The sequence below is a fragment of the Loxodonta africana genome, chromosome 4 (assembly GCF_030014295.1).
Source record: "Loxodonta africana isolate mLoxAfr1 chromosome 4, mLoxAfr1.hap2, whole genome shotgun sequence".
In the NCBI taxonomy this organism is placed as follows: domain Eukaryota; kingdom Metazoa; phylum Chordata; class Mammalia; order Proboscidea; family Elephantidae; genus Loxodonta; species Loxodonta africana.
This window is the reverse complement of record NC_087345.1, coordinates 93,118,344-93,188,074: the sequence shown is the minus strand read 5'-3', so window position 1 is coordinate 93,188,074 and position 69,731 is coordinate 93,118,344. Positions and strand designations below refer to the sequence as shown.

The window sequence follows — 69,731 nt, the reverse complement described above, 5'->3', positions numbered from 1 at the left end:
CACTATGAGTCGGAATCGACTGGATGGCAACAGGTTACTATATGCCAGGCACTGTGCTAGGCACTGTAAGTTACAGTCTAGAGAAGACACACCCACCTCTTCCTGTCCCACTGCCATAGGAAGCTCTAGGCTGGGAAAGCTACTACCTATCCCAACCCTGCCCCATTTTCTGGGCCAGAGACACACCCCTCACCCGTCCACTCCCACTCCTGCACTCTACTCCAACTCTGAACAGGTATAGATGGGATGGGGGGAGTGTTTACAGTTGGAGAATTGAGGCCATAAAAAGGAGTCCAAAGTCCTCCCAAGATCTCAGAACAAAGACCAGGAGAGCCCAAAGCTTCAAGAGCAGGGAGAGGGTGCAGCCAGGGCCAGGAGAACGATCCCCACACCTCTGCTGGTCCTTCTCTGGGTCCCCAGAGCCCAGCCTGTCCGAAGAGTTCCTTGCCAACCAAACTTTCTCAGCTTATTCAACCACTCCATGCAGCTGCACCCATTCCTCCATGTCCCTTTAGCAAATTTCTGAGTCTCGTGTGCCCTCTGGTGGCACATTCTACTACTATAGCCCATATTTCATCTCCCCAGCGCCTCACTACTTAATCTATGTACAGTCTTCTCTGTCCCACATGCTGCCAGGGCCGGTATGGAAAATTCCAGAAATCCTGGGAACAGCTGGGAATGTCATTGTAGAAAGGCAAAGCGCCTCATTGGCTCTGAGCCTTCGAGGCACAAGCTAGCCCTCCATCTATTCCACACACAATGCCAGGTTAGTGTTTCGTTCATGAATTGTGAGTAAGCCACTTCTGAGTGCCTACTGTGAGCTGACCCCAGGCACCAACATGTGCACAGCTGACCCAAGCTCAGATGCTCAGGCACTCCCGCTTGAGTCTGGAGATGGTAATGTGAAGAAGCTAGGGCGATGCGGAATTTTGTCTGCTCCCAGCAGCAGTGCATCCAGTAACAGTGCCAGGAACCCCCACACCAGACTCTTCTGTGGTTCCTGCTGCCTAATTTCCCTTTGTTTCTGCTTATTTTTTAAGCCTGGTACTCTGGACTTCCCATTAAGTCTATGAGAAAGCTATTCACTACCCTTCTAATAGATGTCGTTTCTGTCCACATTAGTCGGAATCTGTTTCTATTTTAGCAACCAAGTAACTGGCACTTTGGACAATTGATCAAGCCTTTCAGAGCCTTAGTTTCCTCCTCAGTAAAAAGGAATGACAACAATGGCTTCTTTATATAGGTTTTTTTTTTTTTTGGTGGTAAATGTACATATAACAAAACATTTTCATTTCAACGTTCTTCACATGTACAGTTCAGGTACATCATTTTGTTCAACTAACACCACCATCCATTTCCAAATTTTTCCCCTCCCTTTAACAGAAAGAAGCTCAGTGCCCCCTAAGCACTGGATCTCTCTTCCCCTCTCCCTCCTACTCTGGTAACTACTAGTAAACTTTGGTCTCTACACATTTGCCTATTCTAGATATTTCCTGTTAGTGGGATCATACTATATTTGTCCTTTGGTGAGTGACTCGTTTCACTCAGCGTAATGTTTTCAAAGTTCACGCATGTAGTAGCAGGTATCAGGACTTCTCTTTGCGGCTGTGTAATTGTATGTACGTACCACGTTGTGTTTATCCATTCACCTGATGATGGAACAAAGTTGTTTCATTAAAAGAGTATATTAGTTATCTATTGCTGCATAAAAAATTACCACAAGCCTAAAACAACAGATTTATTATTTCATAGTTTCTGTGGATTAGGAGTCTAGACATGGTTTAGCTGGGTGCCTTGCTTCTGGGTCTCACAAAGCTGCAATCCAGGTACCAGCTAAAGCTGCAGTCTCATCTGAGGCTCAACAGGGGAAGGATCCTCTTCTAAGCTCACTTGGTTGTTGGCAGGATTCAATTCTCAGGCTGTTGGACCGAGGGCCTTAGTTCCTCAACACGTAGACCTCTCCAACATGGCAGCTTATTTCATCAAAGCCAATAAGGAAGAGAGTCTGCTAGCAAGATGGAAATCACAATTGTCTGTAGCCTAATCATAGAAGTGACAACTCATCACCTCTCCTGTATTCTATTGATTAGAAGCAAGTCACTGTGCTTGATCCCTCTGATCAGGAAGAGAGAGGGGCTTAGGGAAAGCCCAGGATGGAAAGCCAACTCCCTGAAATTGGCTATCTCCCTGTTCACTGCTGGCACCATTACACAGCTTTTTGGGGGTCAGACACTTGGGACAAGGACACTCTTTTAACTTGGTCTTAACTCACGTGACTCTCAGCTTTTATTTCAGGGCTCATAGGAAGGGGAGGTAAAAAAAAGGGGGGAAGGTGAAAACACCTCAATTGTTTCTGCATTTGGCTCAGACTGGATCTGAGCCTCCCTACCTCTGTGGCAGGGAGCAGGAAGCACCTCATCACTTCATGCAGTCTTGACCCCAGGAAAAATTATGAACAACCAGTTTCTCCTTCTGGGCCTTTCCTCTTTGGCATTCTCACTCTTCTTTCCAGATCTCATCATTTCTCTCCTTCTCTCTAAGGTAACATCCTTGCTGATTAAGAAAAATGCCATGGACACCACCTTAACCAAGTGATCAAATTTAACATCACCAAAAACGGGACAAAGTGACATCATAAGCCTCCAGTGTGATGCCCTGAGGACATAATGACACCTACGTGGTATTTGTACCAAAAATGTTTAACCTCAATCTAATCACAAGGGGAAAAAAATTGAAGGGCATTTCTAAAACAACTGTCCTGCATGTTTCAAAAATGACAATGTCATGGAAGAAAAAAAAAAAAAGCTGGGAAACTGTTATACATAAAGGAAACCAGAGAGACATAGCTAAATGTAATGCATGATCCTTGATTTTTTAAAAAAAAGCTATAAAGGACACTATTGGGACAAAAAGGAAATTTTTAAATAGACTGTATATTCGATAATAGGTATCAATGTTCAGTTTCCTCAGTTTGATAACTGTGGTTATGTGGACATGTCTCTGTTCTTGGTAAACATATGATGAAGAATTTAGGAAAGAAGTTGATGTCTGCAACACACTGGAGCCCTGGGGTAAATTTAGCTGTAGTAAGAACAGAACCTTTCTACTTCAGTCTACCCTGGGCTGTTTCAGAGTTCTTGCATTTTCATCATTTGTTTTCCTTTTGTGTCTTTCTTAACATTAGGTAGCATGTCCCTGGGTGGCACAAACTCAGCAACTAACTGAAAGGTTGGCAGTTCAAATTCAACCCAAAGGCACCTTGGAAGAAAGGTCTGGTGATCCACATCCAAAAGGTCACAGCCATTGAAAATGCTATGGAGCATGTTCTACTCTGAGATACATGGAGTCATCATGAATCAGAATTGATTTGATGGCTACTGGTTTGGTTTTTTAATACAAAGATTTTTCTTTGCTTGTTTGACATAAGCCTCTCTTAGGCAGGTTAAGGAGAGCCAAAGAAAGGGGTTATGCCCACTACTGGGTGCAGCCCCAAGGGGAAAGGAGCTTCTGGAGCCAGCCTTCAGAGTTGCTCTCTTGGTCAAGTGGGTTTTGTAGAAAAGCCATTTGTTCCCTGCCCTCCTTCCTTCCCTTCCCTTCTGCTTTTTCCCCTCCCAGTGTGGTATCATGAACAGATCTGTCTAGCTGTGAAGTCAAGGAGACCCGAATTCCAATCAATTAGAATGTGACACGGCAAATGTCAAAACTTATTCTTCCTTTCCACAAATATTCATTAGTGCCTACTAGGTGGCAGCCACAATTCTAGGCACTGGGGATACAGCGGTAAATATAGAAGGCAGACAAGCTACCCACCCTTCTGCAACTTGCATTCTAATCCAGGAAGGCAGATAATAAACAAACAGCCAGATAAATAAATCCTAACCTCTATATAAAACCTCATGAAAAATGTTGCAGGAAATTAACATGTAATAAAGGGTAACCAGAGGGCTCTACTTTAGATAGGATGAAAAAGGAAGATCTCTCCAAGACTCAGTTTTCTCATCTATAAAATGGAGGTGGGGTATTCACCTTCACAGAGTTGTTTTAAAGTTTGAATAATATGTATAGAAAAAAAAATGTATAGAAGCACTCTTTAAATTGCTATATAGCTTCTTATGTGATAACATATACAATATTACCTATAACAGTGTATGTGGTAGGCAGCTTCTGACAGGGCTCCCAGTGATCTGCCTCCTGGTTCAAGTCCTTGTGAAATATCCTCCCTTTGGGTGTGACTTCTCTCTCTGTCTTCCTCCCTCCCTCCCTCTTACTGCTGATAAATGCAAGAAGGATGAATCTAAAAAATATAGTGCCTTTGGAAAGAAGCCAGATACTAAAGAGTACAAAATGATCCTGTTTATACGAAGTTCAAGAACAGGCAAATCTCAACTATGGTGATGAGAGTAAATGGTTGTTACTCATGAAAAGCTGGGCATTGGGAAGGGGCATGAGGAAAACATCTGGGGTGAGGATGTCCTAGACCTTGATTTTGATGTGGTCACACAGGTATATACATGTGCAAAAATTCATCAAGTTGTACATTTAAGATTTGTGCACTTTACACAATTGAGTTATATCTCAAAAATATTTTTCAAGAATAAAAATCCAGAAGGACATTCAAGAAAAGTCTTAATAATGGTAATTTCTAGGTGGTGAGAATATGATGTTCTGATTGTTTCTGCTTGTTGGTATTTTCTAACTTTCTACAACACGTATGTATTTCTTCTGCAATAATAAAAGGTTCTTTTTAAAGCTGCGTTCCAAATACTCCCTAATATTATTCATGCTGCCTCAGGGGAAAGTCAAGAAATGTACTTAACCGCATTACCCTTGAAGGATCCTCCAGGTGTGGGGGGGCTTGTCTGGTGCAGCCCCGAGCTCTAAGCCTGTGGAAGGTCGGAATGGACCCAGACTGTGATGGAAAGAACCCAGGAGGGTAGAATCTGAAGATCTGGGTTCACAGCCAGATCCAACCATTGACTAATGTGGCCTTTGGGAAGTCATTTAACCTCAAAGCGGAAGGAAGCTTAAAGGTCTTTCAATGCGTTAGTCACAGAGTAGGGGTAAACTCAGGTCACTGACTCTGTACAGGCTCTTTCCACTGCATGCTACTTCCCTGTTTATGATATTCTTCCCCCCAACAATAACAAGTCACTTTTATACAGTGATTTACATGTTATGAAACACAAATGTGCCTGTTAAATTCTCACAGAACAGCTTGTAAAGCAAGCATTGTTCTTTCTCCTTTTTTAAAGGTAAGAAGACTGAGATATTGAGTGGCTTGATTACAACTAGGAAGTGGAAGATTTAGGACTTGTGCTTTGGTCTTCAGACTCCAAATCCTTTGTCCTTTGCACTGCCAGACAGCCTGTCCAGGACCCTGACGTGTAACTGCACCCCTCCTCACACTGCACAGGCTTTAGTGCCGCTCGGCAGGCCGCCTCCACGCTCCACAGGGCTTTGTTTTCCGGGAGGGACAGACAGCTCTGCACAGAGCATCCCTGAAGGACCTGAGAGCCCTTATGGTGCCGACTCCAGGCCATTCAAGGAAGAACCCAGACTCCTGCTAGCTCTGTGTTATCCCAGAGGCATATGGAAGTCCAATGCTGAGGAGCCATTCAGGTCAAGGGCCTTCCAGTCCCACCTCCCAACTTGGTTCCAGGATGGCTGCCAGCTCTCTCTGTCCTAAGAGTACCCTACTGATGCATGATGAGAGGCCACAATTCTTCACTAGTTCTCTTCCCTCCTCCCCGAGGCCTCTCCCAAACCGCTGTCTGGTTCTGGCCTCTTCCTAACACCCCCTTCCCAGGACCTCAGGCCCCATCCCCCTCGGGTGGTAGAGCAGCGAGAAGCAGAGCAAGAGGCAGTGGTAGGCCCAAGAGGCAGCAGCTGTGAGCAACTAGCGCCATGCCCTCTTCAATAATTCATTTCCAGGGAGGCTGCAGGCACCATGGGCTCACTCGGAGCTGGAGATGCCTGCCTACTGCAGCTAAAATCCTTAAATCAAGAGGGGGAGGAGCTGGAGAGGGGGCAAAGAGCAGGAAGAAGCAAGTGGAAGAGTACCAAGCCTTCAGCCCCACCACTGGCCCCTCTCCCCCTACTCTTGGTTGCCAAGGGGCTCTGGTCTAGGCTGATGTTACCCGATGAGGGTCCCTGCCCTGGAGCAGTTGAGCCAATGAAACATACTCCAAGTCAGAAACAGTGAGAAAGTTTATTAAGGAGATGTATATATCACTGGGGACCCAGCCGCAATACAGGCTTTCTCTATGGAGTCCCAAAGAGCAGTTTTACATTAGAGCTTATACAGAATCTTACAAGGGCTACTTGTGTCTTTGTAGTCCCCTGCCAGACATTTCTTTATTAGGCTAAAGACATGCATGTCTGATACCTGGGGCTCCAACTTTCCTGTGGGGGTTGTATGCCACAGGTGGTCCCTCCAGAACAAAAGATTATTTGCATCAGTTTAAAGCAAAGAACAAAGTCATTAACATTTGGTCAAAACAAAGTCATTAACAGAGGTATGTGAGGAGGCAGGCAGAGGAAGAACAACTTACAGGTTTATCATGGCCTTAGTTATTTATGTTAAGCTCTCAGTTGCCCGTTTTGAAAAAGAAGAAAACATGCTGGGGGGTATTGGGGGTCACACTGAGATCAAGGATCTGATGAGAAATAAAAGAGCCCAAGAACTGCAGTGAGCCAGAGGGACAAAGAGGAGAGAGCCAAACACAGTGCCTCGTCCCCACTGACTCCAGCTGCATCTACCAGCGCCAACCTCTTTCCCCGCCTCTCTGAGCCTTCTAAGCGCACCTCCCCACCCCCCTTACCCCTGCCAAGGCAGCCTTTTGTTGCAGTCTCACCCTCCTAAAGGATGCCCACCTGCCCTCTGTCCCAGGTTTGCGGAAGCCCTGGGAGGTTTCAGCTGCCCCCACACTGGGGAACTCTTTCTCCAAAGGGCTCCCACCCCTCCAGGGCTGTAATCTGAGTCAAACATCTCAGGACTCCTTCCAGGGACTCCCCCACACCACCACATCCCTTTTCAGGCCTATCTTCCCAGGGTAACCTCTGATGTTTACAAAGCTTGCAAGTATGCGGGAATGGAGGACCCACTTTAATGGACCCCTTGAACAGTGTTGTGATTCAGAGTCCTAAAGTGTTAGGAGTTTGGCAAAACAGGTTCTTTACCTCTATTGTGAGAGAAAGCTGCGAAGTAAGGCCAGCCCCCTTCCCCCAGCTATCCTGCAGATCCTGCCTCTAACACACCTTCCTCTAACCCTAGAGTTCCCCTCATGTTCCAGCCTCATTCCTCACTCCAACCCATTTTATGGAACTGGAATCACTCATCACATGCACTAGACCCAGAGGGGAAGCTCAGCTCTAAGACTAAGAATGAGCATATATCAAACACCTACTGTGCGCCACGCCAAGCCAGACTATGGGCAGCAAGAGAGTGAGAGCCAAGCATCTTGATCCTCTCACCTTCCCAGATACCAGGAAGAACCTCAAAATCCACACAGCGATCACACTACCTGGCCCAGAGTAGACAAGAGTTGAGTCTTGAAGCCATAGCTGACTCCCCAATCCCTCCAAAGAGGCCTGATGTGAGAAGGAGGGTGCAATCTTGCTGGGCAGGTCAGCAAGAAACTCTTCAGATATACTTATAGCAAATGCTGTGTCAGGGGATGGAGCCTGAAAGTGCCTAGAAGCATCGGATAACACCATGAGCTCAGAGGTGGAGCCCAGAAAAAGAAGGCAGAGGTTGCAGCAGGAGAGATTGAGGTTTCATGTCAGAGGAACTTCCTCAGAGTAATATCTGGAGTTGGCAATGGGATTCCCTGTGGAAGCTACTTCAGCAGAGCCTTCTCAGAAGAGAAGGGGTAGGCACCTCCTTTGGTCTGAGTAGAATATAAAGGGATGGGCATCATGAACTTTGCTCTCTGTGCTCATGGTGCACAGATTTTCCAATGTCAGGGCCACCAAGTACAATTGTACAGGCTGAAATCCAACCCTAGATGGGTCAGCCAAATCCCTGGTGCAGATCTGCATTTGCCGGGAGAGGGCCTCTTTTTAAAATGTGCAAAAGGGCTATATTCTGAGGTCTTGATAACCTGGGAGTATGGTAGGTCAGAGGAGAGAGTGAGCTGAGCCCCGGGAGAAGGAATGAAGGGGGCCTACAAAGCCCTGGGGACCTGTATGCTGGAGCCAAGGACCTGAATGGCCCAAGCCAGGGCATGGCTGCGTGGAGTGTATCCATGCCACAGGCTCCTCTTAGCAGGGTGCCTGCCCAGATACTGTGAGATCAGACCAGAAATGGGGGGCCTGAAGGCACTTGAGTGGGAAGAAAGAGGCTGTGGGTCCTGGACAAGGCCCAAAGGGAGAGAATCCTGCCCTGTCACCTCATACAGAGGGCCCGGGAGAATGCAGTTCTGGGGCCTTTGGGGCTGGATTCCCGGCTCTAGCTCTGAGGTTCCTACCTTCTCTCCATTGCAGAAGGGAGCAGCATGTAGTCCAGCAGCTGGGGTGGAAATGAGAAAAAGCGAAGGGTGCAGAACCGCCCCATGCACTTCAGATTCGCTCTGATAGGCTCAGGGAGAAGTAATTGATATTTCTATTTTAAAGTAAGGGGTGTCGAGATGATGTTCTAGGCTGCAAGTTCAGGGAGAGAGAGTAGAAGAAGAGAAGGGGTGAGAAAGGGGGCACCCAGGGACAATTACTTGCCTTGGCCAGCAACCCCCTTCTCCTATGGAAACTTAAGCTGCCCTAAGGCCCAGAGGAGACAGTCCATTAGCTGTGGTCAGCAGGGGTGCGGGAAGGAGCAGCCTCTCTCCCTCCAGCTTATTGCCAAATGAAAGGCAAAGCTTCTGCTCCCTCAGTTAGGGTCAAAAAACAAAAACAAACCGTAAAAACCTCCACACACTTTTAAGGCACACACACAACCTCCTTATCTCCTTTGAATAGCTGAAGGTGAGTAACTTGGGAGGGGGGGGTAGGGCGGTGGTGGGGGATCCATGTAACAATTGGACTGGACCACAGAGGGAGGGGAGCAGGTGGCCTCCCAAAACACCTTCCAGGTTAGATCCAGCCTGAAGAGGAGCTGGAGGTGGAGAGAAAAGAATTGATTCTCCCCCAACTTACCTCCCTCTGGAGTGGTGGCGGGTGGAGGATCAGCCTAGTAGAAAGAAAGGGTCAGTGTGCTGAGATCCCCAGGGGATGGTGGTATTGAGGGAAAGGGTTCCAGAACCCCCAGAGGAAGTGGGTTAAAGGAGGAGTAGGCAACGACAGTGAGGGCTTCCTCGATCTGAAAGGGAAGAGTTCTAGTTGGTGGAAGTTGAGGCCCCGGTCATTCAGTCCCAGGGTGCATCCATCTGTCTCTGAAAGCGGTCTTTGGTATGAAGAAGAGGGGGTCAGCCTAGGGGCGCTGGGGGTGTGTGGAGGGACCAATGAGAGCCAGGTTCGCTCTGAAGGGTGCAGGGAAATAGCCAGCTGGTGCTACACCCTTCCTCCCCCCCTTCCCCCGCCAGAACTTGGGCTTGTCCTGTTTGACGTGCCCGCCTAAGGGGCGGGAGGGGGGTACTGACCCGAGAAGCAGTCCCGAGGCTCTGCACGCCCCGCTGCCCAGTCCTGGCTGGAACACTGCTCAGCTCAGCTGGGGAGGCCCGTGAGACGAGCATGGAGGTAGGAGCGGTCTGGGGGCCTGTGGGGAGTGTGTCTCAAACGAGCCTGCACGGGGGTGGGGATAAAAAGAGTGCCGCCTGGGGTCCCTACCGGGAATTTAGAGGTGGGACCTCAGTTTTTCGAAAAAGAAGAGAATGAAGAGTTCGTCCTAGGCTACGGCGGGGTCTGACTCCGGTCAGCACCCTCTCTGTTCCGGCCAGAAAAACGCCTCCTGCTGGCAGGGCCGAGCCCCTGCCGGGCAAGAGATGGGACCCTGGGCGGCTGCCGCCACCTGGAGGGCGTGTGCTGCCACCGGGCGAGCGAACCCAGGGGGCGCTACAATCGGTCGGAGAGGAGCTGCCTCGTTTCGCCCTTCGAGAGAGAAGGGGGGACAGAAGAGACTCCCCGGAGCAGGCAGGGCACATCCCGTCTGGGCTGTCTCCAGATGGACCCCGCAGAGCCACAGGTCCGGGCCTGACAGGGGTGGATGGACGTGGCTTCCCCGGTACCCGGAGGGGGCACCTTGGCACTTGAGCATTCTTCCTTTCGGTCCCTTCCTCCACTGAGGTCGCAGTCCAAGCCTCGGTGCGTTTCTTCGGGGGACAGAGGATGGGCGCCCGGCGTCTGGAGCGGGGGCAGAGGGAACAGAACCTTCCGCCTTAAGCTCAGGAGTTGGGGCAGCCTTTGAGCCCCTCTGCCTGCTGCGGTGGGCGCTCCGGAGTTCGTACCCTTTCTAGGAAGGGAGTTGAAGAAGTGGAGGGGGAAGGGAAAACGGGGAAGGAGGCAGAGAGAGGGGCTGGAAGGACAGTGGGAGGTGCCGAGATAAACAGCTCAGGGATCGGAGACGGGAGGAAGAAGAGGAGGAGGTGGAGAGAGGCTGGACTGACTGATCCGAAGAGAGAGCGAGAGAAACTGAAAGGAGGAGAGAAAGCAAGGGAGGGAGGAGGGAAGGGGAGGGAACGCAAAGAGAGGGAGGGGAGCGGCGGTGGAGCCCGGCGGGCGCTGGGCGAGGCCAGGCGTGCAGGCGGGAGCGGTTGTGCGGAGCAGCGGCCGGGTCCTGCTCCCGCCTCGGAGCCCCGGGCCCGGGGGAGGGGCAAGGGCCGATAGCCTGGTCTATGTCTTTTTCTGACTCCAGTGCAACCTTCCTGCTGAACGAGGTAACGGGGTAACGGGTGGAGGGGGGCGGTCCCTCCCCAGCTGGTGGGAGAGAAAACCCATTCCAAGCTAGGAAGAGAGCTGGCATTTCAGGGAGATTGCAGCTATAGGGAAGTAGGGAGGAGGCCAGGGTGGAGGAAGCACCTTGTAAGTGAAGAGGGAGCAACAGAATCTGCCAGCTCCTAAACCCTGGAACTGGGATAGGTGGGGAGGACTTACTGGGGAGCTGCAGAAGGGGCTAGATTAGAGGATGGAGAGGGCAGGACAGTGCCAAGCTCTCCTGATGCCTCCCTGAGTTCCCTAGGGACAGCCTAGCAGCCGGAATGCTAGGGGCCTCCACCCAGACCTTGGAGACTTCTGGGAAGCAGTTCTTCCCAGAGGTTCTAGCTCCTGCCTCAGTTTCCCTATTCAATGCTCTGGGACTGGGATCTGCCCAGCTTCCTGATGCATGCGGAGAAAAAGGTAGAATGTATTTTGGAGGCTCTAAGAACTCCAACTCCCAAAACTGATTATTTGGACTTTGTCCCTGCTGTCCTCCAATGGCTGGGTACCCACCTGCTACCAAGCCAACAGCTCTCTTCTAGGCAGAGTCAGGCAGGAGGCATCTTCTCCCCAAGGTAGCTCTGGACCTTGATCTTTCTTGCCCTCAGCTCTCTTTCCTTATGCCCAACCATGGGAAAGAAAAGGGATTTGGAACCACATGGATACTGAAGGCACATGTCCTGCTACAGGACAAGAAGTCACTAGGTTGGCATGAAAACTGGAGCAGGCAGATGTGGATGAGGTGAAAAATGGACGGGAGCATTGGATAGCAACTCAGAAATATGGGAAGGAGGGAGGAAGGCTCTGCAGCTCCTGAAGGACCCAGGGGATAGGCCCAGGTATGAGGAGCTTGAATCCATCTCCTGGGGGTAGCTGGCATGGCAACTCATGCCTCATGAGCAGACTTAGGCACCATAGTCCCAGACAGGGATGAAGACAACAAGGTAGGTGAGGAAGAAGTGCTGCTGATGGCAGAGCCACTGTTACCTAATAGTCCCCAGGACCACCTAGTGGTTGGGAGGTCCCCAAAAGAAGAGGCCAGGGGAGTAGATTCAGGGATGGGAAGAAAAGCAACTGTCTCAGCAGAATCAACTTCCACCTTGCGGGTCTTATTTTTTTCACATCTCATGCCTTCTCTCTGCCCTTCTGGAAGGACAGAAGGAATTAAAGAGGCAGAATGAAAGAGGAGTGTACAAGGAATGATGAGCAACTGGGAAAGGCACAAAAGAAAGAAGGCAGAGTGTCTCTGGATGCCAATCCAGAAGAATCCAGTATAACCAACCCCCAAATGGTGCTGGACTTTGGAGAAGGAATTGTGAAAGCAGAATGCCTCCCCCAATAGTGACTTGTCCCCTCAGCCATAGGGGTTCAGCTGGGCTGGACCATTCACAGGGGTAGACAGACTAAGGGCAGACTAAAGATAATCTTAAAACAAAGCCATTCCTCTCTCCAGTCCTTGTCAAGGGAACGAGAACAAGTGACAGGTGGGAAGGGGGTTGGTTTGAGTGGTCTTTGTCTCTCTCATGCACAGTGCCTTCTACCACAGATCTCATCAAACTGATTCCCCTTTAACCCTCAAGCTAGGACAAAGAGGGACTAGGAATTACTTAATAGCAGGTGCTCCATAAATGTTTGTGGAAGGAATAAATGAGTGAGCAGAGATGGGTCAGGAATATTTGGTGTCTGGTCTCATAGACTCCAAGTTTCAAGGCTAAAAAGGCCCCTAGGAAGTCTAGCCCAACTTCTTTTAAAGACAGGGAAACAGTCTCAGAGATGTTAAATGAGTTGACTGTGATCACACACCTTATTAGTGGCAGAGCCAAAACTAATATTCAGGTGTCTTGACTTTGAAACATGTTTTAGTCACTATGCCACATCCCCCTTCCTGCTAATCTCTCCTCTGTCCTGGACTCTTCATTGCCCTTCAACGCGCCATAAACGGGACAAAGCATCACACAGTGGTTATTGAAGCAATAACCCCCTACAATTGGGCAGGGATTATTTTTTGTTTACTGAAGCTCTCCAACCCATTTTCTTATTCCATCCTCATAACTGGCCTCATGAAGCAGATTCCTGAGTGCACCCTCCTGGGTGTGAGAAACTGTGGGTGGAGAAGGACTGAGCTCAGGAACAAGAGTCCAGGCACTAGGAGGCTGGAGGCCTCTCTCCAAGGGCAACTCCCTGTCTACCTCACATCCCCATGGGAGGGGGAAAGGGAGGAGGCAGGTAAGCAATCAGAATTCAAAAGACTAATTTGCTCAAGAGATTGAAAAAAGGGAGCTCAAATGGGGGATCTTTGGTGAAGTTCCCTTAAGAATTGGGCTGCTGCTCTGCCTTTTATCTCAAATCTCAGCACTTCTTTGAAGGAGACCGGTGTAGAGCAGTACCTGTGGTTCAAACCTAGATACCCACCATCCCCATCCTTTTGCTAAGAAGAGAACCTGGCCTCACACCAGTGACTCGGGAGACTTCTCCTTTCCCCCTCCCAACCCCTGTGTGGCCAGGGTGCCAACTTCTGTCCCACCTACAATGATCCCCCTATCTCCACCCTCTGGTTTCTTTCCTTCTCCCTTTAGGCTCGCCTAAGACGGCCTTCCCTGCCCCAGTTCCCACAGATGCCTTGGCAATGTGTCCTTGGCAGGGAAGTGAGAAAGGGAACCCCTATCCCGGCGACTAGGATGAAATCTGCCTGAGATAGGCGTGGGGGCGGCCTAAGCCAGCTCTTCGAAACCAACCCCGTTCACACCGGTTGGGTAGCAGGGCCCTTTGCTGCTGCGTGTCAGGATTGACAGGGCAGAACACCTGTTGGGGCAGGAGTTATATTAGGCCGGTTTTGCCAAACCCATTTCTTCCCAGCACCGTTGCCGGGTTTGCCGAGCCCAGGCACACCGCCCTCTCACCTGGAGCCCCGCCCCGTCTGCCGCCCCTCCCCCACGCCTTCCTGCCTCCCTCGTGTCGTGGTATCCCCCTTCTTCCCTCTGCCTCTACTCCTTCCTCCCTTCCTGCATCCCCGTAACCTTCGTCCTCTCCTTTCCCGGGTCTGGTCTCGCCTCCCTCGCTGGCTCCACACCCTACTCCCGCGCGCCAGCCCTTTGTTTCCCGGCGGAGTATTTCCTGGGTTGCTGAGCGTCTCTGTCTCCGCATCTCTCCTCGCCCCGCCTCCGCCGAGCCTGGATCCGCCCCGCCCGCAGTCTCTCCTCCCCTTCCTCCCGCCGCCCCTGGGCCCCGTAGGTGCTTGGGGACCCACCTTCTGCCCGGCTCCGGTCTACTCCCCTCTCCCGGCCGCGTCCGGGCTCCCCGGTGGCCGGAGCCCCCCGCCGCCACCCCCTCCTCCTCCCGGGGAGGGGGCAGGTGGGCGGGCACTATTGTTGTAGGATTTCTCAGCCGCTTTCGGGGTGGGACCAGCAGGCTAGGGGCGGTGGGGGGGAGCGGTGATTTGAGCTCGAAGCAGCTGGGCTTCGCGGCTCGCTCCCTCCTTCGCGCTCTCTCGCTCGCCGCCGCCGCCGCTCGCCGGGCTGCGGGGCTCGGTGGCATCTCTCGGGCGCGGCCGCTGCCCTCGCCCCTGCCTCCGGGCCGCTCCCGCCCCCGGCGCCGCTCGCTTACCCCCACCCGGACTCCCCCATGTATGACGACTCCTACGTGCCCGGGTTTGAGGACTCGGAGGCGGTGAGTGCCCACGGTGGGGATGGGGGTGGGTAAGTTGGGATGACACCTCCTCTCCCTTGGACCCTTCCCCCAGTTTGAAAAAACGCCCCTGTGGCAGGGCAGGGTGTGTGCGGGGAGCGCTGTAGGAAAGTGGGGAGGTGGGTTGTCATGCCAAGGGCTCCCCAGTGCCCCAGTTCTAGACCAAGGGGCACTGGGTGTGTGCAAGGAGGAGGGGGCAGTGTAGGGGAAAGGCTCGAGCAGGTGGCTTCAAAGCCCAGGACAGGAGAGGTGGAAGGAAAAAGGGGTGGAGGAATCGAGGTTAAAGGCATAGAGGCTTTAGAGAGGGCAGACAGTGTCTAGAGTTCTGAAGGGAGAATTTATGGGATCTGAACATAACAGCTACTGGAGAAGCTGGGGATCTTGAGGAGGGGGACATTCCAGACCTCCTGTGCCCCAAGTCAACAACAAATGAGGGAATCTGGGAGAACACTGGAGATTTGGTTCTCAACCTCTTCAGAAAGATCATGAACACAATAAAATTAAAAAAAAAAAAAATCATAAAACTTGAGGACCTCTGTTATCCCCTTCCACCCTCCATCTCTTCGCATTGCCTTATCTCCTCACCCTTCCTCTAGCCCAGCAACTGGCCTCGGCTTAAACCTGGGCACCCAGCACATGAGTGGGCCAGCTGACTGAGCCCATCCGTTCCCCAACCTCCTGCTGAGGCTTCCTCAGAGCAGTAGGCACCCTGAGCTCCTTCTCTGCATGGAGGACCTGGAGGTGAGGCCAGAGGAGCTGAAGGCCTGGGAATGGAAAGGAAGCTCTTTGCTCGGAGAACCAGGCAACCGATAAATATTTAATTCTCCTCTTTGCTTTTATCTCCTGACCCACTGAGACAAATCAGCTCATTAGGCAGTGATTCCCGGAGCTCAGAAAGCAGAGAGAGTGCCTGGAAGGATGGGGCAAGGATGGGGAGTAGCTTCTCAGCCCCCTGGAGCTGATAACCTTCCATTGAATCTCCTGAAAGAAGGCCTCCTAGGGAGAGGACCATTAGATGGCTTGGAGGAGGCCCCTGATGGGTGTGCAGACTAGAGCTATACAGTTGCCAGCACCCCTGGGTCTGAAAAGGGAGTATGATCAAACCCCTCACCCATCTCTTGCTGCCAGGCCCAGGATAGATGAGTGCTAGGGCTCAGAATAGGCAGCTACCAGTCCTTTTCTGGAACTGGGTTCCTGCTGGGACCAATTCCCCATCAAGTCTCTGAGGCTAATTACCTTGCAGCTAGAGCAGGTAATTTTCAAGGCTCTGGTGGACACCTCTGATAGTTGAAGGGACAGCTGGCATGGCCCAGGGTGCCAAGATGCCAAGGCGAGCTTGAGAAAGGACTCCCCTGGGGATCTGGAGGGACCTGGGAGGTTCTTCCCATCCCTGGTGAGAAGAAAGGGGCTGTTGCAAGGTAAAGACTGACAAGTGGATGGTGTTTGGGGGCAGCATGCTGTCCCATTGCTCTCTCCCCACCTCTGTCTAGTTCCTGGATTACCCTCCCCCACTTCCTTTCTCTTGCCTGGCTCCTTGCTCTCCCTGAGGCCCCCTCTGAAGCAGTAGGAGGGAGATCAGGCTCTAAATAAATCCACCGGCTCATCTCCCTCCTCTCCTTCCCTGTGCCAGGCAAGAGTGGAACTGCAGCCTGCCCACACACTCACCAGGCAAGGGGGGCACCACCAGGGCACTATGCCAACTCCTGGCAGCTCCAGAGTACTGAGCCTCTGGCTGTTTTGGCATAGCAGGGAGTAGGGGAGACAAGACCCCAGAGTATGCTTGGCAGGGCAGCCCTGGCCTCCCCAAGTGCGGCCAGAGCTTCAGAGATGGGTGAGTCCTGAGGACTTGGGAGTCATGGGAGAGAGCACAACTTATTAAATATTAAGGGAGAGATCCTGTCATTCCCATCCTAGGGTGGGAAGCCAGGTAACCCAGATGCCCCAGGCAGGGACATTAATATTAGGCTGAGAGCCTGGAGGACAAGTAATAAAAGTTAGACTCCTCTCCCAGCACTGTACTGGGCATCTGATGTGTCCTTATCAAAGTGAGTGGTCATCTTGCCTTTCCTCATGCCTCCCACCTTATGGTCTCTATCCACTTCAAACAGCCATGTCTTGTAGGGGGATCTCTTGTATCCTAAGAAACCCTGGGAAAGCTCCTCACCCTACTGACAGTGCAAAGGTCCTTCCTGGAGCTCAGCCTTTCTCCTTCCTGCTGCCACGCCAGTCCTATTTTGCTCTCAGGAGAGATGGGGAAGAGCAGGCAGACACTGTTGTTAGCTGCCATTGAATTGGCCCCCGACTCATGGTGACCCCATGCACAACAGAATGAACCACTACCCAGTCCCGCACCATCTCCGCAATCTGTGGATCAGACCCATGTGATCCATAGGGTTTTCACTTGTCGATTTTTGGAAGTAGATCACCAGGCCATTCCTCCTAATTCATCTTATTCTGGAAGATATAGAGAAAGCTGTTTGTCATAGCAACACACAAGCCTCGACTGACAGATGAGATGCATTGGCTGGGACTGGAACCCTAGTCTCCTACATGGAAGGCAAGAATTCTACCACGATGTCCTTCATTAGGTGCGGTCTGCTCTTCTGAAAAATTAAAAGACTTTTCCCTGTGTTTTCTTCATGCGTCAGGTCTAGCACAGACATTGTCTATAGCTTAGGCTCTACAACCTGGGCAAAGACCAAGCTGACATGTCCTCTTGTCCAAGGCAGGGCTGGGCAGGGGACATGGTACATGGCAGGTGTGTGATTTCATTCCCCAGTGAGTTTGATCTCTGCTGCCTTCTGTGAGGTGGTCATGTACAGTGGGCGAGGGAATGCTCTACAATCTGAGAAGGTGGTCTAAAGCCCCTTCCTCTACACACGCACGCACATACACGTTCCCATGTAAATCCCTTATCTAGGCTCCTACCTTCTCTTTGCCACCTGTACCTCAGAATTGAGGGACACATTATTTCATTTTTCTGCCCATAAAGAGGGGAAACTATGGCAAAAAAATAAGATTCTCTTCTCCCTAGACTGAGGGGAGAACCCAGACATCCTGACTTCTGGCTTCTTGTCTCAGGGTACAGCTTCCCTTACTCTTTTGTGCATTTCCCTCATGGCCTTGAAGGTGAACACTGGGCCATTCAAATGTGCCCTTATTGCCCAATGACCCTTCCTGTGGGCCAGACTCAGAGACTGTCCTTGCTCAGGTTACCAAAGACCCGCTCTCCAAGTCCCTAGAGTCTTGTTCCTCAGCTGGGTTGCCTGGCACCAGCCTGGCCTTCCTCCAGGGTTTGGTATCCCCTGGGCTTGGGGAAGGGGTGGGAAATGTAGCCCAGGTGGTAGGCGTGGCCCAGCTTACCCATGCCCAGGGAGATAGCTGCTTTGTGTTGCCTTCTCAGCCTTGTTTGCTGCCCACACCTGGCCAGTTGCCCCAGCAGGCGTGGGAGGAAAGAAAGTGGGGCATAGGGAGAATAAAGGTGAGGTAACTTCTAGGAGTTGACAGCTCCGTGCCCTCCACTGCACCCTGGAATGGTAGAAACTAGGGAAGATGGGATCTAAGGAGGCAGGTCGCTATATCCAGATACTCAGGGCCAGTGTCATGCCAACCAGCATCTCTTGACTGTTGCCTGCCCAGCTGTACTCCTGCCAGGCATTTTAAAGGGATAATGTCTAGGCTGCTTTGCAAGCTGATGTGAACGAGAGGGCTGGGTCTCCTGGATCCAGGATCATCTCCAATATATCATCTTCAGTACATACCCCTATCCCCAGGCCTCTGAAGACATGGTAGAGGAGAGGAAGGAGGGAAGTGTGGCATGCTGTATTCAAAGCTGCAGTATTAATAGGCTTGGGGGAATGGCCCAGATCTTAGCACATACGGATTGGGCTGGCTTTCCTGCAGCCTAAGAGACACTGGGACCCTTCCCATGTGGACGGGAGGAGACGCTGATGCCTAGCCGCCTCCTTGAAGATGGAGAGGCTGGGCATGAGTGGTGGCACCACTATAGGTTTAGGCGGGTGCCTCTATGCAGTGCCCTTCTCGCCTGAGCCCAGGGTTACAGCCTTTCTCCCATTCCAGGGTTCAGCTGACTCCTATACCAGCCGCCCATCTCTGGACTCGGACGTCTCCCTGGAAGAGGACCGGGAGAGTGCCCGGCGCGAAGTGGAGAGCCAAGCTCAGCAGCAGCTCGAGAGGGCCAAGGTATCACTTCCAGGGCAGGGGACAAGACTGGGTGGAAAGCTGTTCTTGGTTCCAAGTCCTGGGAGGTCCTTGGGCAGAGCGTACATAAGTGTAAAAGAGCGTGCATGAGGCTCTGGCCCTCTGCTGATGGGGGACTGACACTGGGACCGGTGGTCTGAGGCTCCTCACTTGCGCTGATGACCACGTTCTCCAGCACAAGCCCGTGGCATTTGCTGTGAGGACCAATGTCAGCTACTGTGGCACACTGGATGAGGAGTGCCCAGTCCAGGGCTCTGGAGTCAACTTTGAGGCCAAAGATTTTCTGCACATTAAAGAGGTGATCAACACCCTCCCCCTTCCCCAAAGAAGCTTCCACCAGTGAATGTCCCTGCTCCTCCCCAAATCCCAGTTCTTCTTGAGGCCCTCTGTAAACACATCCCCAAACTCAACTACTTATCTTTAACATATACCCATACAGCCCTCATATCCAAGACCTAGTCCCCTGGGTCTCCATCCTTCTGAGCCCTGGTGGGGTCTCAGTCTCCATATCTGTAAAGTAAGCTGTTAGATTAGCTGCCTCTTAGGTCCCGTGGGACAGCTGTGATGCCTCACTCTGAAATCCTGGGTGCCTCAAACCCAGCTGCCCTTCCCTCTGGCCTCTTCTCCTGCCTGCCTCCCCTTTTGCTGCCTTCCTCATTCCACCTGGACCAGCCCACTGAATGCCTCCCTGGCTCTTCACCTCCAAGAGCCAGGACAAAGGCCTGGGCGGCCTCCTCTCACTGAGCCTTCTTGCTCCTCCCCACCTCCAGAAGTACAGCAATGACTGGTGGATTGGGCGGCTAGTGAAAGAGGGCGGAGACATCGCCTTCATCCCCAGCCCCCAGCGCCTGGAGAGCATCCGCCTCAAACAGGAGCAGAAGGCCAGGTGAGGGCAGGGCTGTGACTCAGTCAACATTCCCCCCAGGTGTGCACATGACCCACAGTACACAGGCACCACACACAACACACGTGTGCATATCCCACACAAAAATACACGCATATACCCACCTGTACACATTTGCACGTTTGTCTATACAGCAGATATACAAACATATACATACAAATGCACATGTATGACACATACACTTCCTCACTAGATAAGGTATGCAGAAACTCACACAAGTATTAATACTGTTTAGACCCATACATACCCAGTGGCACATACACACACTCTCTCTGACCTCCTTTTCTGCTCTCAGGAGATCCGGGAACCCCTCCAGCCTGAGTGACACTGGCAACCGACGCTCCCCTCCCCCATCTCTAGGTAGCCTCCCCCCACCCCACTCCCATCTTAGGTAGGTGGGTGATTAAGACACAGGGGGAAGGTGGAATTGTCCCCAGGTTAACTGTGTGGGAAGGGGTTGGCGGAGGGATCCAGAGAGCTGGGAGAAGTCCATATCTTCTCTGGGAAAGGGAATGTCATGCCCCCAGGGCCTTTTCCCCCTTGACCAACTTCAATCTTTTATTTCCTTTTCTGAAAAGCCAAGCAGAAGCAAAAGCAGGTGAGTCAAGGAACGGGCCTGGGCTTGGGGGGGCTCATGGCTTATGACTCTGGGAACACTTTTTTGGGCAGTCATTGTTGGAGGGGCAAAAAGATACAGAAGGGAGGGAGTGCCAGGACTTCTGAAATCTGCCCCCAGGACCAAGCGGGCACAGAACAGGCACCAGGGCCGTGATTTTGCCTGACCTCATGTCCATTCTGTAGGCGGAACATGTTCCCCCATATGACGTTGTGCCCTCCATGCGGCCTGTGGTGCTGGTGGGGCCCTCTCTGAAAGGTTATGAGGTGAGACGAGAGTTCCCTGGCCCCAAAGTCACCTCTACCAAACCTGCCACAGGAAGACCTCCAGGACAGTGGGAGGGAGTGGGCTCCATAGGCGATGCCTGGGCATGCTGCCTCTCCACGGGGACTTTTCAGTCACTCCCTGCTCTCCCCTTCTCAGGTCACAGACATGATGCAGAAGGCTCTCTTCGACTTTCTCAAACATAGGTTTGATGGCAGGTAAGCTGCCTGGCCTGGGGTGGCATGAGAACCAGGGAGAAGACCAGAGTCTACTTGTGGGTGCTTGTAGCAGGGTCTCCTCTGAAAGGAAAGTTAGTGGGGCCTGGTTAGGGAGGGGCCTAGGGCTTTGGGTTGAGAGGTGAGCTATGATTCTCCACCACCACCCCAGGATCTCCATCACCCGTGTCACAGCTGACCTCTCACTGGCAAAGCGATCTGTGCTCAACAATCCTGGCAAGAGGACCATCATAGAACGTTCCTCTGCCCGCTCCAGCATCGGTGAGAAGCCCTTGTCTCCCTGTTACTCTGCCCACTCAAGCATTAGTAAGAACTCCTTGCTTTTCTGCCCAGCTCCTTCTCTGCCTGCCCCAGGATTAGTAAGATCCAATCCCAGTTGTCTCAGTCCCCTGCTCCTCTGCCTGCTCAGGTCTTGATGGATATCCCTCCCTCCCACCATTTGGAAGCCCCCAAAACCCTGTTGAGGTAATAAGTGGATGGACCCATAGGTGATTACTCCTGCTCCCTTCCTCCGTAGCCGAAGTACAGAGTGAGATTGAGCGCATATTCGAGCTGGCCAAATCCCTGCAGCTGGTAGTATTGGATGCTGACACCATCAACCACCCAGCACAGCTGGCCAAGACCTCATTGGCCCCCATCATTGTCTTTGTCAAAGTATCCTCACCAAAGGTAGGTCAGCCGGGGTGATGGAGGAGGCCCACAGAGCTGCTCCTCTAGGATCTACAGCTCTGCTTGGTCTCTGCCAAGGGCACCTGAGTTCCCTTTCCCTGCAGCCCCCTGACAGCATTCTGAGTCATCCTCACCTGCTGCTGATGCCATATCACAAGTGGGAGGACATGCTCAGTTCTTTCCAGGCCCGGCTCTGCCCCAAGAGACTCCAGGCCCAGCTCTGCCCTTTCCTTCAGGTACTCCAGCGTCTCATCCGCTCCCGGGGGAAGTCACAGATGAAGCACCTGACCGTACAGATGATGGCATATGATAAGCTGGTTCAGTGTCCACCGGTGAGTGCCTGCATCTGTTACTCCTATGCCCACTTTTGCTTTCCAGGACTGGGGGAGTAGTAGAGATGGGGCTGCCACTGAGAGGAGCCCAACATTTGCCCTTCCCCTTTTTCCCCAGGAGTCATTTGATGTGATTCTGGATGAGAACCAGCTGGAGGATGCCTGTGAGCACCTGGCTGAATACCTGGAGGTTTATTGGCGGGCCACCCACCACCCAGCCCCCAGCCCTGGTCTTTTGGGCCCTCCCACTGCCATCCCTGGACTTCAGGTAACCACTTCCAGTGGGCTCAGACCTTCATGCTCAACCAGCCAAAGTATTGCCCTCCCCTCATCCCTGCCGAGTCCAAGGCTGGGGAGTGTCCTTGGCCTTCAGTTTGAAAGGCTAAGGGACTATAGAGCTCTCAGGTCTGCTGGAGACAGCTGGTGCAGGCAGTCAAAGAACTTCATGATGAGAGGATAAGTCAACAAGATCGGTAATCAGATTTGTTTTCTAGGGGGTCAACGGAAGCCCAAATCCCAAACCCTCCTCCTAATTTGTCTTGAAGGCAGAGCCTAAATTGTCACTGTGTGCCACTGTAACTCATAGTTACAGAGTAGAACTGCTCCATAGGATTTCCTACACTGTATTCTTTATGGGAGCAGATCACCCAGTCTTCTCTCCTATGGAGCAACTGGTACGTTCAAACTTTGGACTTTTTTGTTAGCAGCCAAGTGCTTAACCACTGTACAACCAGGGCTCCTTAGCCTGAATTTGGAGGGAGTCAAAACCTCCAGTTTTCCATATCTGAAGAGGAAGACTGCTCTAGTATGCTTCTCCTTCCTTGTGCTATTTCCTGTACCCAGGACTTGAGGTTGGATGGTAAAGAACCTCTCACCCTTTCAGAGAGGGGAGGGAGGCCAAGGTGAGGTCTGTGCTGCCTCACTTAGAGCTGTGTATTGCCCCCAGAACCAGCAGCTGCTGGGGGAGCGTGGTGAGGAACACTCACCACTCGAGCGGGACAGCTTGATGCCCTCAGATGAGGCCAGCGAGAGCTCACACCAAGCCTGGACAGGATCTTCACAGCGTAGCTCCCGCCACCTAGAAGAGGACTATGCAGATGCCTACCAGGACCTGTACCAGCCACACCGCCAACACACCTCGGGGCTGCCCAGTGCTAACGGGCATGACCCCCAGGACCGGCTCCTAGCCCAGGACTCGGAGCACAACCACATTGACCGGAACTGGCAGCGCAACCGGCCCTGGCCCAAGGATAGCTACTGACAGCTTCCTGCTGCCCTACCAGGCAGGCACAGGCACAGCTTAATGGGGTACCTGGCTCCAGGCAGGTTGGTGTTAGACTGCATTAGGCTGGCACTAGGCTCAGCCCCCACAACCCTCTGCCCAGCTGCAGCTCCAGGGCTGTCTGGGGTCCCAAGGTTCTGGGAGCAGTGATCCCCCCCCCAGGCTCTCATTCCAGGTACTAGCTGTGTGTTCTGCACCCCTGGCACCTTCCTCTCCTCCTGCACAAGAAAACTGCCCACTGGGCAGAGCCCTCAGGCCAGGACCCCCTTAGCAGGGGCCTTCCCACCACTCAGGGAAGGGATGCCCCCTCAAAGTGACAAGAGGGTGGAGGTGTGGACAGCATGGCATGAAGACGAAACAAGGACCCTGAGCAGGCACAGGTCGTAACAGTCAAGGGACTCAGGGGTTGTGATTTTGGGTCTAAGGGCCTCCACTCACCTCACTGCCACACGTTAGAAACGAGACAATCAAAGCCCATCAGCGTGGCACTCCCATCTATCAGCTGGGGTGGGGCATCCAAGTACAGGACTGGAGCAGCAGGCAGCCTAGGCTGGGGCAACACCTCACAGCTGAAGCTCTTGGAGGGAGGGCTCTCCTCATCTGTCAAGAAGCTTAACATCTGACAGGACCAGGGACTAGGAGCATACTCAGGCCAAACAGAGCGAGAGTCAACCTGGACTGGGTGTTTGGGGATGGAGGGTGGGCATGTATAACAGGACGTATGGAACAGCTTCAGGGGTCTCCTCACCCCTCATTCTTTTGCTCTTGCATCCAGTCATTTCTGTTATTGCCCTTCATGTGCCCTAGGGAATATGAGCCCCAAACTTTATTCCCTGATTCATAGCTGCTGTTTGTCAAGTTAGGGTTAGGTGGGGAGAGGTAGGACACAGCAGACTGCCCCCAGAGGCCCTGTCTACCCAGCTACCCTTGCCTATGGCTCTAGTGTGTGATCTACAGAGCATGCTCCACAAGACCCTGCCCCCATCTCACTGTCATCACTAATAAACACCATGCGCAGTCCTCAGGCTTCCGTTCTGTGTCTGCTAGCTCAAGTGGCCAGGTTCCTCACTACGTGGCCTGGCCAAGTCTGGTGGAGGTAAAGAATTCTGGCCTCTCTCACAAAGGACCCATGGAGTGGGAAGGAAAAAAAGAGACAGAGCCAGGAGAGCCTGCCACCCCTCAGCCTCATCCCCAGGTGCCTGCGGGGAAGACATTCAGCAGCACAGATGGAACTTGTTCTGGGAGGTAAGGAGGAAGAGGCTTAGTCACAGTTTTATACTGTCCCTGCCTCAGGCCACAAAGGTCCTAGAAGTACAACCTGAACTCCATGTACCTGCCAGCTCTTTCTGAGGGGTAGGGATGAGCATGTGAGTAAGAGGGCATCAGTGGAAGGGCCCGGGCCCTGCAACACTCACCAAACCCTTGCTCAGCCAGGCCAGCTCAGGGCTCGTCGTTGCCTGTCTCTCCCTTCACCTTCCACTCTTCCACAAGCAGCAGACCAGGCAATTAGCTACAAGCAAAGGCCCACAGCACAGGTTGGAAGAGTGCTTCCAGTTGTGCCTCACCTGCTGAAGTTTCACAGCTGATGTCCTTTCTCACCCTGTGCACGGCTACCTCGAGGGTGGCCTGGCCAGGGCCACAAGTTGTGTGGGGCTGGAGCAGGGGAGGGAAGAGGTGTTACAATCCTATTGCCAGTGGCTTCCGTTTCCCTCAGAAGCTGTCTGTTGTGAGACCCTAGGCTCTACTCTTGATGTAGTTTTCTTTCACTTTCCAAGTGAACGCACTGCGCCCAGGGCTGTCCTTCCTGTGGTGCCAGGGAGAACCTGGGAGATGTTTTGCTAGAACTAGACACAGCCTTAATATCCGTGTATTTATTCTCAGAACATACAAACCCATCTTCTCAGAGAATAGAAAACAGAAATTTCACGCAGTGACAGAGATGAACATAGCCAGTTCACCCTGACCTCCCTTTTACTAAAAAAAAAAAAAAAAAAATTCTTTGGGTGAGGGATGCCTAGAGTGAGTGGCACCCCTTGGCACAGGGGTTGTACACAGCTCTAAAAGCTCTTGAGAATCCAAATGTGAAAACAGCTGTCAAAGTGACAACAGAGGTCCAAGGTCCATAACTCTCACGGTGCCATATCCCCTGGGTCATTTCAGGCAATGGTGTTACTGCAGCTTATGCAGTCAAGTCTATGCCAAAGGTGCTCCCATCCAGGCTGCCAGGATCCTGTTCAGTCTGGGGGCAATGCCAACTGGCTGTACCCACACCCTGATAAGAGTAGACAGCCCACTGCAATCCCAAAGAACCACAGAATGGCATAGCTGGCTCAAAACCTGGCCATTTGCTCTACCTCCCTCCTATAGCAGCTCCTCTCTTTTTGAAGCTCAGGCCTTCAGACCTGGAGGTCTGGGCCAGGGCATCTGATTTGTTTTGTAAGCTCCCACAACCCAAGACTGAGGACCTGGAGAGAGGGATGTAAGGGTCCTGAAGAACCAGCATTAGGCAGCTTCAGAGCATGCCCTTAAATCCAGGTGAAGAGCGATGTGTCAGGCAAAGATGGTCTCTTCCCGGCGCTTCTTGGTGAGGATGGTGCCTGGCTTGTGCTGGGCATCTGGGTGGTTGGCTAGCTCTGGAGGACAGGAGGACACAGGGCTCTCCAGGATGGCTTGCTTCAACTCATAGAACACAGCAGAGTCCTCTTTGGTGAGGAAGGTAATGGCTACACCACTCTTGCCTGCTCGTCCTGTACGGCCAATCCGGTGGATATAATCTGGGGATTGGGAGGAATGTCAGGACGTTAGGCCAGAGCCCTGGTGCGCGGTGTCTGAAGCCTGTTTCCAAATGTATCATCTTCCTACCCCATCTCCAAGGGCAGTAAATGCAATTCATGAAGACAAACCTGAAGTTCCTACAGTACGCTTTATCACTATTGATTTTTGGTCATCCTACAACACTAAGAGTTGCCTAGCTCCAAGCTTCTCCACACCCCTGAGGACTGAAGTGTTATCCCAGGTGCTTGGACAACAAATCCAAGTAAGACAAAGGGCAGGAGCTCTTCCCATTAGGATGAGCTTTGAGAGATGGCAGCAGTGGCCTCCTCAGTGAAGCACCCCAACTTTGAGAAAGAAGAGATTAGGAGTCTCCCCCTATCCTGGACTGAAGCTGCTTTCCCCTGCACTTACCTTCAATATTTTTGGCCATATCATAGTTGACAACCATAGACACATCTTGGATGTCAATACCACGACCAGCCACATCTGTAGCCACCAAAATATCCTTGGCCCCAGCCTTGAGGTTGGACAGTGCAAACTCTCGCTGCTCCTGGCCTTTTCCACCATGCAGTGTACAAGCATTGTACTGTTGGAAGAATAGAGAAGGAGCAATGGATCACTGCAAGACACAGATGCTAAGACGGTGCAGGGACAGAGAAGAGAGGGAGGGTTGGAGACAGAAGAATAAGTGCAACTGAAAGGAGGAGAGAACAGACAAGCTGAAAAAGGGGACAGGAGAGTACAGGGTGTGGTGTGGCAGGGATACAGAGGGTAAGGTCAAAAGCAAAGCAACTGAGGCCAGATATGGAGTCAGACAGATGTTAAGTAGTCCAAGAGACAATTAGGTGAGAGAATAGGGCAGAAAGAAGGGATCAAGAAGATGTAAGTTAAAGAGTTGAGTGGAGAAGACATACCCCTCAAATACCAGTATCGAGAGTAGGGGATCCTTACGATGAAGTACATAGGAGGCGCAGTTACAGATACTTCTTAGACATAACCAAAACACCTCATGGAATTGGATTCCTGGATTTGGAGGATTAGGACCATAGTCTCATGGGACATCTCAATCAATTGGCATAATATAGCTCATAAAGTTATGCTCTACATCCTAGTTTGGTGAGTAGTGTCTGGGACCTTAAAAGATTGTGCATGGCCATCTAAGATACAACTATTGGCCTCTACTCATTCAGAGCAAAAGACAAGGAAGGAAACAAAAAACTCAAGGAAGAAACCAGTCTGCAGGACAGTCTACACATATCATGGCCTCATCTACCCTGAAACCAGGAAACCTAGATGGTGCCTGGCTACCACTGCTGACCATTCTGACCAGGGACACAACGGACAGCCCTGGAATAGAATGGGAGAAAAATGTGGAACAGAATCTCAAATTCCTAAAAAACAAAAACCTGACCTATTGGACTGGTTAAGACTGGAGGACTCCCCAAGACTTCTGCCCTGAGATATTCATCAAACTCTGAACTGAAACTAACCCCTGAGGTTACCTTTTAGATAAATAACAGATTGACTCAATTAATGAATATTATCGTAAGTACTGTGCTCCTTTAAAAAATCACCTATATTGAGACAGTAAACAATTACTTTAAAACAAAGATGAGAATGTAAGCAGGCAGGAAAACTAGATTAATGGAAAAGGAACAACCAGGAAGGAAATGAAGATGTTCACACATTGTGAAGAACATAACCAACGTCACTGAACAACTTGTGCAGAAATTGTTGAATGGGAACCTAAACTACTGTATAAACCTTCACCAAAAACACAATAAATTATTATAAAAAAAAAAAAAAAAGAATAAAGGATCTTCATTATCAACATTTCCCTCCGGACCACATCATCCCCCACCAAACACGTAAACACAAACAGCTTTGACCTACTCTATTCCAGGTCCTCAGATCCTTCCAGAATATGTACCTCAAAATCTCCCTCTGGCCCCACCCTACTTGGATAAAGACCCATGGCAGCTTTGGTTGGCATAGCTGGAATGTCAATCAACCCAGTTCTCCTTATCACCACCAAACTGCCTTTTGCCTCTGGCCCTGACTTGTTGAATACTGGAGAAGTTAACGAATGGGTGAAAATTGAAAGCTGGCACCTAAGGAGACCCTCTAGTTTGAGAAAGCTCCACAGAGACCAGACTTTGCTCTCCTCTGCCAGACATACCCCCATCTTCTCCAGGGATTTGGCCAACACATCACAGCCCTTCTTCTGGTTGACAAAAATGATGATGGGTGGATCAAAGCCTTGCTCCAAGATAGCCAGCAGCTTTTTCCTGAGGAGAAGAGAAAGAGGAGGAAAACAAGATACATAATTATCTCCACCCCAAGTGAAATGCCCAACCCTAATTCCAGGGTCTTCAATGCCCATGGCATTCCAAACATGAGAATAGATGCTCTTCAACAGACCAGTGCAATCACCCACCAGCCACAACTCTCACTGAAAAAAGTCCTCAAAGCCCTTTACCCTCCCTGTTTCTGCCTGGCTTAGCGCCCTTGTACCTCTTTTCTGACTCTGACATGAGGAAGACCTTCTGTTCCACTCGTTCATGGGGCTTGCCTGCAGAGCCAATATATACCACAGCAGGTCGCCGAAGATAGCTCCGGGCCAGACGCTCCACTGCTGGGGGCATGGTGGCCGTGAACATGACTGTCTATGAAAATAGGAGACTCAGCCCTGGGCCCAGACAGACACAATCACATATCCCACATCACCACAGGCAGCCCAGCCCAGCTAAAGAATCTAAAATGAGCCCTGGTGGTAAGCTTTGATAGCCACTACTTTAGGAAACAAAGGTCCTTTGCCTTCCCATCTCTGTCCTCTGTCCACTGTTCATCAAGGCTTTTTATATCTTATGATGATGGGAAGGGCTGGGAGCATTTGCTAGTACCTACGGTCTGGTACTATGACACCCTGAAATCATTTTTCCAGGGTGAAGCTAAATGGCACCACCCATAGGACTGTCAGAGGTCTGCATTTAGGCATGCCTCACCATTCTGGAAACATGTACTGTGGGCCTGCCCAGGGCAAGGAACCTAAAGCAGATTTGGGAACTTGCCCAACCTTTCCTAACCGTGGGAACCAGCCTTACTTGGCGGTATTTATGTTTCCCTGATTCAAAGTTGGCCAACATCTTCTCAGGGTCTTCAGCCTCATCCGTGTCTGGCTTCTGGTTACTGACAGGCATGTGCTCCAGGATCTTCTGGACATCTGGCTCAAAGCCCATGTCAATCATCCTATCTGCCTCATCCAGAACCACATAGGTACAGCGGCTCAGCACCAGGTAGCGGTTCTCCAGCACATCAATCAGACGTCCCGGGGTAGCAATCACAATCTGAAAGGTACAGTGTAATCGTATGTGGCCCCAGCAGGTACCTCTTTCTTCTGCCTCCTGTGAGCTACCCACCTACTTTTGCAACAGATCTCCAATGCTAAGGAACTGGCCCCCAACCTCTAGTTATGTTTGGCAGTGAAAGTTCCTGAGAATTGGCATGAAATGACTACTTGCAACTTTGAATTTTTCAGGAATGAACAGGGTCTTCTGAGTTAGGTCTGGGGTTAGACAAGAGGAGGCAAAATCAGAACATACTTTCCTAGATGGGAAAAGACTAAGAGATACTGTGGAGAGACGAGTATAAAGGAATTACATTGAGAAGTTTGCAGAAGACACTCAATTCCTATAGGAGACTTCTTATAAAAAGCTGTTTTCCTATTCTTCCACCCCATCCTGAGATGAAGGCAACACACAAAGTCAATAAGATGATCTAGCAGAGTGACACAGGCTTTGGATTTGAATCTCAGCTCTGCCCATTACTAGCTGTGGGTGACTTTGGACGTTATTAACCTGAACCTCAGCTTCATCTTTAAAATGGAGATCTCACATGGTTGCTGTTGAGAATTAATGAGCAAACATACATATACGATGTGCTTAGTACAATTCCTGGTGCATAAGTTCTCAGTAATTGTTGTCGTGTGCCATCGAGTTGATTCCAACCCCTACTGACCCTATGCAACAGAGTAGAACTGGTCCATAGGGTTTTCTTGACTGTAATCTTTATGGGAGCAGGTCGCCAGGTCTTTCTCTTGCGAAGCCGCTGGTGGGTTCAAACCGCTGACCTTTTGGTTAGCAACTGAGCACTTAACCTCTGTGCCACCAGGGCTCCTTCTCAATAAATAGCGGCCCACGTGCGTGAACACACATGCACACACACACATATATATATATATACATAAACCAAGCTTCTTCTTAATTTCACTGAACATATACGGAAGAACCTAGAAACAGAACCCCAAAGTAGACAGTTGCCAAACAGTGGGCTAGCTGCCGGCTGAGTGAACGAACCTCACAACCCATGCGCAGCCTGAAGCCCTGGTCTTCTCTGGAGATGCCGCCAATGACAGCCACAGTGCGGATGCCCAGCGGCTTCCCAAATTTGATGGTCTCTTCCTCAATCTGCTGGGCCAACTCACGAGTAGGTGCCAGAATGATGGCATAAGGGCCTTGGTCTGATTCTTCGATCCTGTGGTAAATGGGGCACCCCACAGTGTCATCAATCTTGTCATCCAACCACAAACAGGAGCAAGACAAAGTCATTCTTACAGGCAGCTATGGAAATGGAGGGAGGCAGGTAGGATACACTGATCTCATACAGAAACCAGAGATTCCAGGATAACAAAGTTCTCCAAGGAGTGATTCTTGCCAGCAATAAAACCATATGCTTCTTTGATATCATGATTCAATTATTCCCCAATGTCCATCCCAGACTAAAGAAGGGTGTTTTTGATTATAGATTTAAAAAGAAAACCAAACACTCATTTGCTACATTCACCTTCCATACCCAGCCAAACCCATTTCACCTGGAGCCAGTTGACCCCACCTGTCAATCTTGGGGAGAGTGGTGATCCAGACCAGCAATGGTATAAGGAAGGCTGCTGTTTTGCCACTGCCAGTCTCAGCTACACCAATGATGTCACGATTCTGTAGCCCAATGGGAATTGCCTGACGCTGGATAGGCGTTGGTTCCTGTAGTGACCCAGAGGCAGAAAAGGGTACAGGCAGAATTATACCACCTGGTCTACTCTGACAGAACGCGCACATATGCTTAACACAATGTTAAGGAATGGGGATTTGAGAAGCAATACAATCACTAAAGACCAGAACTTCCACCAGAAAGTGATACAGACAAGGTCATCTTGGTGCCCACAGGCAGAGAAGACACCAAACAATCAAGGAACAAAGTTCTCAATCTCTAAAAAGTTTAAATCCCCTAGAATGTAGGAAAATTCAGGTCTTCTGAGCCATTCTGTGCCCCCTTACCTTGTAGCCACACTTGTCAATAACCTCCAAGATGTGTGGAGGTAGAGAGGAGTCTTTCCAGGATCGGATAGGATTGGGGATCTTGCCACCTTTGGTGGTGATGCTGTAGTCCTCACGGAAGATCCGCCAGTCCCTGTCTGTCATCTCATCTAGCTTCTTCTGGGACCAATGCCGATCATCCCAGCGCTGCTTGGCTTCCTTCTTACGAAGTTTGCGGAGTCTTGCCCTGAAGCAGGACAAGAGAAATCCGTGTCTTCCAACTCCTTTCTGTAGAGACTTGAACTCTGCCCAGCCACTCCCAGCCCTGATCACTCACTCCTCCTGCTCCTTTTCTTCCAGCGTTCGCCTCTTCTCCATTAGGTCTCCGTAGAAACGTGACTGCTCTCGTTTCTGCTGCTTTAGGTCAATGCCTGCAATGAAGCCTCGCCCCAACAACTGCACCTGGTGCCGTTCTTTGTACCTGCAATTGAGACAGAGGGAAAAAAAGGAGAAGGAGCTGTTACAGCAGTAAAAGGAAAGGGGAGACCACCAATGTGCAACAGTGCCCCTCTCTGGCCAGGATCGTTCCTTATCCAGCAAGCTGACTACTAGTTTACCACTTTTCCCACCCCGGCTTACTTCCAGTTCCCTCTAGAAACTGCCTAGGGTAAAAGACGTAGAGCTCAGGCCCAAGGCCACTCACAGAGGGTTGTAGTCAATGGATGTGTCTTCAGATGCATCCCACTCAAAGACAAACTTGCGATCATTGAGATGCCTCGTTCGGCGCCGCTTCTTGATGCCACCCAGGTAACGTTCCTGCCAGGGAGACAGCACAAAGCTCATAAAGCTCGAGGCCCAAATCGCACATTTTGGAGAATGCAAAGATCAGAATGGCCAAATAATCAGACCTCCATTTTTGTGGGGGAGGGTGAAGACAGAGCAAAGGTATGTACCTTAATGGCATGCAGTTCCTTGCTCTTATCCTTCTCTTCCCGGATCTTCTGCCGCCCTTCCTCATCCTCATTTCCATTGGTCTCCCGCTCCATCCTCTCCCTTCGCTCCCGACGTTCTCGTTCCTGAGGGTCTTCTGCAGACCAAAGAAAGCAAAGTTGCAGAAGAAGTCAGTGGAAGTAAAAAGGACAGAGAGTGTAGGGAACCCACACAATGTTCACCAAATGAAGAAAAAAGGAGTAATTTATGATATGAGAAAAATGGAGATCTAAGAGAAAGTTATTTTTCTCATGAACTTCCCCCATTCTCCCCTCTACCAAAATCCAGAGCAAACAGGTTTCTCCCGGTCCTGAGTGCCCATAATCCCATCCCACCATCTCCTGCCCAATCTAGGAGTTACACAGGGTAGAAAACGAACCCAACATCTTCCTGCCCAAGTCTTGGAACTGTTTCCTCTTCTTCCTCTCCTCTTCAAGCATTTTCTGCCGCTCTTCCACCTCCAGCTGCCGCCGCTTTAGAGCTTCAGCCTCTCGTTCTGCTTTGGAGAGGAACCTGGGCTACAAAACAGATTGGGACTCTTAACAAAGGATCTGGGAGCAGAGTACAGTCATATCACTGATGGGGAGATGGCAGAGAGCCCTAAAATATTTGCTCAGGCATTAAACCTGTTGAGAAAAACACAAATAGGCCTAGGACCCCAAGCCTGTACCTTAGCCTCAGCTTCTTCCTCAGCCTTTTTCTTGGCCAGAAGTTCCTCCAGGGATAATGGCTGGGCCTGAAGATAAAACACAGGACTTCTGTCCATAAAGGCTCTCATCCTCTGAAGATGAAGAGGAAGATAAGAAAATCCTTCCTTTCCTTTACCTTGGGCTTCTTATCACCATGTTCATCCTCTTCATCCTTCCTAGAGTCTCTGTCCTTCCGAGATTTAAAATCTTTTCCTCGGCCAGGAGACAAGCTTTAAGGAAAAGGAACAGGAAAGGTCCATACTGCTATCTTACCTGCAGCCTCTGGATAAAATTCAGGCTGAGGCCAAAAAAAAAAAAAAAAGGACGGAAGTTTACCCATGACTCAACAAGACTGGCCCGTGGTCATCCATCATGTTCTGAAGCTCCCTTAGCAGGCATGGCTACTCTGTTGCTCTGAAACCTGATTGATCATGGCCCTGCTTTGGCCACATCCTACCTGAATCTCCTTTTCTGAGACTAATCTCTTCTGGGAAATGTGTCTTCACTACTGACATCAAAAATATTTCCTCCAAATAGCAGTTGCACATTGGAAAAAAAAAATTCTGCTTAACTTTATAACATACAGTGAATTTAGCCTACAGAGCCACCCACCCACACTGCTCCCAGATACGGCGACATATTCCCCTGCCTCATCTTTCCTTCCTACCAGTCCCAGCAACTCTTTCCCATGCCTGCAAGAAATTTCAAACAACCCCACTGTGTTTCTGTTATGAGCATTCTGTCCTTTGCCCTGAATTCTAACTTACACGCTCTGGGCCTAATAAGAACTGTGCATAGAAACTTTCCAGAGAAAAGAGATCAAGACACTGGGGCATTATGCTATCCTTATAAATATATGTTATATATCCTGGGTAGGACACTGATCTGATGGAGATAAAGGAATGTTCTGTACACTGGTAATCTTTTCAAACTAATTTCTAAACTCTAAGGACAGGCTGACCCTCAAAGGGTTATACTAACTGATAATGCTTTCAAAAGAAGACAGCTCTGCAATACTACCAATGAGATCTGCTAAGGGAAACTGATTTCTCTATGAACCTGAGCCAGATCAGATGTGAACAAGAAGAGATGGCAGTGTTCCCCTGAAGCCTGTTCTCAGTCCTTAGGTACCTGGATCGTTTACGGTCCTTGTCCCTTCTGTGCCCATCCTTGTCCCGATCTCGGTCTTTCTTGTTCCGATCTCGCTCCTTATCACGTTCTCGTTCTTTGTGCCGTCGTTCTCTAACAGACAGAAAATTTAAGAAATCACTTAACAATCCTCCTTCACTGCAGACCTAAGGTTTCCATGATCTTTTCTCCTCAAAGTAAGTGTTTTTCAATCTGGGGAATGTGTTTTCTGGTGAAGTTACAAGGGAATTCTAAGGTCTTATAGTTCAGAGTTGTACTGCTAAGTATTAATGGCAATGACAGACCATGGACTATGTGAGCTGGTGACCTACCTTCCTTGATTCTCTGGGCCTCCATCTTACAAGTTCCCTGTAATCTTTAAAAGCTGCTGGGTCGCTGAGGGAAACTGAAAACACTTGCAGGTCTAAGTAGGCTAGGAATAGGGAAATGTGCAAAAGACGAATGTCCTAATACTGGAGGCATGAAGGGAACCAAGAAAGAGACATCTGAAATGTACTGTCTGTCCCATGTAACAGACGTAACAAAGTTATTTACCTTTCTGTAGACTTGGAACGTGAACGGGAGCGAGAACGGCTGCCCCCTCGACGTCTATCCCTTGAACGATGCCGCTTCCTATCCTTAGATGGCGAAGACTTCCGGTCCCGGTCTCTTTCTCGCTCTCTGTCAGGAGTCCGAGATCGCTTCCTTTCCTCCTTGGAAGGTGATGCATCACGGTCCTTCTTGTCAGCCAGTTCTCCTGCCATCTGTTGTGGGTAAGAGGAGTACTCGTTATATACTTAGTACTGTCCTAAACAGCTGATTTATAATTCACTTAATCTGAAAAAACTCTATGAGAAAGATACATTAGTATGGCCACTTTACTGAAGAAAAAAACTGAAGCTCAGGTATATAAAGCAATCTGCCTAAGGACACACAGGTAGTAGGTGGCAGATGGCAGAGCCAGGCAGTATAGCTCCAGAAGCTCGCTCTTATTCACTACACTATGCTGTCTCTCTTCTCTAATTCCTTTTTGTATATGTTCATTTCTAAATTTGTACAATGAATATGCCATATTTTTTGTAATTAAGACTCCAAAAGAGTATTAAAAAGTGTTAGGAAATAAACAGTGTACTAACTCTAAAAGCAGCTTGTATTGCTTATCTTAGGATTCAGTCTGCCAGCCCACCAGGATCAGTCACCATATCTTAGTAAGTCTAAGGGAAATAAATTCTCTTGAGCTCATAAAGAAAACTCAAAAGAGGAGAAAAAAAATAACTTTGAGATTTGGAATTGCCATAAGCACCCAAAAGAACTAGGCTCATGAAATATCTGAATTTAATTGGAGAAACAAGGTCACTTTTACTCAGATTAAAAGAAATGTACCCATAACTAAAACAAAACAAAGCCAGTTGCTGTCAAGTCAGTTCTGACTCACAGCTCCCTTTGGAGTCCCAGAAATCCTGACTGCCATTCTGTGCTCAGACTTCGACAGCCTGGATGATCTACATCCACATTACCCAGTTTCATGAAAGGTTTGAGCAGGAATTTGTTCTGTTTCCCTTCAGCCACAGTCAACTGTCCCTACTTCAGCCAGGAACTAAAATGATATCAAGTCTGAATCTACCTCTACCCCATCATCAACATCATCCCTACAGCTTGCAATATATTTTTTAGAAATTATTTTATTCCTCATCTACTAATTTATCATTCGGTGGCTCAAACCCACCCAGTGCCACCACAGAAGAAAGGCTTGACAATCTGCTTCCGTAAGATTACAGCCAAGAAAACTCTATGGAGCAGTTCTACTTTGTAACACGTGGGGTTGCCATGAGTCGGCATCAACTTGATGGCAACCGGTTATTTTATCCACAAGTGGTTCACCTGGAATATCAGTTCCCTTTAAGCTTTAGCTAGGAGCCCTGGGTGGCAGAGATGATTAAGTACTCGACTACTAGCCAAAAGGTTGACAGTTCAAACCCATACAGAGGCACCTTAGAAGACAGGTCTGGAGATCTAATTCTGAAAGGTCACAGCCACTGAAAACCCTATGCAGCAGTTCTGCTCTGCACACTTGGGGTCACCATGAGTCGGAATTGACTCAAATGCAACTAACGACAAAAGCTTTAGCTTACCGTTCCCTTTCCCATACCATTCCTTCCCATATATCCTTAAGAAGGGGGGAAGTACAATGGTGAGAAAAGAAAAATGAAATGAACATGTAGCACTTTCAAAAGGTGGAGACAACCCACTTTAATCTGACAATTGCCTGAGTAATGAATGAATGAATTTCCATATCAGTACAGCACACTTAATACATGGGAATTATATTTGTCTCTCCAACACACAGCCCTAAGGAAACGGTTCAGAGAAAAAGCTATCTTCTCTATAAAGCATCCTGGACATCATTTATTCTTTCAGCAAATATTCATTGAGTACCTGGTACGTGCCAGAAACTGTTCTAGGTGTTGGAGCTACAACAGTAAACAAACAAAAAAATCTCTGATCTCATAACACATTCTAGTGTGGGAGACAATAAACAATTACACAGAAAGATAAGAGAATTTCAAATAGTACTGGGTGCTAAGGAAGAAAATAACAGAGGGTGATATTACGGAGAGGAAGAATTTTTAGATGGCATTTTCGCTGGAACTTGAATGATGGGCAAGAAAGCGCTATGCAAAGATCAGGGAAAAGAACTTATTAGGTAGGAGGGACAGCGAGTACTAAAGGCACTTGTTTGGCATGTCTGCCAATTAAAAACAGACTTATGTGGCTGAATGGCAGTGACCTGGGGGAAGACTGACTCAAGGTGAGGTCTGTGAGGTAGGCAAGAGTTGGGTTATGGAAATATGCTATATACCAGGCTAAGGAATCTGGATTTTAATCTATCTGTAACAGGAATTTCAGAAGGGTTTTAAACAGGAAGTGATGTAATCTAAATTTATATTTTAAAAGAATTACTTTGGTGACTTGCAAGAAAATATACTAGAGAGGCAAGGGGGAAAAAGACCACTAAGAACACTATTATAGTACTCTAGGCATGAGATGTTGTAGGAAAATGGCAATGGAGATAGGAAGAAGTAGATGGGAAGCTTTAGGGTATACTTTGAAGGCAGAGCTTACAGGACTTGCTGATGAAGGTAGAAAGGGAAAGAGGGGACCCAAAGACAACTCTTGAATTTATGGTTTGAGCATCCTAATGGTTGGTGCCATTAGTGAACTAGAGGAGACTAGGGGAGGCACAGATTTAGGAGGAAATCAGAAGTATCACTGTGACTATGTTGAGAATACGATGTTAATAAGACAACCAAGTGGAGATTCCAGAAAGGTAGATGGATAAGCAAATCTGGAACTCAGGGGAGAGTTCAGGACTGGAGACAAAAATCTGAGTCTCCAAAACATAGATGATTTTTAAAGCCACGGGGCACTAAATGATAATTACTACCTAAGCAGACAATATAAATGGAGCCCTGATGGCGCAGTGGTTAAGAGCTTGGATGCTAACCAAAATGTCAGTGGTTCAAATCCACCAGCTACTCCTTGGAAACCCTTTGGAGCAGTTTTATTCCATCTCATAGGGTCGCTACGAGTCGGAATCTACTCGATGGCAATGGGTTTGGGTTTTTTTTTCTGGTTTAGGCAATATAAAGAAAATAGAAAAGGACTCAGGACTGAACTCTGGAACACTCCCACATTTACAGATCAGGCAGAGGAGGAGCCAGAGAAAAAGACTGGAAAGAAGCAGTAGCCAGTAAGAAAGGACAACAAAAAGCAACGCATGGCATCACAGAAGTCAAAAAAGTATTTCAAGGAGGGAACGGTCAACTGTGTCAACTACTACTGAGGTAGAGAAAAAAAACAGGAGATAGAGAAGTGGCCATTGCATTTGGAAAAATGAGATTGTTAGTGACCTTGACAAGAGCTGTTTTTCATTGGTATGGAGGGAAGAGAAGCCTGAGTGGTTTGAGCTGAGGAGAGAATGAGAAGTGAGAATACGAAAACAGTGAATACAGGCAACTTTTATTGTAGGTTCTACTTATCACATAGGAATCCTGGTGGCACAGTGGTTACTAAGAGCTTGGCTGCTAACCAAAAGGTCAGCAAGTCAAACCCACTAGCCATTCCAAGGGAGAAAGATGTGGCAGTCAGCTTCCGTAAAGATTTACAGCCCTGGAAACCCTATGGAGCAGTTCTACTCTGTCCTATAGGGTAGCTATGTATCGGAATCAACTCAATGGCAGTGGGATTTATCACAAGGGTCAGATAATCAGGCTGACTCTGACCAACTGCTTCCCAGTAACCTCCTATCAAACCTCTAAATCTTGGCATTCCTCAGTTCATGTAGGACAGAGGCAGATTCTTTTTTGCTTTCAATGAAGTTTTTTTTTTTAATAATATTATATTAAGTTTTTGGAGAAAGTTTACATAGCAGATTAGGTTCCCATTTGATCATCTCTATACAAATTCCTCAGCGACAGTAGTTACCTTTTTCACAATGTGTCAACATCCTCTTTAATTGCACCTGGTTGTTCCATTTCCAGTATTCTAGTTTCCCTGTTCCCTTATCTTCTCATCTTTGCTTTAATTGTTGATCTTCTAATTTCATATACACGGTTTTTTAATAGAGCACCATACTCACAAATAATGTCCTTTATTTTGTGTGCCAATCTGTTATTTCACTAAAAGGTGACCTCAGAGGATAGTTTCATTCAAGGTTTATAAAGGATCTCATGGTAATAGTCTCAGGGACTCCTCCAGCCTCAACTGGTCCAGTAAGACTGGACTTCTTAAAAATTTGAGTCCTGTTCTATCAGGGTTCATCTACTGTGGCCCTGATAAGAATGGTTGGTAATGGTGGCCAGGCACCATATAGTTCTTCCAGGCTCAGGGCAGATGAGGCTGTGGCTCCTGCAGGCTATTAACCCTATAGATTAGTTTCTTCTCTGAGACCTTTGCTCTGGATGAGCAGAGACCAGTAGTTGGATCTTAGACCGCTGCTGGCAAGCTTTTAAGACCCCAGATGCTACTCACCTCAGTAGGATGCAGAATATGAACTTTGTGAACTATATTATGCCAACTGACTGAGTTGTCCCATGAGGCTAAGATCCTAAGCATTCAAAGTGTTTGGTTACATCTGAGAAGTACCTGTAACAGTATCTTCTATGAATATGTGTGCACACACCTATCTCTATATACACATACACATAGATACTTCTATTTGTGCACATATATGTATACATCTGCACCTACCTATATACACATGTACCTATACACCTACATATGTGATCATACACTCACTTTTTGGTTATTGTTGGTGTTGCCAAGTTACATATGTCACATTGTTTAGTATAAATATCCTTTTCTCTTGTGTGGTTCTTACTGGCATCATTTTCTTTGGTCAAGCTGTGCTCATTACACCCACATTCAGAGCTACTCTTCCCATCACCAAAAATAACAAGTATCTACAATCTAGAGAGTTATACCCGCTCAGTGAAGTATTTTATCAAGCATTCCCTATATGCAAGGCACCCTAGGCACTGTGTGAGTTGCTAATGGAAATGAGGAAGACCCTGTCCACAAGTAGCTCATAGTACAACAGAAGTGAGAAGACACATATAGTGGACAGATGCCAAGATGATGGCTCAGATGAAGGAGAGTTCAAACAAGGAGTTTCCTTTCATTTGTGAGAGGGGATGTGGAAGGCTCTGTAGAGGTAGTGGCTCTTGAGTCTTAATTATAGGTAGAATTTGAAGATGTATAACTGAGGGTACGGAAAGAATGTCATTCCCAGCAAAAGAAATAATACAGGAGGTGCACAGGCAGGAAAGCATAGATTGGTTCTGGGAGAAAAGCTGGAGTTCGTTTGGCTGGAACAAGGGCTACTCGAAATATGAAGGAATAAGGTCGGATTGGGCATATCACAGGTGCTGTGTCCTTGGACGGAGGTCTGGGCCCGTAATATCGTCGACTGGCCTATGCCCCCCAGGAGCCAACACCGCCCCTGGGGCCCCGCGCCCCTTCGCCCCAGCCCACAGGACCTTCTCGGGCTCGTGTCCCTTCCCTGAGGCATTCTTTACCCCCTTGGCATGTGCCACCACCATACTCCCATTCCCGCCCTTTCTGCAAGTTCCTGGGAACCGCCTCCATCGCCCGGGACTCACCACCCTGACTCTGAACCGCCCAACGCGGCCTCAACGTCGCGAAGCAGTCGCCATCTTTCCCGTTTCCTGGTCGCGGAGGTACGCCCCCGGCCGCGCGGCAAACTGGGAAGGCGAGTTTCAGACGCCGGGCAGCGAGGGCCGACAATGGGAGAATGAGAACTACCAGTCCCAGAGTGCACGGCGCGAGCGCTTGCGCCAGGCCGCGGGCCGCGGGGTCTGCTGGACAATGTGGTTCGCCAAAACTTTTGAGTAGGCTAGGGGCGGGACCCGGACGGGGCGGGGGCGGGGGCGGGGGCGGGGGGAGGGCGGGGGCGGGGGGTTAGTTTTCCGACGGCTGAGTTCCCGCAAGAGGTTCTCAGCTGCGTAATCTTCCTGGAATATGATGGTCTCGTTAGAAATTGGAAATCCTGGTGGTGTAGTGGTTAAGAACTACAGCTGCTAACCAAAAGGTTGGTATGTTCAAATCCACCAGGGGCTCCTTGGAAACTCTGTGAGACAGCTCTGCTCTGTCCTGCAGGGTCCTTGTGAGTCGGAATCCACGCCACTGCAAGTTTTTTTTTTTTTTTTTTTTTAATTATTAGAAACTGCAGTCATAACGACTCTCATGGCCTGTGGCTTACAGGGGAAGAATTTAAGAGTTTCATTAGATATCAACAGCAAGTACTTAAAACCGTTTGTGGAGAGCCGTTTTTGCAAAAACGTGAGGTTCGAGATTATTAGCCCCGTCTTAAAGATGGACGAACTAAGGGTTAGGTTACAGGGGTAGCCTAGTATTTCACAAGAGCGGGACAGTTCTTTGTGCGAGACTATCCCACCCTTTGGAGGACTTTTTAGGCAACCCTGGTCCCTCGGGGGTAAATGCCGGTAACCTCAGCTATTGTGACAACTCAAAAAGAACCCACACATTTCAGAGTCCTCCTAGGAGAGAAGTATCCCTGGGCTGTGGTACCCGTTTTCTCAACATTCTTTCTCCACATTCCAGGTAGGACCCTCGCTTTCTCATTTCCTTGCCTTTTGGGATCTGGATCTGGGCCTTCTTGGGATTTACACTTCTTTCTTCCTCCTATTACCCCCTCTTCACTCCTCCACTGAATTCCTTAACCCCATATTATGTGCTCATTTTGTTTTTCTTTGGGCTTATGGGTTCATAATGCTTCCTCTAAAAAAAAACAAAACAAACAAAACTCTTGCAACTTCTAGGATGTTTAGATACCAGGAGGTATTTAGTGCCTTCTTCCAATTTTCCCATCATCAGCTTTGTTGTCTCTATCCCACTGGGCTGTAGTCTGGCTTTTCTCTCTGAATATGATTTCAGTTCTCTCCAAGCAAAGCCTCAGGATAGACGCAAATAATGAAATCCTAAAACCCTGAGCATCACACACAATGGCCCAAAGTAACCCTGGGATCATTGCACATTTCTGCTCTTGGAACTCTTAAGGCTTTGACCTTCTCTCCGTTTCTGCCCCAGAAATAAGTGAAAGAAAAAAAGAAGCCCAAAATCTACGAGATGTGATTCACCCAGTGAACCCTAGAGGGCTCTCCACTCACAGAATGGAACCCCAACTAAATTATACCCACAGGGGTAGCCTGGAAATCTAAGAGCTGCAGCTACTGTTGAGAATCTTTTAAGTGCCGAACTCTGTGCTGCCCTAACTTATGTCACTTAGTTTACTTAGCTCTCATAGCTGTATGAGATGGGTATTATTTCCATTTTACTGATAAGGAGATTGTGGCCCAATCCAAGCCAAGCCCACTGCCGACGCGTCAATTCTGACATAGTGACCCTATAGGACAGAGTAGAGCTGCCCCATAAGGTTTCCAGGGAGCAGCTCGTGAATTCGAACTGCTGACCTTTTGGTTAGCAGCCCATCCCTTAACCACCAGGGCTCTGATCGTGGCCCAGAAAGGTTATTTAAGCCTTCACAGGCCACGTAATTAAAAGAATGGAGCTAGAATTCAACGCCAGGTTTATTTGACTTCAGAGTCCATGCTCTTTCCCTGTTTCCAGACTACCGTTCTTCACCATCTTTAAAGATGAGGCTATTGAGACCCAGAAAGGTGACAAAGGCTGTCCACATTAATAGTTCTCCTAGTACTTGTACACACCTCTCTCATAATACAAATAAGATCTTGAGCTTAAAGAATACTCAGTGTTGTTTGTCTTACCCTGCTGGTTCTCTCCCAAACATGCATCTTTTGAGACAGAAACAGAGGGACTGTGCCCTAGGAAGGCCATAGGCAGAGTCTCCTATTTACATATGACATGGCTAACAGTAAGGGACCCACGGCATTATAGCTAACATTGAGACCAGGTTTGAATCCTGACTGAATTATTTACTGGTACTGCGATCTTGTGCAAGTTATATGGCATTAGTTTGGTTTTTCTATTTCCTCATTTACAAACCAGGGATAATAATACCGCTTGCCTCACAGGATGAGACAGCAGAGCAATTAAGAGTATAGGTTCTGGAGAGGCTGTGGAGAGATTGGAACACTTATACACTGCTGGTGGGAATGTAAAATGGTACAACCACTTTGGAAATCAATTTGGCGCTTCCTTAAAAAGCTAGAAATAGAACTGCCATACAATCCAGCAATCCCACTCCTTGGAATATATCCTAGAGAAGTAAGAGCCTTTACATGAACAGATATATGCACACCCATGTTTATTGCAGCACTGTTTACAATAGCAAAAAGATGGAAGCAACCAAGGAGCACATCAACAGATGAATGAATAAATAAATTATGGTATATTCACACAATGGAATACTACGCATTGATAAAGAACAGTGATGAATCCGTGAAACATTTCATAACATAGAGGAATCTGGAAGGCATTATGCTGAGTGAAATTAGTCAGTTGCAAAAGGACAAATATTATATAAGACCACTATTATAAGAACTCGAGAAATAGTTTAAACAGAGAAGAAAATATTCTTTGATGGTTACGAGAGCGGGGAGGAAGCGAGGGTGGGAGAGGGGTATTCACTAATTAGGTAGTAGATAAGAACTACTTTAGGTGAAGGGAAAGACAACACACAATACGGAGAGGTCAGCATAACTGGACTAAACCAAAAGCAAAGCAGTTTCCTGAATAAACTGAATGCTTCAAAGGCCAGTGTAGCAGGGCCAGGGGTTTGGGGACCATGGTTTCAGGGGACATCTAAGTCAATTGGCATAATAAAATCCATTAAGAAAACATTCTGCATCCCACTTTGGAAAGTGGCGTCTGGGGTCTTAAATACTAGCAAGCGGCCATCTAAGATGCATCAGTGGGTCTCAACCAACCTGGATCAAAGGAGAATGAAGAACACCAAGGACACAAGGTAATTACGAGCCCAAGAGACAGAAAGGACCACATAAACCAGAGAAACCAGAGACTACATCAGCCTGAGACCAGAAGAACTAGATGGTGCCCGGCCACAACCGATGACTGCCCTGACAGGGAGCACAACAGAGAACCCCTGAGGGAGCAGGAGAGCAGTGGGATGCAGACCCCAAATTCTCATAAGAAGACTAGACTTAATGGTCTGAGACTAGAAGGACCCTGGTGGTCATGGCCCCCAGACCTTCTGTTGGCCCAGGACAGGAACCATTCCCACAGCCATCTCTTCAGACAGGGATTGGACTGGACAACGGGTTGGAAAGGGATGCTGGTGAGGATTGAGCTTCTTGGATCAGGTGGACACTTAAGACTATGTTGGCATCTCGTGCCTGGAGGGGAGATGAGAGGGTGGAGGGGGTTAGAAGCTGGCGAAATGGACACGAAAAGAGAGAGTGGAGGGAGGGAGCCGGCGGTCTCGTTATGGGGAGAGCAATTGGGAGTATGTAGCAAGGTGTATATAAGTTTTTGTATGAGAGACTGACTTGATTTGTAAACCTTCACTTAAAGTACAATAAAAATTAAAAAAAAAAAAAAAAGAAAGAGTACAGGTTCTGGAGCCAGAGTGCCTGGAGTTGAATCCAGCTTCTCCCAATTTGCAGCTATGTGACTTTGGGCACGGTAACTAATCTCTTTGAGCCTTGGTTTCCTTGTCTGTAAAACCAGGTAGGTAATACCTCCTAGGGTTATCATAAGGAATAAAATATAAAGAACTCTTAAGTGCCCCTGATCCACAGCAAACATTGAACAAATGTTAGCTATTATAATTTAGGTTAAATGAGAAAGTGTAGGTAAAGCCCTCAGTACAGTGCTGAGCACATAGTAAGTACTCAAAAAATAACCTAAAACCAAACCCATTACCATTGAGTCGATTCCGACTCATGGCAATCCTATAGGAGAAGGTACAACTGCCCCATCAGGTTTCCAAGGAGCAGCTGGTGGATTCGAACAGCCAACCTTTTGGTTAGCTGCCGAGCTCTTAACTGCTGTTCCACCAGGGCTCCACTCAATAAATGGTAACTTTTTATTTTTGGCACTGTACTCTGAAACTTGAGCAGCCATTAACAATGGAATCAGAAGGTCAAGAAGGCAGAGAATCAAAATATATATAAAACTTCAGTAACAACAAAAAGACAATCCAATCATCAAATGGGTAAAGGACTTGAATAGAGATTTCACCAAAGAGGGTGTTCAAATGGTCACCAAACACATGAAAAGATGCCGAAGATTGTCATTAGCCATCAGGGAGATGCAAATCAATGAGATTCCATGTCATTCCCACTAGGATGGCTAAGATAAAAAAAAAAAAAACAGAAAATAATGTTGGCGAGGATGTGGGGAAATTGGAACCCTTATCCATTGCTGATAGGAATGCAAAATAGTTCAGCCATTGTGGAAAACAGTATGGCAGTTCCTCAAAAAATTAAAAATAGAGCTACCGTATGGCCCTGCAATTCCACTCTTAGATACATACCCGAAAGACTCGAAAGCGGAGACTCAAAAAGATACTTATATATCATTATTCATTACAGCACTATTTACAATAGTCAAAAGGTGGAAACTACCTAAATGCCCATCAACCCATGAATGGATAAACAAAATGTGGTGTATACATACAATGGAATACTACCCAGCCAGTAAGAGAAATGAAGTCTCGATACATGCTACAATTTGGATGGAGCTTGAAGATATTATACTGAGTGAAATAAGCCAACTACAAAAGGACAAATATTGTATAGTCTCACTTACATGAAAAGGCAAGAACAGACAAATGTATAGAGAACAAAGTTTATTAGTGGTTACCAGGGGTGGGAGGGAGAGGGAAAGGGGGGGTTATTGCTTATAAGTACTGAGTTTCAGTTTACAGTGAAGGAAAAATCACATTGATTAATAGGAGTATGGCTGCATGGCCAGTTAATGTAATTGCTTCAACAAGTTGTACACCTGTGAAAAGTTGAACTGGCGGAAAAAAAACACAAATATTAAAAAAAAAAAAAAAAAAAGGCAGAACACATGACCTCACCTTGAACTCAGAGGCCAAAACCCTAAGAACCTCCCTCCTACGCTGGCTTCAGTCTGTGGACCTTCTTCTGCAGGTGCTGGGATCTCAGCTGTTGGATCCTCTGCTGATGATTTCACCGGGCCTTGTCTATCTCCTCTAGACCCTCGAGGGCAATGGCTCTCAACCAGAAGTGATTTTGCCCCTGTAGGCATAGCAATATCTGAAGACATTGTTGGTTGTCACAACTGGGGGTGGGGTGGGGGGGAGGGCTGCTACTGACATCTAGTGGGTAGAGGCCAAGGATGCTGCTAAACACCCTACAAGGCACAGGACAGCCTCCTACGACAAAGCATCATCCAGTCCAAAATAATAGTTCCAAGGCTGAGAAGCCTGGCTCTAGGAGTAAGGAATATTCCTTGGTTTAGTAGCACTTGGGTGAGGTTGGGGATGGGGCAGGGGTTGGTGGGTAGAGAAGAGGTGTTCTTTGTTGGAGGTGCTAGGGAACAGTGGAGGCAATCAGATAATGAATGGGTCACTCTGCCATCCACAGAAAGGGCCTCAAGACAGCTTTTTCCTCATTATCAGTGACCAGAGGACACAGAGAAAGAAACCAAGAAAAAACAAGCCGACTTCTTTATATGTATTGTATTTTTCATTAATAAATAGGTTTTCTTCTTTAAACACAGAACATATAACAGATTGAAACACTCCCCCCTCCCCCCATCCAAAGACAAGAGTCTATAAAACAAATGCCAGCTGTACTGCCCTAGGGGCAGAAAAAAGTCTGGTGGCCCCCACCCAGCCCTGCCCCTGCAGCACCACCACCCCCACACTCCTCAAGAGAAGGGGGTCTGGGGCTTCTCCCTTGGACCCTGGGGACTTAGGTGAGAAGCATGTGAATGTATGATGTCACCTCTCCATGAGGCATGGGCTATGCAAAGATGAGGCTTCCTTCTTTTTGGCTCTGACCAGCTCCTGCCCTTCTGATTTGTTATGAAGCACCTGAGCTAAGCTCCCAAGGGAGCTGCCTCTTGGCTTCTTCACTCTCCACTCCTCTGCCACTTCCTCAGAGGGGAAGGGAAGGGCTCAGGGACCCCTTCCATCCCCTGGCCTGTATGGAAACACTGTGTGGAAGAGGCATGATGCTGAAGGTGAGACTCCTGTAAGGCCCCCAAGCCCCCATTCCCCCACACCTTCCCTTCCTTTGGAGTGGGGGACACCAGGGCAGTTGCCCCCTCCACAACTTAGTGCCTGGCTTGGGGTGTGATGGTTCTCTCGGTGTCAGGTCCTCATGCCGGGCCTGGCTCCTTCCTTGTCACATTCCTGTCTCCTTCCAAGCCCTTACCACGGCCGTCTGAAAAACTCATGTCCAATGTCCTAAATTGTCTCATCCTCCCTGTCTCCCCGTGCCTCTACTCCCCAAGGGAGGAAGCGGGAGGTTGTCTCCCCCCTCCAATCCCCTCTTCACATAATGGAACAACTTTTGGCCTTTTCCTTCTTGAAGGTAGAAGAGATGAGTTCAGAGCGACTGGGGAGGTGTAGCAGTCGCTTGGAGAGGCTTCGGACAGGGCTCTTTGGAGGCACTGGGCTGGCCTTGTTCAGACACACCATGGATGCCGTCCGAAAGATGCTGTGGACACTTTTTTCTGAGGTGAAAGCTGAGCCTTCCAGGTAGATTTCTGCACCCAGTTGCTTGGCTATTGCACAGCCCTGTAGGAGGGGGTGAGGTCATTAGCACAGTGGTCTAAAACGCCTCAGCAGCTCTGCCTTCTGTGGCTAGTGCCACTCCCCAGGGCACGTCTGATGGGAACAAATAGACGGTCTCCCACCCCCACCCTTGGCAGATTATTTTTTTGAAGGCAAAACCTGACTACACATTAGAATCACCTGCAATACCTTTAAAACCATGGATAGTTGTTGTACTGGCGATGTTTTGGTGTGTATATTTTCACCACAATGGACCAAAAAAAACATACGGATGCCAGACCAAGTAAATCAGAATTTCTGTGGGTAGGGCCTAGGCATTAGTATTTTTAAGAGCTCCCCAGATGATTCTAATGTAAAACATTAGTCTAAAATAAAGGATCCTTACACTTCCATGTGCAGAAGAAATTATCCAGGGATCTCATTTAAAATGCAGATTACCATATCCTTCTATCCGAGTGAGTCTATAGGTATGGCGCCAAAAATTTCAAATTCTAACAAGCACCCTGAGTGATTCTGATGAATAGAACACAATCTGAGAAACAGGAATGGCTCACCTGCAACCTATAGCATATATCCAGGTAAACAGGTACCCACACCACATCAATCCAAGTGACTAGTTTGCTGATTAGAAATGGCCCCCCATAATGCCAGGCCTTGGTGGCGAGTGGTTAAAGTACTCAGCTGTTAATCAAAAAGTCAGCGGTTTGAAACCACCAGCCACTCCGTGGGAGAAGGACGTAGCAGCTGCTTCCGTAAAGATTTACAGCCTTGGAAACCCTACGAGGCAGTTCTGCTCTGTCCTATAGGGTCATTATGAGTTGGAGCTGACTCGATGGCAGTGGGTTTTTTGTTGTCATTATAGTGGGAGAATTTGAGCGAGGGCCACATTTCAAGCCCTCTGCCTTCTTCAAGCCCTCTCCTGTCCCCACGGGCACACAGACCTGCTCGTAGGAGATGGGTGCTTGCTTCTGGTGTGACAGCTCCATCAGAGTGCTCAGGTCTGTTCGTAGGTCTGTTTTGCAGCCAATAAGCAACACACGGGTGCTAGGACAATAATCTAGGATTTCCGTCTTCCACTAAGGGGCCCAAGCAGGGCAGAAGGGAAAAGGGGAAGGAGGACGGAAAAGGAGTCAGTGGCAGACACCTGGAGAAGCATAGTAGGCAACATCACACCATCCTGCTTATCACTAGGCCAGTCCTCCCTCTGAGTCACAGCATTACCACTGCACTAATTACATCATCCTCCTGCCCAGGAATCCCGTGGGACCATTTTAGTGCTGACCCAGGAGCCTGTCCCTCAGTCACCAGAGAGATCACATGATCAGTTCTTCCCTCACCCTGCCAGGCACGAGGAACATGGACCTGACACCTCAACCCAGCCAGAGGGCCTCGCAAGTCCAGAATGCCAGCAGGGAACCAACCAGTCTCCTCCCAAGGGAAGAAGATAATCCTAGGGTCTTCTGGGAAACTGGCTGGTTCCATTGGGTATCCTAGGATTCTTCAGTACAGTACAGATGGGTCTTGCCACACCAACCCAGGCATTTCCTACTAGCAGTTCAGCTCCGGCCTTGACTAGCTTGCCCAGTCTCAGTGGGCCTGGAATTAAGGTCCACAGAAGCTGCCTCCAAAAGGCCCCCATCCCTGATCCTCCAACCATATCACCAAAGGGTTCTCTGACTCTCAACCTTTGGCTTCCTGAGCCTTCAACACTGCCCTTCTTTGCTGGGCCTCTGGCAAAATACAGGATAGTAAAAGAGCACTAGCCTGAGGGGTGGTGGGGACAGGAGACCTGGGTTCTAGTCTCAGAGTTGTAGCTAATGGCCTTGGGCAAATCTCTTCCTTCCCTGGCCTCAGTTTCTTCATGTTACACAAGAGGGAATTCAATGGCAAGGTCCTCAAGAGTTTTTCTTGTTCCAGTGCTGGGCTAAAGGTTGTAGAGTTCATCCAGCCTTACCTTCTTGAGTGCGCTGTCCACTGTCTCAGGTCGGCTGATATCAAAGCACAGTAATACTGCATCAGAGTCACTGTAGCAGAGTGGACGGACATTGTCATAGTAGGGAGATCCTGTGGGAGGAGGAGAGAGCCAAAGGTGAGCCTATACCCAGAGAGCCCTGGGAATACCATTCTTAGTCCCTTATACAAACTGGCCACACCCATCTCCCAGGGGAATGTATTGCAGCCTGTAGATTTGGGACTGATTACCAGCCAGAGGCAGCTCAAGAATATTAGCTTCCTTAGTCCTGAGGATGGAAACCCTGGTGGCGTAGTGGCTAAGTGCTACAGCTGCTAACCAAAGGGTTGGCGGGTTCAAATCCACCAGATGCTCCTTGGAAACTCTATGGGGCAGTTCTACCCTGTCCTACAGGGTCACTATGAGTCGGAATCGGCTCGACGGCACTGGGTTTGGTTTGGTTTTGGTAGTCCTGAGAAAGAGAAAAGAGGCAAAAGGGTGGAGGAGGCCTGTAATGTGATCTTGTCTGGGTCTCCAACAGTGGGCTTAAATCTAAGATCTGCTAGTTTTCTGAGTCCCAGAAGAAGATGCTCCCAACTGGGGAGACCAGAGCTTGTCTAAGGTCTCCTCTTTCCTAGAGTCAGCCTGCTCTAGACTCTGAGTCTAACCTCTGCTCCTATTTGCTGTTCCAGGGTCTCCCCAGTGAAGAAACAAACCTGCCTGTTATATAACTGGCTGCCCTGCTTCTCTGCCATGGGGTCAGACCTCCAGACGGATGGCAGAGGAGGGAAGAAAATCAAGAATTCAGTGACCCATTCCTCCGCTCACCCAAATCCACTTACACTGAAAAGGGCCAAAGGAAAGCTGGAGCCTCTACCCTCTAGCATCTCAGGAGGGCAATCCCAAAGACAGCAGCACCAAACGCCAGGGATTTAGAGGCCAGAGAAAGGGTCTTCGGTTAGGAGGGAGTGGGCAGTGCCACCCCAGGTGGTCCGATCTGGGAGAATGCTAGGGGCTGAGCCTGCCCCCCTCCACCCTGGGGAAGGAATAGTAGCGGATTTGGAACCCAGACAATCCGTGCTCAGAATAGCAAGCAGCCCCTCTCCCTGCACCACAATCGCCATGGAAACTGGGGGGAATCCAAGCTGGGGAGGGGTGTTGGTTGTAAAAAAAAAAAAAAAAAAAAAAAGGGAGTAAAGGGGAATTGGGCTGGCTGCCTGCTCCTTCAGCAATCCGCCCCCATCTCTTTCTGAGGTGGGGTCTTATCACCGCAGCACTGAGCACTGCAGCATTGCAGGAGGGGGAGAAGGGCCTCCATTTTGGCTCCAAGCAATCCCCCTCCCCTAGGACCAGCACATGAATAATGGGAACAGGTATTTGCCCCAATATTGGGAAGCCCCATCCCGCAGACCTCTGCCACTTCCTCCTTCCTTACCGGCACCGAATTTGAAAAAGGGAGTTTGTTTGAAGATGACTCCCAGCCTTCATCCTTTCGGAAATTGGTGGGTAGGGGGAGGGTGCGCCACGGGGAATAAGACCATCCTTACTGGTTTCCCATGATTAGGATTGGAATTCAAGGGCTGCATTCTGACGGCAGAAGGAGGGGGAAGCAGCAGGGGCTTTGTGGAGAGGGGGTGGTGGTGAAAGGAGCTGCAGTAAGATTTGGTAAAGACAGGGAGGCGGGCAGGGTACAGCAGAGGGAAGCCACACATCATGCAGCCCAGCCGCATTCTCCAGCGATCCAGCCAGAATAGCACAGTTCAGGCTAACCAGAACCCTGCCCCCCACCCCTGGAACTGCGAATGAGGAAAGCGTAGCATACCGGGCTCAGGAATTTTTATTTTGTTTTGGGAGGCGGAGGTTTGAGGAGGAATGGGAGCAAGGGAAAGTCTTATTTTTTCTCTACCCATCCCCTACCCCCAATCTTTTCAGACCTCAAAACTGGATCATGGGAACAACAGCTCTTTGGAGGAGTGGGGCAGCATATTTACTATATGAAGCAGGAAGCCCCAGATTCTCTTTAAATTCAGCCTGAACATGCATTTTGAGGGAGGAGTGGATTTTCTTTCCTTTCTCCTATTCCCTGCCTTAATCCTTAATTAGGACTCTGAGCCCCGTCTATTAAAAAGGACTGGGATAAAGAGATAGTGGAAGGGGGTCAGAATCAAAGCAAAGAATAAGCTGGCACTGAGGGTTTGGAGCTCAGAAGCTGGAAAAACATTTCCCTCCACATTCCAGAAAGAGAGAGCATCTTCTCCTCTACCCAGTACAGGGAAAACCATCAGCGCCATCCCCTCACCCCAGCGGCTACTGCCACTATCCACACTGTGGCTATGCCCTATATTGAGCCATCTCCCCCACCCTCGGAAGCATCGAAGCATCGATGATGCATCCCTTCGTCCCTGAGCCGCAGCGGTATGACGAGTGGAGCGGAGCTGCGGCAGGCAGGCAGACAGCAGTGGCCCGAGATGGAATGCAGGAGAGAAAACAACAGAGCCTGAGCGGTATTTCCCCCAAAGCAGGCTCCTCTCCTGCCCCAACCACAACTGCCTCCCACAGCACTGGCTCCTGCCTCTCATTTGGTTTTGCACTAGGGCAGGGTGTGTGTGTGTGTGTGTGTGTGTGTGTGTGTGTGTGTGTGTGTGTGTGTGTGTGTGTGTGTGTGTGTGTGTGTGTGTGTGTGTGTGTGTGTGTGTGTGTGTGTGTGTGTGCTGGATGGCAGGCAGTCGGGAATGGAGAAGCCCTGTCTGACCACCCCCAGTAGTTCAAGGGTCCATTCACCTCACCATCTTAGCACTCTGAAGGATGGAGCGAGACCCAGAGAAGCGAGTGGTTTCTGGGGCTCATTTCCTGTGAACTTCTGGACCGTCTAACTGAGTTGACCATCTACTCCCCCTCACCCCAACAACCATGGAATCTTCAGGTCCCCTTGCTTCAAATTCCTGGCAAGCAGCACACTCCAGGAGGAAACAAGTTCTAGAAGATAGCAGCTGCAGCAAACTGGTGGAGGTGGGAAGGAGGGGGCATTTGGGGCCAGCAATCTTACCTGAGGTGTCCCAGAGACTGAGCTCCACTCTCTGTTCCTCTGTCTCCAAGCAGGCTGTGTAATTTTCAAACACGGTGGGCACATACGTCTGTGAGGAGAGAGGAACTGTTGTCACCCTGGGCACCCCTACCCCCGTAACCCTCAGGTTAGCGCTAGCTGCACAAGAAACCAGTCAGCCTAGTGAGACACTCAAGTGGCAGGAGATAAGGGGCCAGAGGAGGGAATACATGGGACAGACAGGAGGACAGGGTGTGTAGAGGCACAGGTACTTGCTCCAAGTGAGAAATGTAAATGGTCACCTCCACCGCCCTAACCAGGCAACAAACCCTCTATATCCTAGATGGTCAGAGACACTCGCACATGCACAGATTCCTCTCACCACCCAATTTGTTTCCCAATTTTAGAGCCAAAATCCCATGCTAGCTCTTTATTTTCTCCCACAAGCCCCTCAGGCCAGGAGAACAGCAGAAAGGGGCAGCAGCAGTCTGCCTGGGGACAGGTCCACAGAACCTTTGAGGGTGCGGTGAGATGAGGGACAGGTATTACATCAAGAAGAAACCCCAGACCCAAATGCCTCCAGTTCCCCTCCGGAGAGCAGACTCCAGGGACGAAGGGAGGTAGGGGGGGATTTGATCACGGCCTGTGGGTGAAGAGGTGAGGAAGAGCCAGTGGGGCGGCAAAAGTGGGACAGGTCTCAGGGGAAGCCAAGGCAGGTCAGTCCTACAGCCAGAAAGCAGCTGAGGCTGAGGCAGAAAGCCGAGCCTGGGGTCGGGGCGGGGGGCGGGGGGCGGGTAGGCAGCTCCCCTGGGCAGGTGGGAATCTACCCCCAAGCAGGCAGGCAAGCAGGGCCACTAGCAGGTCAGCGGGCGGGCAGGCGGCTCACCTCGGGATAGCAGTCCTTAGCTAACACCTGTAACATTGCCGTCTTCCCACACTGCACATCCCCCACCAGAACGAGCTTACATCTGGCCACGACTGGTTGGGGTGCCCGTCTCTCCTTCATGGTTGCAGCCTCCACGGGACTTAGACTCGGGTTCTGAGACAAGACGGTTGCGCCAGGTGCGCCTCCGCGTGTAAACCCAGCCGGTTCCCTGCTGCTCTCCGACTGAGAACGAGGCAGGCACAGCCACTTTATATTCTTGGTTGAGCCAATCACAAGAGGACGCGGACTCTGTCACAGCCAATCCCTGAGGTGGAATCCCCTCCAACAGCCAATGGTAGGAGGATCTGAGTCAGGGCCCTCTACCTCCCTTCCCTTTCTCTTAAAGCCGAACCGTTGCCTCCCTTGAAAGGGGATTCCCACGCTGCTTTCCATTTGTATTAGGGAGGGGGAGGGACGTGAGCAAAATTCCAGTGCCCACCAATTTGTGTCAAAAACAACAAGCTAGCCATGGAAACAGAAAGTGAGGTGGAGCTGGAGTTGTAGGGACTGTCCAGGAGAAGAGTAAGACCTACAAAAATAGACAAGTGGCACCCTGGGGTGAGCGGGTGGGCGTTGTGATAGGATAGCCCCAGAAATCTCTGACCCCTTTGTTCCATTTAATCCCCATCCAAACTAGTTTCCCCATCTGGCTCCCCGCCCCCCACCCCAGTATCAGCTCCAGTCCTACCACCTTTGAAGCCAAAATCTCTTTCTCAGGAATCACCTTCGCTCCCCTCAAAAAAAAAAAAAAGCCTTCTAGCGGTCACCTGGAAAAACCCTCACAGCTTCTCACCCAGAGGTGGCCAGAGAGAAAGCAGTGAGGCAGTCTGGCAGGCAGGGACAGAAGAGGAGAACAAAACAAAGTCTGTCTGTTGGACCAGGAAGGCTCTCACTCCATGTCTGGCAGGAGCTCCTTAGGGGTGTTTGTTCCGCTGCCTGGGTTCAGCTTCCTGGATCAATCAGGCACAAGTCCGGTTCCAGGTGGACACCTACTAACATTGATGCACTAATGTGTGTGTCACCTGGTTAAAGTCCAGACTGGAAGACTGAGCCTGGGACTAGAAAGTTAGAGGACAACCTAATTTGAGATGAGATTTGTAACTGCATACCAGCCCTGCCTTTCAGAACCCGTGCTATTAGAATAGGGAGCTTCTCTATTAGATAAAACTCTGGGGTGTACACAGCTGGGACAAACCACTGATTATCCAGCAACAGAGACAGTCCAAATAAGGCCTCCTGGGTCTCAGGGACTGAAGCAAGGTCTAAAAAAATCTCCCTTAGCCAAAATTGAGAGTAAAGCAGAGTTTGTCTTGAAATCCCTTTACCTTGTGAAGCCCAGTGCCTCTGGAGCATGTCCTGGGTCTTGTTCCATCAGAGTCTTACTCTTAATTCACAGTCATTGCTACCCCACCCAGGGACAGTTTCCCTGTGTTAAAGGATGTTTAAAAGCCTTCTCCAAACTTAACGGGACAGATCTCAAAGGGTGAGATTTCCAATGCCCACTGTAGACAGGGAAACCCTGGTGGCATAGTGGTTAAGTGCTACGGCTGCTAACCAAAAGGTCGGCAGTTCAAATCCACCAGGCGCTCCTTGGAAACTCTGTGGGGCAGTTCTACTCTGTCCTATAGGGTCTCTATGAGTTGGAATCGACTCAACAGCACTGAGTTTGGTTTGGTTTTGGTTACTATAGACAGTAGGAGGATAGAGGTTATTTTGAGAATGTACTGGAGAGGTGTCCCTCCAGTCAAACTCAGTGGTTTCTAAGTCCATGCAGCTGGGCTGAGGCTCTGAGGCAAAGCCTACACTGTCCTCTACCCATCTCTTAAGGACCCCCTTCTTAGGGCCCTAGTGGCAAAGCGGTTAAGAGCTCAGCGCTAACCAAAAGGTTGGCAGTTTGAATCCACCAGCCACTTCTTAGAAACCTTATGGGGCAGCTCTGCTCTGTTCTATAGGGTCGCTGTGAGTTGGAATCTACTCAATGGCAACAGCTTTGTTTGTTTTTTGCTTTTTACCTTTCCCTGGTCCTCACCTTCAGTCCTCAGATCATTTCTGTCATTAGAATTTGTCCTCTTCTTGCCCTTTGCCAGCAGGCTAACAGCCTCTCTGAGCTGACCATAAACGTGGTTTGGGAGAATTCCAGGAACAGCTGTAAAATCATGGACTGCCTCGACCTAGAATTCTTTCCCTCAGCTTCACTTTCCCCTTCTGTGCCCTCCCATCTTCCACCCTCAGTTTCATCTGGACTCAGTTCTGGAAGCATCAGTGGGATTTCCATACATCCTCCTAACCCTTAACTGGTTTCCTTCCAAAGGCCGCCCCAGGGACTTTAACCCTCTCCCCACGTTCTCCATCAGCCTCCTGCTACACACACACCCTCCACCAGACACCCCCATAAACATCCAGTATAAGTGAGAACCGTTCCTGCTATGTGAACAACTTCCTCTGGCTTCTGACACGATTGCCATCCCTGGGCTCTTCCAAGAGAGAAATTCAGGGAGCTGGTGCAGCTGGGTAACTGCATTTCACGGTAGGGCAGCAGAAATCCTCAGCTGTGATTTCAAGCAGCCTCCACCATGGCTGAATCTCAAGATGTATCTCCCCAAGATATTTTGTGGGTCATGTGTTTATAAGTTGTGATGGGAAAGCTTGTGTGTATATGTCTGTGTGTGTACTCACTAGATCTGGAGGCAAAGAGGTTGGAGCCAAAGTCCAGCAGGTCTGGGTGTTGAACTCAGCTCCACACTTAACAAGCTGTGTGGATTTGGGTAAGTCACTTCCCCTTTCTGGGCCTCTGTTTCCTTAAATGTAAAGTGAGGAGTCTGGACTACAGCAGAGGTTTTTAGACTTTGTTTTAGCAATTAGATTCCCCTACCACCTTTTTTTTAAAACCTCATCCAAGTATCTTTATTTAAAAATCCCTAACTAGTGGAATACATTTGCAAGATGACTTTTCCCTATCAAGACTAGAAAAGTTCGAAATAAGATTATACTTGAATACATTATGCCAAATTAAAGAAGTCTGTCACAAATAACCGCATATGTGTGATTCCATTTATATGTATTAAATGAAATAAAAATGGGGTTGTGTGACTGACAAAATGGCATCTGCAGGCCAGTGTACAACGCACCTAAGACTTGTCTTTACTGAAATTTAAGCCTAGCTTTCCTGTAAATCGGAGCCTGGTGGCACAGTGGTTAAGAGCTATGGCTGCTAACCAAAAGGTCGGCAGTTCAACTCCACCAGCCACTCCTCGGAAGTTCTATGGGGCAGTTCTACTCTGTCCTGTATGGTCAGCGTGAGCTAGAATTGACTCCATGGCAACGGGTTTGGTTTGGTTTTCTGGTAAATCAGGCCAACACTCATTGACCAATGAGATTCTGACAGTAATTCCACCCTCATTGACCAATGAAATACTGACAGTGTTTCAACAGTAAATCGTATAAGCCAATCAGAAATAAGTTTCTTTTGCTTCCACCTTTTGTCTCTATAAGCCAATCACTGCTGACACTCAATGGAGTACTTTTCCACATGTGGCTTGGTGCTACCAAATTCTCAAATTTCTATCAGAGTAAACCTCACCTAATAGATTAATTTTACTATTGGCTCAGTTTCTTTTGACATATGAAATGTCCAGAATAGGCAAATCCATCAAGATACAAAGTAGATTAGTGGTTGCCTAGGGCTGTAGGGGTTGGGGGTGTCTTAGTTTCTTAGTGCCGCTGTAACAGGAATACCACAAAAGGGTGGTTTTAAAGAACAGAAAATTATTTTCTCACAATTTAGGTGTCTAGAAGTCCGAATTCTTTTTTTTTTTTTTTTTTACAAGTCATGCTGGCTTCCCCAGTATAGCAGTCCGAATTCAAGGCATCTGCTCTAAGGGAAGGTTCTCCCTGTCTGCTTTGGGAGAAAATCCTTTTCTCAGCTTCTATAACCCCAGCATTCCTCAGTTCCTTGGTGATCTCCACATGGCAGCTGTTTTTCCCCCATTTTGTGCTTGCTTCTGTCTGTGTCTAATCTGCTCTTTTTATACCTCAAAAGTGAGTAGGTTTAAGACACGCCCTACACTAATCATGGCCTCATTAACATAACAAAGAAAAACCTCTGGGATTTCTCCACAGGGATAGAGGGTAGGATTCCAACACTTATTTTGGGGGGATACAATTCAATCCATGACAGGATGTAATGGGAGTGACTGCTAATGGGTGCCCAGTTTCTTTGTGGGGTGATAAAAAAAAATCCTCTAAAACTGTGGTAATGATTGCACAACTTTGTGAATATGCTAAAAAACCACTGAATTTTACATTTTAAATTGGTGAATTATGTGGTATGTGAATTATATCTCTATAACGCTGTTAATAAAATACCTGTTGCCATCCAGTCAATTGTGGTTAAGCTTTTGGCTGCTAACCAAAAGGTTGGCAATTGGAACCTACCAGCCACTCTGCAGGAGAGATGTGGCAGCCTGCTTCCATAAAGATTTACAGCCTTGGAAACCCTATGGGGCAGCTCTCCTGTGTCCTATAGGTCACTATGAGTAGGAGTTATTAAAATATAAAGTTATAATCCCAAATCTTCTTTACACAGTCTTATTTAACTTGCTTTTTAAGAAGCTCTGTGTGTCGAAGTGTTCAAAAATTTACAAAGGCAGAAAGAATAATACAACAAACTTGTTGATTTTAAAACAAATTTTAGACATAATATTTCAGTACTCATCTCTAAAAGAAAAGGACTGTGTTCAGATAACCACCATACCATTGTCACAACTGAAAAGAAATAAATAACTCCTTGACATCACTAAATACCCCAAAACTCAAAAAAAACCAAACCTGTTGCCAGTCGAGTCGATTCTGACTCATAGCAACCCTAGAGGACAGAGTAGAACTGCCCCATAGAGTTTCCAAGGAGCACCTGGTGGATTCGAACTGCTGACCCTTTGGTTAGCAGCCGAGCTCTTAACCACTGTGCCACCGGGGTTCCCATTAAATACCCAGATACTGTTAATATTTTCCCAATTGTGTCATCTATGTTTTTTTAACTTGATTTATTCAAATCAGAACCCAAACAAGGTCTACACATTGAATTTGGTTTCTGTGGCTCTTAAGTATCTTTTATTTTATAGGTTTCACCAACCTATTCCCCCCGCCCCCGTTGCAATTTGTTTGTTGAAGACATCAGGCTGTTTGTTCTAAAGCATTTCCCACACCTGGATTTTGCTGATTGCATCTCCATAGTGTTGTTTACATGTAGGAAACTCTTTTACAAACTAAATCTTATGCAGAACCCCAAAACACACACAAAAAAGATTGAAAACAACACTACTCTGGTTCAATCAGAATGGTGGACTTGAAGTGGGTCCTCCCCAGCCTCCCCTTCCTCCGTGGGTTACCTCCAAAGAACAAACCCCAGCAACACAGGTTTAAAGTCACTGTTGTTGCTAGGTGTCATCTGTTGATTTTCAACTTAGAGCGACCCCATGTGATAGAGTAGAACTGCCCCATAGGGTTTTCTAGGCTGTAATCGTTACAGGAGCAGATCACCAGGCCTTTTTCCTGCACACCGACTGCGTAGGTTCAAACTGCCAACATTTTGGTTAACAGCCAAGTACCACTAGCCTAGACAATATGCCCTCTGCCTTCATGTGTGAGTGTGTGTGAGTGTGTGTGTGAGTGTGTGTGTGTGTGTATGTGTGCTGCAGGCTCAAAGCTCAAAGCTGCCCCATCTTTTTGCTGGCTCTGATTACTCCGATAAGTAATCTGGGACAGTGGGATAATACACAAAGGTGTTCAGAGTGATAACAAATTCAAATTCACTTTGACTCTTACCAGAGCATACACAACTCAGTGTTTTCTTTGTTCTAGAAATCCCTGCAAGGAGCTCCCAGGCACCCAGCCACCTGAGTCCCCAAAAGCCTGGCAGGGCAAGGCCCATCCTTAACTTCCCTTACCACTAGGGTGCTCTACTCCTGGTTCGTAAGTAAGCCATAACTTTTCATGGTCCCAGGGGCTTTTGGCCCCTGGCACTTGGGAACACCTAACTTTCTGATTGCTGGTATTTTAGCTGGAGCAGCCACTAGAGTGCTAACTAAGTTTTTAAAGACTCGGTCCGGGCCCCCAGGGAGTTGACAGCTAAGAGGAGGGACAAGGCAAGAAGCCCCGTGAGTAATTAAAACCAAGCGCAGTAGGAGTGCTGAAGAGACACAGGTCAGGCTGGCTTCGATTTCACCTGGTCCTCAATTCGGATACAAGATTGGCGAGGGACGAGTGGACGCAGGCAAGTGCTAAGCATACCCCAGAACTGCAGAATCAATGCAATTGACTGGTACAGGTGCTTCAGGGTGGGGTGGGGCAGTTTGCCTGAGAACGTAGTGAGGAACGGAAATGTGCTGTATCATAAAATGCACTTCTAATCCAAAGATACAGGAATTTGTAGTTAAAAAAAAATACATACAAGCAGGATCAGATTAGCTAACAGGCAAGGTAAGCACGGTGCTTACCTTGCTTACCAGATCATCTGTAGTAAACAATGTCATTTTTTTTTTTTTTTACCACATCAGATTTTGCTTCTAGGTATGGCTGATATCTGTCTCTCTCTCAACCCCACAGCACCTTCCTACAGAATCAAAGCCACTTTTCAAACTTACAATCCTTTTCAGGGGCGAGTGGCTCAGTAAGCCAGTTAAGCACAGGCTTACTTATGCTTACTTACTAATCTGGAATGAACAACTTCACATGGGTTTGGGAAATTGTTCACTCCAGATTAGTAAGTAAGCACAAGTAAGCCCATGCTTACCTTGCTTATTGGATAATCCACCCCTGCATACAAGTACACATATATGGTGTTCTTGATTGTCAATGTCCTCCAGCCAAAGACCACCAGCAAACACCTGTAACTGAACAAAATTTAGTCTATTGACTGCAACAAGGGAGCACACATACCCACTTATCATGGTGATAAGTGCAGTACCATACCAGTTGTTATGGAGTTGATTCCAACATATGGCAACCCCATGTGTATCAGAGTGGCAAGCCCATGTGTATCAGAGTAGAACTGTGCTCCATAGGGTTTTTTTCTTTTTTCCTTCTAAATGTTATTTATTTTGTTGTTGTTGTTGTTGAGAATATACACAGCAAAGCATAAGCCAGTTCAACAGTTTCTAGATATACAATTTAGTGACATTAATTACATTCTTCTAGTTGTGCAACCATTCTCACCTTCCTTTTCTGAGTTGTTCCCCCCTCATTAACATAAACTCACTGCCCCCTAAGGTTCCTATCTAATCTTTTGAGTTGTTGTTGTCAATTTGATCCCGTGTAGATAGTTCTTAAAAGAGCAACATTCTCAAAGCAGACCTTTTTTACTACTTAAACTATTGTTTGGTTTTAAGATGACTTCAGGGGATATTTTTGGCTTGAGGTTTAAAGATTATCTCAGGGCAGTAGTTTCAGAGGTTCATCCACACTCCATGGCTCCAGAAAGTCTAGAGCCCCTCAGAATTTGAAATTCTGCTCTGCATTTTCTTCTGGTGTTGGCAAAGACAGTTGTTCATGGAGGCAACTAGCACACATTCCATATCCTCCTCACATTCCTGATTCTCCTTCTTCCTCTGTTGCTCCAGGTAAATAGAGACCAACTGTTGTGTCTTCAGTGGCTGCTTGCAACTTTTAAGACCTCAGGCACTACGCAGCAAACTAGGAGGTAGAACAGAAGTACTAAACACATTTGTGGTGAGATGGATCACTTTTGTGTGGCCTTTCTTGCCATGATCTTGTAACCCCCACCGAAGTGATTGAGTGGGACTGTGCAAATAGGGTAATTGAGGCCCACCAAGGGGATTGGTCAGTTTTGCTATCTTGCTGAGCTTGAAATGAGCCATCTCAGAGGTGGGAAAGAGAGGATACCACCACCGTCAAGGAAGGAGAACCAAGAGTGGAGAGTGTCCTTTGGACCCAGGATCCCTGCGCGGAGAATCTCCTGGGACCAGGAGACTAAGACACAGAGATAGAGAGAGAGAGAGAGTGGTAACACTTCAAGAAGCAATGGCAATGAAATGGCGGCAGGAGAGATCAGCAGGAGACACAGCACAGTGGGCTTCCCAGCCCACAGAGCGAAAAAGTGCCTTTGGGCTGGTGGAGTGGGCTGCCTCTGGTTACTTATTGGCAGAGCTAAAAGAGATTTGTAGTATTTGCCCAAGCAGGGCAGAGGCCGAGGGCAAGAGAGAGGCAAGCATGGCTGGAACGAGGCTGCCCTGATGGAAGAATGGTATCCTGAGCATTTCTGAACCTGAATTGTAACCTGTTAAACTTCCCTAATAAACCCCATAATCATGAGTATTTTCCTTTAGTTCTCTGTGGCCATTGCAATGAATTATCCAACCCAGCAGAGACGTAGAGAGTGCCCTGAAAGGGACTGTTGCTGTCAGAATTGGTAAAGATGATCACTTTTGCCTCACAGGAATCAGCCTTGGGCTGTTGATCTTGGTCCTTTTCCCCCTTGTGAAGTGAGAGGCGGTCAGATGCCACTCCCACATCATTTTTACAATGTTATTAGGCCAAGTAACTGAGATGTCCCTTGAAATCATGACCTTAAACCTCCAAACCAAGGAATGAAATCCCATGAAGTATTTGGTAGGTCGTACATAAGCAGGCTTAGCAGCTACTCTTTTTTTTTTTTTTTGGTCATTGTTTTAAATATATCTATCACAGAACTTTCGCCAGTTCAGCTTTTTATGGGTGTACAACTTATTGACAGCAATTACAATAATCGGCTGTGTAACTGTATCCTTAATCAATGTGGTTTTTCTATCACTGTTAACCCCCTTTTCCTACTCTTTCCCACCCCTGGTAACCACTAATAAAATTTGTTCTCTATACACTTGCCTTTTCTTGTCTTTTACATAAGCGAGGTCATACAGTATTTGTCCTTTTGTTATTCGCTTATTTCACTCAGCATAACATGTTCAAGCTCCATCCATACTGTAGCATGTACCAAGACTTCATTTCTCCTACTGGCTGAGTAGTATTCCATTTTATGTATGTATCACATTTTGTTTATCCATTCATCTGTTGATGGGCATTTAGGCTGTTTCCACCTTCTGGCTATTGTGAATAGTACTGTAGTGAATAGTGGTGTACATGTTTCTTTTTAAGTCTCCGTTTCCAAGTCTTTTGGGTATATACCTAGGAGTGGAATTGCTGGTTCTATTTTTAGTTTTTTGAGAAGCTGCCACACTTTTCCACAATGACAGTGCCATTTTGTGTTTGCACCAGCAGTGGATAAGGGTTTCAATTTCCCCACATCCTCATCAACATTTGTTCTTTTCTGGTTTTTTTTTTTTTTTTTTAATCTTAACCATCATAGTGGGAGTGAAATTGTATCTCATTGTGGTTTTGATTTGCATCTCTCTGATAGCTAATGACGTGAGCATCTTTTCTTGTGTTTGGTGGTTATTTGAATGTACTCTTTGGTGAAATGTCTGTTTAGTTCTTTGCCCATTTTATGATTGGGTTATTTGTCTTTTTGCTGTTAAGATGTTGAAGTTTTATGTATGTTTTGATTATTAGATTCTTGTCAGATATATGGTTTTCAAAGATATTCTCCCAGTCAGTATCTTGTATTCTCAAGTCTTTTGTGAAGTCTTTTGATGAACAAATTTTTTAATTTTTATGAGGTCCCATTTATTTTTGTCTTTTGCTGTTTGTGCTTTTATTATCATGTTAGATAATCCATTGTTGAAAGCTAGGCCTGACAGTATGGCATTCCATAGGGTTTTTAGTGGCTGATTTTTCAGAAGTAGATCACCAGGCCTTTCTTCTGAGGCATCTCTGGGTGAACTCAAACTTCTAACCTTTCAGTTGGCAGTGAGTGGTAGGGCATGATATTTTTCTGATTTACTTTTTTTTGTCTAGCTTTTTGTGGATTGTCTTTCTCTCCCACTATGATAAGGTGAAGGAGCCCTGGTGGTATAACAGTTAAGCAATAGGCTGCTAATCCAAAGGTTGGAGGTTCAAACCCACCAGCCACTCCGTGGGAGAAAAGACTAGGTGATCTGCTCCCGTAAAGATTATACCCTAGAAAACCCTATGGGGCAGTTCTACTCTGTCACATGGGTTTACTTACTGTGAGTCAAAATCAACTCAATGGCACCTAACAAGACAACATGATAAGATGGGCTCTGTGGGGGCAGGAGCCATATGTGTGTGTATCCCCAGCACCTAAAACAGTGCCTAGAGCACAGCAGGTGCTGAGTAAATATTGGTAGAAGGAAGGAATGACCTTGGTCAAGCCTCTTTCTCCCTTGGGGCCTCAGCATTCTCATTTACAAAATGAGAGGTTGGAATCCAGGCTCTCTGAGAGCCCTTTCTGCTCTACCTATCAGTTTTCTGGGACTCCAGAGGATGTGCTCCAGACTCCCAAGGTCTAGGCCCAGTGGGCAGGACAGGGAGAGTCAGGAGAGCCACCTGTTCACTTGTAATCCTGACTGAGGGCAAATACTAAGGAAGGGCTTTGCTTTCAGGCTGGCGAAGGCAAGCGTGTAAACTCCAACACAAAGCAAATATTGGAAAGGCTGAACTGGAGCCAGCTGGAAGTTATGTAGCAATAATGAAAATAACCACGGTGGTGTGCCTGCTGTGTGCTAAATGCTCTACCAGCATTATCTCACTTAACCCTCATGATAGTCCTCTGAGGGTGGAAGACGTGGGACAGAGCACCATTCCCAAGGCTTCAAACCTGGGTTCATGCTGGTTTGGACTCCTGCTGAGAATTTGCATTTCCACCCCGGATATACTGAATTAGGATCTACAGTTTAACAAGATCCCCAGGTGATTCTTATGTATAACTTCCTGGGAACTTGTTAGAAATTCATTACACAGTCCGGCTCAAGAGTCAGCCAGACCGGATTCAAAACCTGACTCCCACACTTGTGGAGGCAGCATGACATAGTGGTTGAGAGTGTAGGCTTGAGCCACACTGCCCAGGTCTGAATTGCCACATCAGTTACTAGGAGTTCTGGTGACACAGTGGCTAAGAGCTTGGCTGCTAACCTAAAGGTTGGCAGTTCAAATCCACCAGATACTCCTTGGAAACTCTATGGGATAGTTCTATTCTGTCCTATAGGGTCACTGTGAGTCGGAATTGACTCAATGGTAACAGTTTGCTCTTGGTTTTTGGTTTACCAGTTACTAAAAAGGAGCCCTGGTGGCAGCACAATGGTTAAGTGCTCAACTGTTAACCTAAAAGTTGGCAGTTCAAACCCACCAGCCACTCCATGGGAGAAAAGACCTGACAATCTGCTCCCATAAAGATTACAGCCTTGGCCAGCATATCAGGGGCGGGGGTTTGGGGACTGTGGTTTCAAGGGACAGCTAAGTCAATTGGCATAATAAAATCTATTAAGAAAACATTCTGTATTCCACTTTGGAGAGTGGTATCTGGGGTCTTAAATGCTAGCAAGCAGCCATCTAGGATGCATCAATTGGTCTCAACCCACCTGGAGCAAAGGAGAGTGAAGAATGCCAAAGACACAAGGTAATTATGAGCCCAAGAGACAGAAAAGGCCACATAAACCAGGGACTACATCAACCTGAGACCAGAAGAACTAGATGATGCCCAGTTACAACCGATGACTGCCCTGACAGGGAACACAACAGAGAACCCCTGAGGGAGCAGGAGAGCAGTGGGATGAAGACCCCAAATTCTCATAAGAAGACCAGACTTAATGGTCTGTCTGAGCCTAGAAGGACCCCAGTGGCCATGGACCCAGACCTTCTGTTAGCCCAAGACAGGAACCATTCCCAAAGCCAACTCTTCAGACAGGGATTGGACTGCACAATGAGATAGAAAAAGGTGCTGGTGAAGAATAGCTTCTTGGATCAAGTAGACACTTGAGACTACGTTGGCATCTCCTATCTGGAGGGGAGATGAGAGGGCAGGCGGGGTCAGAAGTTGGTGGAGTGGACATGAAAAGAAAGTGGAGGGAAGGAGTGGGCTGTCTAATTAGGGGGAGAGCAATTAGGGATATATAGCAAGGTGTATATAAATTTTTGTATGAGAGATTGACTTGATTTGTAAACTTTCACTTAAAGCACAATAAAAATTTAAAAAAAAGAAAAAAGATTACAGCCTTGGAAAGCCTATGGGGAAGTTCTACTCTGTCCTATAGGGTCACTACGAGTTGGAATCGACTCAATAGCACACAACAACAACAACGACAAGTTGCTAGCTGTGTGGCCTTGCCTAAGTTACTTAACCTTTCACTGAGCTTTCTTATGTCTCAAATGGGAATGGCATTATTGTATTACTTCATGCTGTTTCCAGTATATCACCAGGAAGCCTTCCTGGGGAGTAGAAACCTTATGTAAGCTGGGAGTTTCCATTCAGCCCCCATCTACCCCTGCCTTATGGAGCTACGGAGCTCCTGGCCTCTGGGGTACCGCACCGACCTTGAAAGCCTCTGCTGTGCATTCAGAGGGCTAAGCTTTGAATCCAAGACCCTGCACTTAGTAACCTGTGAACTTTGCCAAGGCACAGCCTATGTGAGCCTCAGTTTCCACTGCATGGACTTTTGATTTCCTGAGTCAGAGTTTCACCCACAGCTGGGAAATTCTTTCTGTTGGCCAGCCTCAGTCTCTTCACTTCCAACACTTCCTCTTCCCTGAGGGAAAGAAAACAGAATTGCCACAGACAGCCCTGAACTCTGTTCCTAAGAATCTTTCTTTCCCTCTTCCGGTTTGCTCCAGGCTGAATAGTCCAGATCCCTTTCTCTTGCCGTAGCAAGTCTAACTGTCCAGCTCTTCCCACATCTCTCCGTTGCCACCTCCCTGATCACCTGCATCTTCTGGCACTGGCAGCACCAAGTCTAGCTCCATGATTCTGGATGGGGATTGAACTGAGCTGAGCAAAAGACTGAGAAACAACCCACCTTCTGTGGTACCCTCAGAGCCAGGGAATAACGGCTCCATTCATTGAGGTCTTTACCACCTGCAGGGAGTCCCTGGGTGGTACAAATGATTAAGCTCTCGACCAGGAGCTTGGTGGTTGGAACCCACAGTAGACAAGCCTGGCGATCTACTTCTGAAAGGTCACAGTCTTGAAAACTGTATGGAATGCAGTTCTATTCTGACACATGTGGGGTCACCATGAGTTGGAATCAACTTGACAGCAACTGGTTTGTTTTTTGGTTTTACCACCTGCAACATATTGTGCTGTTTGCCTTGCATTATTTCATTTAAACCTCTCTACAACTCAGTTTTATTGATAATGAAACCTAAACATAGTTGGTGGGGTGTGGGGTCCTAGGGTCGTCTGACTCCACAGCGGTGGGACAAGCTTAGAACTTCAGGAATAGAATTGCCTTTTCTGAAAGGAGGAGAACACATCATGGAGAGGGAGTTCCAGGAGGGAAACAACATAAAAAATAACAGAGATAAAAGACCCATAGACACATACTTTGTTCACGTACAGAGCTCAGAACTGTGTTATAATTTGGATGCTGAGTGGATGGCGGGTGGATGGGAGATGAGTGAGTTAAGTCTGGGAATTTTCAACAGCAGGTAAGGATGTTTAATGCTTGGGGGGATGGGTGGGGTTGAAGAATGGTCAGGGAAAAGAAGTATCCCCACCCCCATGCCTGTGAAGAACCCAAAGATCAGGAGGGTGCTAGTGTGTGAACTGTGTTTATTTTTTCCGAAGTCTAAAAATACAGTGGAAAGGAAACACACACACACACATAGACTAACCTAACCAGAAATGGGGAAAAGTGGTCATGGTAACAGCTGAGAAATTCGAAACAGGAATTTCAGGAACTGGGATAACTCAGCGACCTGACTTGGAAATTCCACCCCGTGACGAGGCTCTTGAAAGCTTCAGGCTTCCGATCAGAGTCTGGAGCACTTTCCAGCAGCCTGGGGCGGGGCAGAAGGGGTGAGGTTGGGGGGTAGGTGGATGCCTCTGCCCAGAGGGCAGACCAGCCACCTCCAGGTGGTGTGGGCCACTCTGCTGCCAGTTTGGTGTGGGGCGGGTGAGATGTGGGGTCCTCCAATGAGGCTTTTCTCATATGATAATAATAACAACAGCCACCCCTTACTGAGTGTCCACCAGATGCCAACATTCTTGCGAAGTGAGTATTATCATCCCTACTTTACAGATGAGGACAGAGGCACAGAGAGGTTAAGAAATTTGCCTAAGGTCTCACAGCTGGTAAACAGCAGAAAGAAAACCTTTTTGAGATCACAGGTCCGTTCTGAGGATCTGATGAAAGTTATATACCCAGTACCCAAGAAAAAACGTATAACGAACTTGTACAGAACACTTTACATTCAATGTCGGCGGTTCAAAGAATCCCTAAACCCTTCTTATGGCTAATGAATTGGAGTGTAGCCACTGTTTAAAGTCCAGTAAACAAAGCAACAGAATATATGGGAGTTGGGAGGGGGGCTGCAGGCAGTTGCTGTAAACCACACACTCCTTGACACCCCTACTATCCTGGGACCTGGGGTTTGCCCTAGCTGGTTTGGGAGGTCTCCCCAGCCTGCTCTGGGATGAGGTGGGGACAGGGGTGGGAGGTGGGAGGGGACTGGGCTGGGGAAGCTATAATGGACTCTGTGGAGAAACCAGAGTTGTGAAAGGACAATGCTCTTCCCTCACCCCCTCAGGGTATCCTTTTCGGGTTGAGATTTGGAACTGCCTGGCCAGGAAGAGAAGGCCTCCTCCCTTAATTAAATGCCCAGGAGTTGCTATGGAAACCTGAGCTTCCAAATCCTGGCCAGACAATGAGGAGAGGAGCTGTCTCCCGCCCAGACAAGTGAAGCTCCAGGGGCCTCGTTGGGGACAGGAATGGGAGCCAGAGAGTGAGAAAAAAAGGGGTGCCAACTGAGGAGCACAGCCTCCCCTCTCCCTGGATCTGTGGGAAGGGGCCTCTCAGAACCAAGGGGTCTGTCTGAGACAGGGGTGGCCCTCCTGGAAAGAGGAGGAGAATGGGGGCAGGGTAGCCAGAGCCAGGCACGGCCCAGAACTGAACACCTCCTTTGTCCGTAGAGGAGAAAGCCAGCCGAGTTGGTAAACAAAGGGAAGAGGCCAGAGGGCAGACAGCTAGCGATAAGGCCTGGCACTGCAAATCCTGAATAATGGAGACTGGGAGAGGGAGGGAAACTCCAGACTCCTACTGGTGGGCAGAAAATACAACACGTTTGTATGCACTGTCATAGTGACACACACAGTCACCTCGGTCCAGGCAGGGCACACACATGACAGATGTAGACTTCTGCAGAAACTACGTGCGCTGAAGCACCTGTCTTTGGGGGTACTCAGACCCCTGCTCCTTTGTCCTTCTAACTCCCCTCTGGAGCCTCCTTTCAGTCTCCAACCTTTGGGGTGTCTGTTTAGGGAAGGCTCAGGCTCCCACATACAGGAGAGCTGCATATTGGATTCAGGACTTCAGCAGCCAAGGAACCTGCTCCCTCACGTGGAGGGGAAAGACCCCGCTTTGAAAACATGACAATACCTACCATTCATGGTGTGCTTACTAAGTGCCAGGCACTGTGTTGAAGGAAGCTCAGTTTCTTATTTCATGGGGCCCCTGAGTGGTGCTAATGGCTAATGTGCTTAGCTGCTAATCAAAAGTTTGGCGGTTCCAGGCACCGCAGAGGTGCTTCATAAGAAAAAGGTGATCTACTTCTGAAAAATCAGCCATTGAAAACCCTGTGGAGCACAGTTCTACTCCGACACACATGGGGTTGCCATGAGTGTGAATCGAGTTGGTGGCAACTGGTTGGTTACAACTCTGCAAGGTGGAAATTATTGTCTTTTGCTAAAGAGAGAAATCTGAGGGCAACTTAGGTAAATCAGGCAAGGTCTGACAGGCAGGAAGTGGCAGAGCTGGGATTTGAACCCATGTTTATCTGACTGAAAATTCTATGTGCATTACCACTTTTCCCACCTTTGCTTTAAAAGCTGCTTGGACACTTTGTGGGCAAACTCACTCTGTTCTTATCCCCTCATTCTCCCACTCGGTGTTACCTAAATACTTGAAGAGTTTCCAATTTATAAGCTGGTTATTTAAAGGGTTTATATATAACTTGGTTGTTTGGAACCTAAACATATTTTTCCCAGAGGAAATGTGTTAAATGGGTCCAGAAAGGCCACTTGATCCAGAATGCAGCTGACAATGGTACATCTAGTTCAGGACTAGCCTGGGGCCCCAGCCATCATTAGTAGTATTGTTTCCTGGAGAAACATAGCTCCAGTTGTATGGTGAGAAAGAAATACCTTGGCTTTCTTTTCTCACTTTCTCCCCCCTCATCCAACTGGACCTATATACTTCAGTTGCTAGAGTACATGGGATGATACCCATTACCTACTACTACTAGTCATCGAGTGGATTCTAACTCATGACGACCCCATGTGTTGCAGAATAGAACTGCTCCACTGGGTTTTCTTGGCTATAATCTTCATGGAAGCAGATCGCCAGGACTTTTTTCTGTGGTGCCACTGGATGGGTTCGCACTGCCAACCTTTAGCTTAGCAGTCGAGGGCAAATTACTTGCACCAACCAGGGACCTGTATGGGGGGATAATAATTCACAAACCAGGCACCATTCTGGGTCCTGACCAAAGGATCA

The 69,731-nt window shown here is 48.4% G+C and overlaps 3 protein-coding genes across 5 annotated transcripts; 1 reads left to right on the top strand and 2 right to left on the bottom strand.

Moving 5' to 3' along the window:
• Positions 1–14,391: 14,391 nt before the first annotated feature.
• On the top strand, positions 14,392–25,068 carry CACNB3 (calcium voltage-gated channel auxiliary subunit beta 3). Of its 2 annotated transcripts, XM_003405751.4 has the most exons (13): positions 14,392–14,511; positions 18,610–18,732; positions 18,926–19,048; positions 19,521–19,636; positions 19,950–20,014; positions 20,233–20,252; positions 20,456–20,536; positions 20,694–20,752; positions 20,922–21,031; positions 21,288–21,439; positions 21,676–21,771; positions 21,890–22,039; positions 22,718–25,068. In XM_003405751.4, exons 1-13 carry the CDS (start codon positions 14,467–14,469, stop codon positions 23,030–23,032), a joined length of 1,455 nt encoding a protein of 484 aa, XP_003405799.2. In that variant the 5' UTR covers positions 14,392–14,466; the 3' UTR covers positions 23,033–25,068. The 2 variants fall into 2 exon arrangements, with proteins under 2 accessions (XP_003405799.2, XP_023411636.2); XM_023555868.2 differs by lacking the exon at positions 14,392–14,511 and having other exon boundaries at positions 17,787–18,732.
• Positions 24,909–40,232, bottom strand: DDX23 (DEAD-box helicase 23). Its single transcript, XM_003405754.3, has 17 exons — positions 40,106–40,232; positions 34,500–34,708; positions 33,948–34,058; positions 32,953–33,046; positions 32,798–32,863; positions 32,507–32,645; positions 32,091–32,224; positions 31,841–31,953; positions 31,475–31,618; positions 31,159–31,384; positions 30,719–30,864; positions 30,184–30,361; positions 28,933–29,175; positions 28,343–28,494; positions 28,008–28,116; positions 26,240–26,414; positions 24,909–25,827 (listed from the first exon to the last, which is right to left on the bottom strand). Exons 2-17 carry the CDS (start codon positions 34,706–34,708, stop codon positions 25,604–25,606), a joined length of 2,463 nt encoding a protein of 820 aa, XP_003405802.1. The 5' UTR covers positions 40,106–40,232; the 3' UTR covers positions 24,909–25,603.
• A 6,069-nt stretch (positions 40,233–46,301) lies between these two features.
• Positions 46,302–53,792, bottom strand: RND1 (Rho family GTPase 1). Of its 2 annotated transcripts, XM_003405755.4 has the most exons (5): positions 53,077–53,569; positions 52,194–52,281; positions 49,151–49,260; positions 48,138–48,272; positions 46,302–47,199 (listed from the first exon to the last, which is right to left on the bottom strand). In XM_003405755.4, the coding sequence occupies exons 1-5, from the start codon at positions 53,194–53,196 to the stop codon at positions 46,954–46,956; spliced, it is 699 nt and encodes a 232-aa protein (XP_003405803.1). In that variant the 5' UTR covers positions 53,197–53,569; the 3' UTR covers positions 46,302–46,953. The 2 variants fall into 2 exon arrangements, with proteins under 2 accessions (XP_003405803.1, XP_023411656.1); XM_023555888.2 differs by lacking the exon at positions 48,138–48,272 and having other exon boundaries at positions 53,077–53,792.
• Between the last annotated feature and the right edge of the window lie 15,939 nt (positions 53,793–69,731).

Coding starts and splice junctions, on each gene's coding strand:
- CACNB3 (XM_023555868.2), top strand. CDS start 18,502: ATGGAGAGGCTGGGCATGAGTGGTGGCACCACTATAGGTTTAGGCGGG. Junction 20,537..20,693: donor CCTCTCTGAAAGGTTATGAG/GTGAGACGAGAG, acceptor TCCCCTTCTCAG/GTCACAGACATGATGCAGAA. Junction 21,440..21,675: donor TCAAAGTATCCTCACCAAAG/GTAGGTCAGCCG, acceptor CCTTTCCTTCAG/GTACTCCAGCGTCTCATCCG.
- DDX23 (XM_003405754.3), bottom strand. CDS start 34,708: ATGGCAGGAGAACTGGCTGACAAGAAGGACCGTGATGCATCACCTTCC. Junction 32,225..32,506: donor CTTGGGCAGGAAGATGTTGG/GTTCGTTTTCTA, acceptor TTTGGTCTGCAG/AAGACCCTCAGGAACGAGAA. Junction 31,385..31,474: donor GAAGAAAAGGAGCAGGAGGA/GTGAGTGATCAG, acceptor GTCCTGCTTCAG/GGCAAGACTCCGCAAACTTC.
- RND1 (XM_003405755.4), bottom strand. CDS start 53,196: ATGAAGGAGAGACGGGCACCCCAACCAGTCGTGGCCAGATGTAAGCTC. Junction 48,273..49,150: donor TGGACAGCGCACTCAAGAAG/GTAAGGCTGGAT, acceptor TGGGCCCCTTAG/TGGAAGACGGAAATCCTAGA. Junction 47,200..48,137: donor CACCCATCTCCTACGAGCAG/GTCTGTGTGCCC, acceptor CCCCTCCTACAG/GGCTGTGCAATAGCCAAGCA.